Source organism: Aquarana catesbeiana, linkage group LG01 (assembly GCF_042186555.1).
Source record: "Aquarana catesbeiana isolate 2022-GZ linkage group LG01, ASM4218655v1, whole genome shotgun sequence".
Lineage (NCBI taxonomy): Eukaryota > Metazoa > Chordata > Amphibia > Anura > Ranidae > Aquarana > Aquarana catesbeiana.
The window spans coordinates 487,329,827-487,401,915 of record NC_133324.1 but is presented as its reverse complement, the minus strand read 5'-3'; positions in this window follow the sequence as shown (position 1 = coordinate 487,401,915).

Sequence of the window (72,089 nt, the reverse complement as noted above, 5' to 3'; positions counted from 1 at the left end):
TGGCACAGGTATATTGATGACATTTTGATATTCTGGTCTGGAACCCGGGATGAACTCACACAGCTGATTGACTTACTTGCTATTAATGATTACAATATTACTTTTACTATGGAATGCAGTCAGTCAAAGATCAGTTTCTTGGACCTACAGATCCATGTGGACCTTGACGGAACTCTTCACACGTTCTTGTATCGTAAGTCTTCTGCGGGCAACACTTTACTACATGCTACCAGTGCACATCCGCAATCTCTCCTAGACAGTATTCCCTACAGTCAATTTCTCCGACTCAGGAGAAACTGAACCCTTGATCAAGATTTTTATTAGGTGTCTAGAGATTTATCTGACAGACTGTACCAAAGAGGTTACAGTCATTCTCTACTCAAACGGGCCTTCAACAGAGTGGTTAGGTTGAACAGGCGGGATCTTATCCACTCCAAACAATATCCTAAATCCAATCAATCAGTTCGAGTTATAACTCAATTTTCTAAACAACATATGCAAACTAGAGCCATTCATAAAAAATGTTGGCCCTTGTTCACGGCGGATTCCACCATCAACAACTATGTCAAAGCTTATCCTGAGATCACCTATCGACGGGCCCCCTCTATGAGGGACCGATTAGTTATGAGTCATTATACACCTAAACAATCTACTAACGCCTCTAACACTGGTACTTTTTCTTGTGGGCGTTGCGACATCTGCCCATTTATCAAGAACTCTAAAACAGTAATTCTTCCCAATGGTCAAATTCAGTCTATAAAACATTGCATTACCTGCAACACTATTGGAGTGGCCTATTTGGCCCTGTGCGTCTGTGGATGTTTCTACGTCGGCAAGACGAAACGTCCATTTTCCAGACGCATTAGGGACCATATTATGCCACTCCATAAGCGATTGGCCACTACGGCATTAAATAGACATATTGTTATTCAACACAACTGTGATCCAAATGTTGTGTGATTTGTGGTGCTCGAGCATGTGCCTGCACATGTTCGAGGTGGCAGTATTGATATCGCTCTTTTGCGATTAGAAACCAGGTGGATACATTGCTTAGATGCTACCAAATATCCTGGCTTAAATGAATATATTAGTTTTAAATCCTTTTTGTAAGGATATATAGTATTATTTCAATAGGCCCTCTGGTCTGATCTGGCTCTTATATCTGGTCTTTTCCCTCTTCTTCATCTCTCTCCACATTTCCGCCATGACTGTTACTGCTGTATTGGCCTTTTCCATTCCATAGGCCCAACACATGTGCCAACGTCCTTCCTTTCCCTATATATTTTTTCCAATTTATAAATTTTTTTTTTTTTTTTTTTTCACTATTTCTTTATATTCTCTTTTTATTTGTATTTATTTTTTATTTTTCACCATTACCTTTTTCCATTACTTCTCCCCTTTTTATTTTTCAGTACTTGATGTGGATCCAATTAAATATGTTTATAAATACATGCCTGTTTACTTTTTCAATATGACTTTGTATTATTTATGTTTAATTTCATCATTGCTTTACAGCGCTGTGCATTGTACTGCTTCACGACTGTATGGTTGACTGAACTGCTTGGCTTTGGAGCATGCCTTGTATTTCCCTATTCGATCTCGCCCTCCCTATGCTTCCAATTTATTCATCCTATTGGTTCCCTGCATTCCCCGCTCTCCGCTCGGCCTTCAGCCTCTCCCTCATGTCGGGTGAGTTTTTTTTATCACAGCCCGTGACTGTATGGACACCCAATACAGTCATCATTGCTTTACAGCGCTGTGCATTGTACTGCTTCACGACTGTATGGTTGACTGAACTGCTTGGCTTTGGAGCATGCCTTGTATTTCCCTATTCGATCTCGCCCTCCCTATGCTTCCCAATTTATTCATCCTATTGGTTCCCTGCATTCCCCGCTCTCCGCTCGGCCTTCAGCCTCTCCCTTGTGTCGGGTGAGTTTTTTTTATCACAGCCCGTGACTGTATGGACACCCAAGGGCTGGCCTTCCCCATCGGCCAGCCCGCCCCTCGGCCTGTCATCGCCCCCTACCCTCCGCCCACTCCATCTGCCTCAACACCATCTCCCATCTCTAGCCACACCCCTGATTGCGTACGTTGGATGATCGTCGTCCTCTCATGCTCTCAGGGGTTACTAGGCACTATGGGTACTGTAGGCATCTTGGGGTGGCTAGTGAGCAGGCGCACGGGCCACTCCTTGCCCGCTCCTGATTGGCAGAATTAATTCGCCAATCAGGTGGGGGGCTTTAAATAGGTGAGTTACTCGTCCGTGATTGCAGACATACCGGGGCGCTGCACAAGCCGTATTGACTGTAAAGGTAAATCTGCTCTTTGGGTGATCACACCATTAATAGAATGCAGTGACAATATATCACAGCATTTATCTTACTACCATCTTGCTTAAACTAGGTCCTTTGTTTATATTTATCAGGCTCATGCACCACACTTGATGCAGACACTATGTGCATCTACTTTAGTAAGTGCTTCAATCTAAAGCGATTAGGCTGTCTCTGCTTGCAGCCCAGCCTGCTCAGTTCATTCAGCAGGTATGATTTTTGAGCTAATTCCAGTATCTCTGTTGTACAACACAAAACATTCTTCTTTATTATTAGTCATTTATATCTATCTCCCTTTTCAATTTTATCTAGCGCAGTCTATCCACACAACTTATTAATTGCTTCGATTGATCAATTATCATTGATCCTTCCAGCGTCCCGGATTTCTCAATAGTAAACCTTGTTCTTGGTGAGTATTGAGAACTCTTTTGTCCTTCCTCCTTATACTATAGTTAATTGAACTTTTTAGCCTTATATATGTGTATTTCCACAGCTACTTTCAAGGTTTTTTATCAAGCCCCCTGCAGTCACATTAAGGCAGTGAAGAATGACCCCCACTTTGGAGGTGGCCCACCCGGCCCCTTGGGGTTCAGTGGGTATGTTGTGATGATCCTTGATTGTTGTTATTTCCATCTTTGTTGGGACCCATTGGCTGGATGATATTGTATTTGTCTAGTCCCCCTGCATCTGTGTCAGTAACCTGCACAACGCTGTCTCTCACTATAATTAGTACATTTTGTCATACTAATATGAGATTTTCTTTTTATAGAATCACAACCTGTTATATCCCCTGAGGAAGCCAATGTATTGGCGAAATTTATATTGTGTATGAAATGTACCCTTCTTTTTAATGATTTTTGTAATAAATTGAATTATTTTTAGCATTTGTATTGTTGTATTTTTGACACCGCAATAATCCCATTACCCAGTCCATTTTCTATCTATACCTTGCTGGGATGAGGGGCCTTATCTAATCTGAGACACACATACCACCACACCCCCCTTTTCACAGAATCTATAATAATAAATCCCCCCCCACAACATGGGCAGCCTCTGAGGCTATCACAACACTAGCAACACTAGTATCACTATCAAGTTCACAACACTAACACAATAGCAGCAGATTATTATGAAAAAGTTAAGTTGAACTGTAACTTGCTTCACTATTGTTCTGCTGCTGTGCTTATGCTTAATTGCTAAATAATTCAGGTTCTCTGCCAAAGGGCCAGCTAAGATTGACTGTCTTCTGAAATGATTCATTGTGTGTGTGTCTCTCTCTGCTAGCAAATCGTAAGTGAAAGTAAGTTGGCTGTACGTGTGTACTTAGTTCTAGCTATTTTACTGCCCCTCCTCTTTGGTTACAATCGGCCAATAACATTCATCATCATCATTATTTTTATTTTACTTCCCCCACCCAATTCCCGTCAGCGATCTTTTCTCTCTATGTCAAATCTTTTCTCTTTATGTCAAATCTATGTCGAATGCAATGTGATCCTAAAACAGACTGGGATGTGTGGAGCATAGAAGTACTTGCCTTACTGAAGGAAGGTGGTATAAAATAAGGTGGACACTATTGCTGCTGTGCCAGGAGAAGGGTCTGCAGAGCAATCTATAGACTAGGGTGCATTTGCTGCTGCAGAGATTAACCCTCTAATGATAGAAGGTTTAATTGAGCATGAACGCACAGCAGAAATTTCACCCACAATGCATGAAGAAATTAATGATGTAGTGTGTCTTGTGATGATAGATATGCTCACAGATATGTTAGAATCATGGAGTGTACAGCCAGTGTATATCTTGCCATCCTCTCTTGCGTCAGGAGAACTTGTACCACAGGGTACTGCAAATATGAGCTGGATCTTGTAGGCTGTACTGGGCAAAGATAGCCAATATGGGAATTATGTGATGCAATGTTTTGTTATGATGCTGAAAGTTGTCTCACCGTGCGATGGGTTGCTTCCTACTGGTCTTGTGTATGAGACGCACTCTACAGCACTGTTGGACAGGTCAGAGGTATGGGTTTAAATACCAGAGGACAAAGAAATGGTTAAAGAGACTCGTGCACAAAAATGTGGTGAAAAATGTTTGTTGGTAGGACAGTCACTATTGGAGTGTTGGACAACAGGAGGCGTTGTGAAACTTGGGGAAGGTCCCATAGGGAGTAACTGCTTGCCTGTATGTGGTCCCTTCTCAGACACTGTTCTAGCAAGCAATGGGACAAGAGTAGGGATAAGCCCGATGTTTGAGTTGAACATAACTACCATTCGAACATTGGGTGTTCGCCTGTTCACCGAACAGCAAACATTATGCAGTGTTTGCAGCAAATTCGTAAAGCCCCGGAACACCGTTAAAGTCTATAGGACACTAACATGAAAAAACAAAAGTGCTCATTTTAAAGGCTTATATGCAAGTTATTGTCAAAAAAAGTGTTTGGGGACCCGGGTCCTGCCCAAGGGACATGTATCAATGCAAAAAAAAAGTTTTTAAAATGAAAGTTTTTTCAGGAGCAGTGATTTTAATAATGCTTAAAATGAAACAATAACAATGAAATATTCCTTTAAATATAGTGCCTGGGGGGGTGTCCTTAGTATGCCTGTAAAGTAGCACATTTTTTCCGTGTTTAGAACAATACCACAGCAAAATGACATTTCTAAAGGAAAAAAAGTCATTTAAAACTGATCGCGGCTGTAATGAATTGTCGGATCCTGGCAATATAGATAAAAACCATTGAAAAAAATGGCATGGGTTCCCCCCAGTCCATTACCAGGCCCTTTGGGTCTGGTATGACTATTAAGGGGAACCCCGCACCAAAATTTTAAAAAAGGCCTGGGGGTCCCCACAAAATCCATACCAGGCACTTCAGGTCTGGTATGGATATTAGGTGGAACCCTGCACCCGATTTTTTTTTTTTTAATCGCGTAGGGGTCCCCTCTAAATCAATACCAGGCCCTTCGGGTCTGGTATGGATTTTAAGGGGAACCCTGCTCCAAAATTTAAAAAAATTGGTGAGGGCCCCCCCCAAATCCATACCAGACCCTTATCCGAGCATGCAACCTGGCAGGCCACAGGGAAAAGGGGGGAGAGAGAGCGCCCCCCCTCCTGAACCGTACCAGGCCACATGCCCCCCAAAGCACCTTGTCCCCATGTTGATGGGGACAAAGGCCTCATCCCCACAACCCTTGCCCAGTGGTTGTGGGGGTCTGTGGGGGGCTTATCGGAATCTGGAAGCCCACTTTAACAAGGGGACCCCCAGATCCTGGCCCCCCTATGTGAATGGGGACCCCAAAGCACCCCCCCATGTTGAGGGCATGTGGCCTGGTACGGTTCAGGAGAGGGGGGGCTCTCTCATCCCCCCCTTTTCCTGTGGCCTGCCAGGTTGCATGCTCAAATAAGGGTCAGGTATGGATTTTGGGGGGACCCCTATGCCATTTTGTTTTTATTCTGGCACAGGGTTCCCCTTAAAATCCATACCAGACCCGAAGGGCCTGGTATGGATTTTGGGGGGACCTCTGCACCATTTTTTAAAAATTTTGGTGCGGGATTTCCCTTAATATTCATACCAGACCCAAAGGGCCTGGTAATGGACTGTGGGGGACCCATGCCATTTTCTTCAATGATTTTTATCTATATTGCCGGGATCTGACAATTCATTACAACTGCGAGCAGTTTTAAATGACTTTTTTCCTTTAGAAAAGTAATTTTGCTGTGGTATTGTTCTAAACACAGGAAAGTTGTGTTACTTTACAGGCATACTAAGGACACCCCCCCAGGCACGTTATTTAAAGGAATATTTAATTTTTATTGTTTCACTTTAAGCATTATTAAAATCACTGCTCCTGAAAAAACTTCAATTTTTAAAACTTTTTTTTGCATTGATACATGTCCCCTGGGGCAGGACCCAGGTCCCCATACACTTTTTATGACAATAACTTGCATATAAGCCTTTAACATGAGCACTTTAGATTTTTCATGTTCGTGTCCCATAGACTTTAACAGTGTTCGTTTGTTCAAACAAATCTTTTGCCTGTTTGCATATTCTGGTGCGAACCAAACCGGGGGTGTTCGGCTCATCCCTAGACAAGATTTCCTGATGATATTGACAATAATTTTGAATTACTTAGAATATTAGATGGTAAAGTACTTCCTCCTCACACTTGGGTGGTAGCCCTGGATGTGGAAAGCCTATATAATTGCATTCCACACACCAAAGGCCTGGACATAATTCACAAACAATTAAATGAACGTGGACCATCCTTTAGTTCATATAGTCGGTTTGTTCTTCAGCTGTTGGAGTTTATATTTACAAGAAATATATTTATGTTTAGTTCCTCCCACTACCTCCGGGTGCAGGGAGTGGCTATGGGGACCAAATGTGCACCCTCATATGCCAACCTGTACCTGGGGGGGTGGGAGAGAAACCTTTTTTCAAATGACCATTTTTCAGAATTACTGAAATATGTTATTGCCTGGCACAGGTATATTGATGACATTTTGATATTCTGGTCTGGAACCCGGGATGAACTCACACAGCTGATTGACTTACTTGCTATTAATGATTACAATATTACTTTTACTATGGAATGCAGTCAGTCAAAGATCAGTTTCTTGGACCTACAGATCCATGTGGACCTTGACGGAACTCTTCACACGTTCTTGTATTGTAAGTCTTCTGCGGGCAACACTTTACTACATGCTACCAGTGCACATCCGCAATCTCTCCTAGACAGTATTCCCTACAGTCAATTTCTCCGACTCAGGAGAAACTGTACCCTTGATCAAGATTTTTATCAGGTGTCTAGAGATTTATCTGACAGACTGTACCAAAGAGGTTACAGTCATTCTCTACTCAAACGGGCCTTCAACAGAGTGGTTAGGTTGAACAGGCGGGATCTTATCCACTCCAAACAATATCCTAAATCCAATCAATCAGTTCGAGTTATAACTCAATTTTCTAAACAACATATGCAAACTAGAGCCATTCATAAAAAATGTTGGCCCTTGTTCACGGCGGATTCCACCATCAACAACTTTGTCAAAGCTTATCCTGAGATCACCTATCGACGGGCCCCCTCTATGAGGGACCGATTAGTTATGAGTCATTATACACCTAAACAATCTACTAACGCCTCTAACACTGGTACTTTTTCTTGTGGGCGTTGCGACATCTGCCCATTTATCAAGAATTCTAAAACAGTAATTCTTCCCAATGGTCAAATTCAGTCTATAAAACATTGCATTACCTGCAACACTATTGGAGTGGCCTATTTGGCCCTGTGCGTCTGTGGATGTTTCTACGTCGGCAAGACGAAACGTCCATTTTCCAGACGCATTAGGGACCATATTATGCCACTCCATAAGCGATTGGCCACTACGGCATTAAATAGACATATTGTTATTCAACACAACTGTGATCCAAATGTTGTGTGATTTGTGGTGCTCGAGCATGTGCCTGCACATGTTCGAGGTGGCAGTATTGATATCGCTCTTTTGCGATTAGAAACCAAGTGGATACATTGCTTAGATGCTACCAAATATCCTGGCTTAAATGAATATATTAGTTTTAAATCCTTTTTGTAAGGATATATAGTATTATTTCAATAGGCCCTCTGGTCTGATCTGGCTCTTATATCTGGTCTTTTCCCTCTTCTTCATCTCTCTCCACATTTCCGCCATGACTGTTACTGCTGTATTGGCCTTTTCCATTCCATAGGCCCAACACATGTGCCAACGTCCTTCCTTTCCCTATATATTTTTTCCAATTTATAAATTATTATTTTTTTTTTTTTCACTATTTCTTTATAATCTCTTTTTATTTGTATTTATTTTTTATTTTTCACCATTACCTTTTTCCATTACTTCTCCCCTTTTTATTTTTCAGTACTTGATATGGATCCAATTAAATATGTTTATAAATACATGCCTGTTTACTTTTTCAATATGACTTTGTATTATTTATGTTTAATTTCATCATTGCTTTACAGCGCTGTGCATTGTACTGCTTCACGACTGTATGGTTGACTGAACTGCTTGGCTTTGGAGCATGCCTTGTATTTCCCTATTCGATCTCGCCCCCCCTATGCTTCCAATTTATTCATCCTATTGGTTCCCTGCATTCCCCGCTCTCCGCTTGGCCTTCAGCCTCTCCTTCATGTCGGGTGAGGTTTTTTTATCACAGCCCGTGACTGTATGGACACCCAAGGGCTGGCCTTCCCCATCGGCCAGCCTGCCCCTCGGCCTGTCATCGCCCCCTACCCTCCGCCCACTCCATCTGCCTCAACACCATCTCCCATCTCTAGCCACACCCCTGATTGCGTACGTTGGATGATCGTCGTCCTCCCATGCTCTCAGGGGTTACTAGGCACTATGGGTACTGTAGGCATCTTGCGGTGGCTAGTGAGCAGGCGCACGGGCCACTCCTTGTCCGCTCCTGATTGGCAGAATTAATTCGCCAATCAGGTGGGGGGCTTTAAATAGGTGAGTTACTCGTCCGTGATTGCAGACATACCGGGGCGCTGCACAAGCCGTATTGACTGTAAAGGTAAATCAGCTCTTTGGGTGATCACACCATTAATAGAATGCAGTGACAATATATCACAGCATTTATCTTACTACCATCTTGCTTAAACTAGGTCCTTTGTTTATATTTATCAGGCTCATGCACCACACTTGATGCGGACACTATGTGCATCTACTTTAGTAAGTGCTTCAATCTAAAGCAATTAGGCTGTCTCTGCTTGCAGCCCAGCCTGCTCAGTTCATTCAGCAGGTATGATTTTTGAGCTAATTCCAGTATCTCTGTTGTACAACACAAAACATTCTTCTTTATTATTAGTAATTTATATCTATCTCCCTTTTCAATTTTATCTAGCGCAGTCTATCCACACAACTTATTAATTGCTTTGATTGATCAATTATCATTGATCCTTCCAGCATCCCGGATTTCTCAATAGTAAACCTTGTTCTTGGTAAGTATTGAGGACTCTTTTGTCCTTCCTCCTTATACTATAGTTAATTGAACTTTTTAGCCTTATATATGTGTATTTCCACAGCTACTTTCAAGGTTTTTTATCAAGCCCACTGCAGTCACATTAAGGCAGTGAAGAATGACCCCCACTTTGGAGGTGGCCCCCCGGCCCCTTGGGGTTCAGTGGGTATGTTGTGATGATCCTTGATTGTTGTTATTTCCATCTTTGTTGGGACCCATTGGCTGGATGATATTGTATTTGTCTAGTCCCCCTGCATCTGTGTCAGTAACCTGCACAACGCTGTCTCTCACTATAATTAGTACATCTTGTCATACTAATATGAGATTTTCTTTTTATAGAATCACAACCTGTTATATCCCCTGAGGAAGCCAATATATTGGCGATATTTATATTGTGTATGAAATGTACCCTTCTTTTTAATGATTTTTGTAATAAATTGAATTATTTTTAGCATTTGTATTGTTGTATTTTTGACACCGCAATAATCCCATTACCCAGTCCATTTTCTATCTATACCTTGCTGGGATGAGGTGCCTTATCTAATCTGAGACACACATACCACCACACCCCCCTTTTCACAGAATCTATAATAATAAATCCCCCCCCCACAACACGGGCAGCCTCTGAGGCTATCACAACACTAGCAACACTAGTATCACTATCAAGTTCACAACACTAACACAATAGCAGCAGATTATTATGAAAAAGTTAAGTTGAACTGTAACTTGCTTCACTATTGTTCTGCTGCTGTGCTTATGCTTAATTGCTAAATAATTCAGGTTCTCTGCCAAAGGGCCAGCTAAGATTGACTGTCTTCTGAAATGATTCAGTGTGTGTGTGTCTCTCTCTGCTAGCAAATCGTAAGTGAAAGTAAGTTGGCTGTACGTGTGTACTTAGTTCTAGCTATTTTACTGCCCCTCCTCTTTGGTTACAATCGGCCAATAACATTCATCATCATCATTATTTTTATTTTACTTCCCCCACCCAATTCCCGGCAGCGATCTTTTTTCTCTATGTCAAATCTTTTCTCTTTATGTCGAATCTATGTCGAATGCAATGTGATCCTAAAACAGACTGGGATGTGTGGAGCATAGAAGTACTTGCCTTACTGAAGGAAGGTGGTATAAAATAAGGTGGACACTATTGCTGCTGTGCCAGGAGTAGGGTCTGCAGAGCAATCTATAGACTAGGGTGCATTTGCTGCTGCAGAGATTAACCCTCTAATGACAGAAGGTTTAATTGAGCATGAACGCACAGCAGAAATTTCACCCACAATGCATGAAGAAATTGATGATGTAGTGTGTCTTGTGATGACAGATATGCTCACAGATATGTTAGAATCATGGAGTGTACAGCCAGTGTATATCTTGCCATCCTCTCTTGGGTCAGGAGAACTTGTACCACAGGGTACTGCAAATATGAGCTGGATCTTGTAGGCTGTACTGGGCAAAGATAGCCAATATGGGAATTATGTGATGCAATGTTTTGTTATGATGCTGAAAGTTGTCTCACCGTGTGATGGGTTGCTTCCTACTGGTCTTGTGTATGAGACACACTCTACAGCACTGTTGGACAGGTCAGAGGTATGGGTTTAAATACCAGAGGACAAAGAAATGGTTAAAGAGACTCGTGCACAAAAATGTGGTGAAAAATGTTTGTTGGTAGGACAGTCACTATTGGAGTGTTGGACAACAGGAGGCGTTGTGAAACTTGGGGAAGGTCCCATAGGGAGTAACTGCTTGCCTGTATGTGGTCCCTTCTCAGACACTGTTCTAGCAAGCAATGGGACAAGAGTAGGGATAAGCCCGATGTTTGAGTTGAACATAACTTCCATTCGAACATTGGGTGTTCGCCTGTTCACCGAACAGCAAACATTATGCAGTGTTTGCAGCAAATTCGTAAAGCCCCGGAACACCGTTAAAGTCTATAGGACACTAACATGAAAAAACAAAAGTGCTCATTTTAAAGGCTTATATGCAAGTTATTGTCAAAAAAAGTGTTTGGGGACCCGGGTCCTGCCCAAGGGACATGTATCAATGCAAAAAAAAAGTTTTTAAAATGAAAGTTTTTTCAGGAGCAGTGATTTTAATAATGCTTAAAATGAAACAATAACAATGAAATATTCCTTTAAATATAGTGCCGGGGGGGTGTCCTTAGTATGCCTGTAAAGTAGCACATTTTTTCCGTGTTTAGAACAATACCACAGCAAAATGACATTTCTAAAGGAAAAAAGTCATTTAAAACTGATCGCGGCTGTAATGAATTGTCGGATCCTGGCAATATAGATAAAAACCATTGAAAAAAATGGCATGGGTTTCCCCCAGTCCATTACCAGGCCCTTTGGGTCTGGTATGACTATTAAGGGGAACCCGGCACCAAAATTTTAAAAAAGGCCTGGGGGTCCCCACAAAATCCATACCAGGCACTTTAGGTCTGGTATGGATATTAGGTGGAACCCTGCACCCGATTTTTTTTTTTAATCGCGTAGGGGTCCCCTCTAAATCCATACCAGGCCCTTCGGGTCTGGTATGGATTTTAAGGGGAACCCTGCTCCAAAATTAAAAAAAAATGGTGAGGGCCCCCCCCCAAATCCATACCAGACCCTTATCCGAGCATGCAACCTGGCAGGCCACAGGGAAAAGGGGGGAGAGAGAGCGCCCCCCCTCCTGAACCGTACCAGGCCACATGCCCCCCAAAGCACCTTGTCCCCATGTTGATGGGGACAAAGGCCTCATCCCCACAACCCTTGCCCAGTGGTTGTGGGGGTCTGTGGGGGGCTTATCGGAATCTGGAAGCCCACTTTAACAAGGGGACCCCCAGATCCTGCCCCCCTATGTGAATGGAGACCCCAAAGCACCCCCCCATGTTGAGGGCATGTGGCCTGGTACGGTTCAGGAGAGGGGGGGCTCTCTCATCCCCCCCTTTTCCTGTGGCCTGCCAGGTTGCATGCTCAAATAAGGGTCAGGTATGGATTTTGGGGGGACCCCTATGCCATTTTGTTTTTATTCTGGCACAGGGTTCCCCTTAAAATCCATACCAGACCTGAAGGGCCTGGTATGGATTTTGGGGGGACCTCTGCACCATTTTTTAAAAATTTTGGTGCGGGATTTCCCTTAATATTCATACCAGACCCAAAGGGCCTGGTAATGGACTGTGGGGGACCCATGCCATTTTCTTCAATGATTTTTATCTATATTGCCGGGATCTGACAATTCATTACAACTGCGAGCAGTTTTAAATGACTTTTTTCCTTTAGAAAAATAATTTTGCTGTGGTATTGTTCTAAACACAGGAAAGTTGTGTTACTTTACAGGCATACTAAGGACACCCCCCAGGCACGTTATTTAAAGGAATATTTCATTTTTATTGTTTCACTTTAAGCATTATTAAAATCACTGCTCCTGAAAAAACTTCCATTTTTAAAACTTCTTTTTGCATTGTTACATGTCCCCTGGGGCAGGACCCAGGTCCCCATACACTTTTTATGACAATAACTTGCATATAAGCCTTTAACATGAGCACTTTAGATTTTTCATGTTCGTGTCCCATAGACTTTAACAGTGTTCGCTTGTTCAAACAAATCTTTTGCCTGTTTGCATGTTCTGGTGCGAACCAAACCGGGGGTGTTCGGCTCATCCCTAGACAAGATTTCCTGATGATATTAACAATAATTTTGAATTGTGGATTTCTGAGAAATGGTTTGCCAAGAGTAACCACATTTAGCGAACCTTAAAAACAGATAGTGCTGGTTTAGGTTGATACAGGTAGTGAGGGGGGTGGTTCCCTGGCAGATGTGATAGGAGTAGGCCCCTACAGTTCTGGGAGAGTAGTCCAGGGGATGATAGAGAGATCAGTGGGACCCCAAGGGTCAGGAAGAAGTGCTTGTGGAAGCACACTCAAAAAAAGATGTGGGTAGAGTACCCTCCTAGAAAGGTCAGACAGGTTTGGGAGTGGTAGCAAACACAGAGGTGCCAGTGTGGAGAGTGGGTGTGTTTCTCCCTCCGGTATGAAACAAGGGTGGGGGGGTGATGTGGGAGGTTGAGCTTATGCCACTCTATAAAATGGTCAGTATATGAAGGGGGCTGTGAAGTGCACATCACACCATAATGTTCTGGTCAGGCCAAAGGCCCGAGCCTGTGATGATGTAGCAGCTGGGAGCTGCAGGGGAAACAGTCAAGCTGACAAAAGGTACAGTATTTTGTGCATGAGTACTGTGACTGTGTGTTTGACCATCTGGAGGACCAAGTCAGGAGGCCTGAGCAGTGAAGCTGAAAAAAGAGCCACAAGGCTGAATCTTGTTTGTTTATAGCATTCAGATTCAATCCCTTGTTTGTTTCTGTAGTTTATATCCTTTATGATTACTCCAGCATCAACCTCAGCTCATCCATCCTGATTACTCTCTCCCACTTCCGGTTTCTCAGTGAGAGTAAATTTTGTTTGCAGGACATGGTATTCCCCTGAATGAGCTGTTTCTGGTGATGTGCACTGATCAAGTCTTTTTTACGTAAGTGCAATTTAATTTTTTTATTTAATGATTATGAAAGTGTTTTTATTTGGCCTATCCAGTGTTCTCTGTTTTTGCTTCTAATTGTCTCTTTTTTCATTAATATTTGGTCCTTGGAGATATACACAGAGCTTGGAAGGATATTCAGAACTTGAACCAGTGCTGCATGATACAGATGAAGATTTGATTAATTTTATTAGGCTTAATAAATAAAAGGGTACAAGGAGATTCACTCTTCAAGATCCACAGTAACATTTGCAAATTGTTTGTTACAATTACTGCAAGACAGAAGCGTTCAACTTCTTAAACTTTTCATTGATTAAGCCTGAATGCATATGATACTATTATACCAATGACACATTTTATAAATTGATGACTTCCAGGAGAGTTTATTATTTTTATTACATTCTAAACTCAGACTGTGTCTACTTTAAAATCTAGGTCTGTGCAGGGGAGGTAAGTTTCGTGTCTACTTTAAAATCTAGGTCTGTGCAGGGGAGGTAAGTTTCGTTTTTTTTAACTCGTACATAAATATGTGTTTGAATTAAGCATATTGGGTTGAAGTGACCCTACCATTATATATCATAATTTAAAACATCCATACTGACTAAAGTCAGAAGGGAGATCGGCACTTCCAGGGGGTGTTGATAACTTATGACCCCTGCAACACTCACTGCTTCCTTCGTCTGATCTCTATTCATTACAGGATTTAATATTAAAGTGTAGGACAGCAAAAGGAAACTAGACATGTGCACTGCTGAAAAATTTGTTTGTTCTCGTTTCATTTGTTTTGGGGGTTTTTTTTTCGTTTTTCGGGTCATTCGGTACGATCGCAATTCGTAAATTCGTAAATTCGAAAATTCATAATTTCATAAATTTGTAAATTTAGAAATTCTTAAATCTGAAAATTCTAAAAAATAACTAAATATTAAATTATAGGTATTGGAATTTCCTTTCAAATGTGGCTGTTAACGAACATAACGAATACAAATTTATACGAATTTATCCGAAGTTACGAATTATCCAAAATAACGAATGCTGCATCTAAACAAATGGAATGGAACAAATTAATAATAAATAATAACAATAATAAAACTTTTATTATTATTATTGTTATGTATTATTATTAATTTGTTAAGTTCCATTTGCTTAGATACGGCATTCGTTATTTCGAATAATTCGTTACTTCTGATAATATTGTATTTGTTACATTCACTAACAGCCAAATTTGAAAGGAAATTCCAATACCTATAATTTAATAGTTAGTTATTATTTCAGTGTGATTTAGATAGATGTCTTGCGAGCTACCAATTAAGAGGAGGATGTTCTCCTCCTGTTCGGTTCGCAGCAGAACATGCGAACAGGCAAAAAATTTGGCAACACTCAGATCCACGTTCTGTCAGGGGAGAGGAGACTGATCATGTGTTCCCAGTGAAGAGGAACACTGATCGGTCTCCTCCCCTTGTGAGTCCCCTCCCCCTACAGTTAGAATCACTCCCTAGGTAACACATTTAACCCCTTGATTGCCCCCTAGTATTAACCCCTTCCCTACCAGTGACATTTATACAGTAATCAGTGCATTTTTATAGCACTGATCGCTGTATAAATGTGAATGGTCCCAAAAAAGTGTCAAAAGTGTCCGATGTGTCCACCGCAATGTCACAGTCACGATCAAAAACTGCAGATCGCCGCCATTACTAGTAAAAAAAAAAAAAATAATAAAAATGCCATAAATCTATCCCCTATTTTGTAGACGCTATAACTTTTGCGCAAACCAATCAATATACACTTATTGTGATTTTATTTACCAAAAATATGTAGAAGAATACATATCGGCCTAAACTAAGGAAATTTTTTTTTTTTTTACATTGGGATATTTATTATAGCAAAAAGTTAAAAATATTGTGTTTTTTTCAAACTTGGTACTCTTCTTTTGTTTATAGCGCAAGAAATAAAAAATGCAGAGGTGATCAAATACCACCAAAAGAAAGCTCTATTTGTGGGGAAGAAATGATAAAAATGATGACCGCACAATTGTCATTCAAAATGCGACAGCACTGAAAACTGAAAATTGGCCTGGGCGGGAAGGGGGTGAAAATGCCCTGTATTGAAGTGGTTAATATTTGTTTTCAAATACTAAAAAAAGACTACAAATTCTAACCAAGGTGCTGCTGAAGCATTATAATACCCTAAGGACAATGTTTTTCATTGGTTCTAGACACAATCGAGAATACAAAATGTTATTACATGCCCTGAAGGGCATACAGAAAAAATATGTTAACATAATGAAAACAGTAGATGGTATCATGGTTTTATATTATATAATTTCATAAACTTAAATAAGTAAGGTCAGTGTAAATGTGTTTTCAATAATTTGTCACATTTCTTTTCTTTTTTTATTTAATCCGAACAGATACAGGGTAAATAATACATTTTACGGTGATCAGATATTTAATCCTGCTCTCCTTAGGTCACTAGACAATTACCCTCACCATAAATGTAAACCAAATAAATATAGGCCTTGTGCACACTGCAGCTTGAAAAAGCTCTTTTTTTTACTGAGCTAAAATATAGCCCATTAATTGTAATGTGCTTTTGAGGCCTACTCACTGAGACTTCAGATATAACAGCCAGGACATCCAAATTTCACAATATTTCTTAAACTGAATCCTAATGAGCCCAGTTAACTCCATTTCAAGACTGCCCACAGTACATTTACGTTTTTTGTGCTTTTAAATGTAAATGTGAGATCTGAGGTCTTTTTGACCCCAGATCTCACAATAAAGAGGCCCTGTCATGCCTTATTTCTATTACAAGGGTATTTACATTCCTTGTAATAGGAATAAAAGTAATAAAAAAAAGGGACAGTGTAAAAATAAAAAGTAAAATAAGTGAGAAAAAAAGTTACAGTGCCCTGTCCCTCCAAGCTTGCAGAAGCGAACGCATACTTAAGTCGCGCTCACATATGTAAACAGTGTTCAAACCACACATGTGAGGTATCGCCGCGATCGTTAGACCGAGAACAATAATTCTAGCACTAGATGTCCTCTGTAACTCTAAACAGTTGACCTGTAAAAATGGAAATGGAGATTTTGAAGTACCGTAGTTTGTCGCCATTCCACGAGTGTACGCAATTTTAGGTATCTATCTATTCAGAGTAACATCATCTTTCACATTATACAAAACAATTGGGCTAACTTTACTGTTTTTTTTTTTTTTTTTTTATTTTATTCAAAAACGTGTATCTTTTCCGCTGCACAATACTAATTTTAACATATAAGCAAAAAGTTCCAAAAAAGGCCCGGTCTTAAAGTGGTTAAGTTGGATGTCAGATACCCTATCACACCAATGTTCAAATGTGGGTGAAGTACTTTGTTTCCACAGGGCCGGTATACACACTTTTATAGCATTCAGGAGATGTTTTAAAAGTGAATTTTTATAATGTTTGATAGATAAATGCGTATAATGTAAGAGATATGTGGCTGGCGAGTCTGCAAGGGACCATCCAGTAAGATTTTTGATAAAAGATTTAACTTCTGACTAAAAAGTGTTAATCATTGGGCAGGGCCAGAAGATGTGTAAAAGGAAGCCTTCTGCCTTTTGGCAACACCAGCATAAGGGGGATATTTGAGAGTTGATCTTATGTAAAACTTGTGGCATTAATACCACCTGGTCAGTATTTTATAACCATTTTCTTGATATGTGTTTACCAGTGAGGCTTTGTGAGCAAAAAATAAAATTTTAGCTTTTTGGGTGGAGGAAAACGTTACCTTTTAAATCCTGTTCCCATTTTGTCATTGATGGTCTCTGGCTATCATCAAGGAAATAGAATTTTGATAGGGCATGTTTAATCAGCACTGCTTTATTGAAAGTCTATGAAGAAATTATATTTAAAAAAAATATATTTGAGACCAAACAAATTGATAGTCCTGTAGAACGGCTGAGCAAGCCTGGATTGTACACTTGCAATGGACTCATATGTCATACGTGAGTGAGCTATATTGTGTTTTTTCTATTTTAAAATAATAATAAAAAGTACTGTACTATCAGAGGCCTCTTCTTTCCTCTTTAACCACTTCCCGCCTGGCCTATAGCAGAATGACAACTGGGCGGTGGTTCTGTTATCCTGACTGGGCGTCATATGACGTCCAGCAGGATAACATGCCGGCACGAACCCACAGGGGCGCACACGCGGCAATCGCGAGTGCGGCATTTCAGTCTGACATGCCGCATCTCTGATCATGGTAAGGAGCTTCTGATAGAGGCTCCTTACCACGTGATCGGCTGTGACCAATCACAGCTGATCATTACGTGAACCAGGAAGTGCCGGTAAACACCATTCCTCAGTTCGCGCTGACAGGGAGAGTTGATCGGCCGCTCTCCCTGTCAGAGGAGGGGTCTGTGCTGATAATCAGCACATCAGTGCCCAACAGCTGCCAGTCAGTGCCCCATCATTAACTCCTGTCAGTGCCTCATAAAGTGCCAATCAGTGCCCACCACAGTGCAAATAAGTGCCCACCATAGTGCAAATCAGTGCCCACCATAGTGCCAATCAGTGTCCGTCCATCACAGTGCCAATCAGTGCCCAGCATTTACACCTGTCAGTACCTGCCCAATCAGTGCTGCCCATCAGTGTCATCTATTAGTGTCCATCAATGTCACCTGTCAGTGACAAACAGTGCCGCCTATCAGTGCCCATCAGTGCCGCCGTTCAGTGCCCATCAGTGCCGCTTGTCAGTGCCCATCAATGCCACCTATCAGTGCCCATCAATGCCGCCTGTCAGTCCCCATTAGTGCCGCCTATCAGTGCCCACCAGTGCTGCATATCAGTGCCACCTATCGGTGCCCATCAGTGCTACATGCCAGTGTCGCCTATCAGTGTCCATCAATTCTACATATCAGTGCCTCCTCTTTAGTGCCCATCAATGCTGCCTTATCAGTGCCACCTTATCAGTGCCGCTTCATCAGTGCCCATCAGCGCTGCCTCATCAGTGCCTGTCAGTGAAGGAGAAAACAAAATTTTATAACAGAAATAAAGAAAAAGTTTTTTTTTTCAAACATTTTTGGCTTTTTTATTTTGTTTAGAAAAAAAATAAAAACCCCAGAGGTGATCAAATACCACCAAAATAAAGCTCTTTTTGTGGGAAGAAAATTATAAAAATTTAGTTTGGGTACAGTGTTGCTTGACCGCGCAATTGTCATTCAAATGCAACAGCGCTGGAAGCTGAAAATTGTCCTGGACAGGAAGGGGGGAAAATGCCTGATATTGAAGTGGTTAAACATTATATAGAGATTAGTGTAAGGATGCCTATGATTAAAAGGGTACCTGCCAGTGATTTAAAGGGGACCTGCCTAACCATTATCTATTGAAGATATTGAAGCCCATGATGAGTGGAAATATTACCATATGAATGGATAAAGCATATTATGAAATTTATATTTATATAGGTCCACTGGTTAGTTGAGCAAGTAATCTTACTGGTGATTAGGGATGAGCTTGATGTTAGGGTTGAACATAGGTTTGACTCGAACATCGGGTGTCCGCCCGTTCGCCGAAGAGCGAACATTATGGAAAAATTCAAACGCCGTGGAATGCCCCATAATGCACTGTGAGATTGCAGTGCATTGCTGTATGATGATTGGCCAAAGCATGCACCTGACCTGCATGCTTTGGCCAATCACAGCGCCCTCTGCTAAGAGAGCTATAATTGGCCAAAGGCAGGGTGCCTTTGGCCAATCATGGCTCAGGGGGACTAAGTCCACACCCCACACTATATAAGGCTGCTTACACGGCGGCAGTGTGTAGTGTTGTTGGTGTGGACAGAGCGATAGCTTGATTTAGATTAAGCAGGCAGGATATTTAGTTAGTGGCAGTGTATTTGATATATACTGTCTATACAGTCAGTCTAATATATATATATATATATATATATATATATACTCTGCATTTAGCATAGGCTATATATTTAGTGTTTACTCTATATTCAGTCAGTGCAGGCAGTGTATTAATATGTACAATGCATTCCTTGGTGTACTGTTTCTAATACAATGAAGCCATTGTACGGATTCTAATACAGTGCAGGTGGTGTACACAGTATCTAATACAGTGTATACAGTTTCTACTAAACTTCTGGTGGTGTACACAGTATAAAATACAGTGCAGCCATAGTACAGTTGCTAATACAGTGCAGGCAGCGTACACAGTATGTAATACAATGTGTGCAGTTTCTACTACACTTCTGGTGGTATATACAGTACACAATACAGTGCAGCCATATTACAGTTGCTAATACAGTGCAGGCAGGGTACACAGTACTGTATCTAATACAATGTGTACAGTGTCTACTACACTTCTGGTGGTATACACAGTATAAAATACAGTGCCGCCATAGTACAGTTTCTAATACAGTGCAGGCGATGTACACAGTATCTAATACAGTGTGTACAGTTTCTACTATACTTCTGGTGGTGTACACAGTACACAATACAATGCAGCCATAGTACAGTTTCCTAATACAGTGCAGGAGGTGTACACAGTATCTAATACAGTGTGTACAGTTTCTATTACACTTCTGGTGGTGTACACAGTACATAATACAGTGCAGCCATAGTAAAGTTGCTAATACAGTGCAGGTGGTGTACACAGTGTCTAATAGAGTGTGTGCAGTTTCTACTACACTTCTGGTGGTGTACACAGTACACAATACAGTGCAGCCTTAGTACAGTTGCTAATACAGTGCAGGCAGTGTACACAGTTTGTAATACAGTGTGTGCAGTTTCTACTACACTTCTGATGGTGTCAACGGTACACAATACAGTGCAGCCATATTACAGTTGCTAATACAGTGCAGGCAGGGATACAGTATCTAATACAGTGTGTATAGTTTCTACTACACTTCTGGTGGTGTACACAGTACACAATACAGTTCAGTCGTAGTACAGTTGCTAATACAGTGGTGGCGGTGTTCACAGTATCTAATACAGTGTGTACAGTTTCTACTACACTTCTGGTGGTGTACACAGTACACAATACAGTGTGTACAGTGTCTACTACACTTCTGGTGGTGTACACAGTATAAAATACAGTGCAGCCATTGTACAATTTCTAATACAGTGCAGGCGGTGTACACAGTATCTAATACAGTGTGTACAGTTTCTACTAAACTTCTGGTGGTGTACACAGTATAAAATACAGTGCAGCCATTGTACAGTTTCTACTACACTTCTGGTGGTGTACACAGTACACAATACAGTGTGTACAGTGTCTACTATACTTCTGGTGGTGTACACAGTATAAAATACAGTGCAGCCATTGTACAGTTTCTACTACACTTCTGGTGGTGTACACAGTACACAATACAGTGTGTACAGTGTCTACTATACTTCTGGTGGTGTACACAGTATAAAATACAGTGCAGCCATAGTACAGTTGGTAAAACAGTGCAGGCAGTGTACACAGTATGTAATACAATGTGTGCAGTTTCTACTACACTTCTGGTGGAATATACAGTACACAATACAGTGCAGCCATATTACAGTTGCTAATACAGTGCAGGCAGGGTACACAGTACTGTATCTAATACAGTGTGTACAGTTTCTACTACACTTCTGGTGGTGTACACAGTACACAATACAGTGTGTACAGTGTCTACTACACTTCTGGCAGTATACACAGTATAAAATACAGTGCAGACATTTTACAGTTTCTAATACAGTGCAGGCGGTGTACACAATATCTAATACAGTATGTACAGTTTCTACTAAACTTCTGGTGGTGTACACAGTACACAATACAGTGCAGCCGTAGTACAGTTGCTAATACAGTGCAGGCGATGTACACAGTATCTAATACAGGGTGTACAGTTTCTGCTATACTTCTGGTGGTGTACACAGTACACAATACAATGCAGCCATAGTACAGTTTCCTAATACAGTGCAGGCAGTGTACACAGTATCTAATACAGTGTGTACAGTTTCTATTACACTTCTGGTGGTGTACACAGTACACAATACAGTGCAGCCATAGTAAAGTTGCTAATACAGTGAAGGCAATGTACACAGTGTCTAATACAGTGTGTGCAGTTTCTGCTACACTTCTGGTGGTGTACACAGTACACAATACAGTGCAGCCTTAGTACAGTTGCTAATACAGTGCAGGCAGTGTACACAGTTTGTAATACAGCGTCTGCAGTTTCTACTACACTTCTGATGGTGTGCACAGTACACAATACAGTGCAGCCATATTACAGTTGCTAATACAGTGCAGGCAGGGTACACAGTATCTAAAACAGTGTGTACAGTTTTTACTACACTTCTGGTGGTGTGCACAGTACACAATACAGTTCAGCCGTAGTACAGTTGCTAATACAGTGGTGGCGGTGTTCACAGTATCTAATACAGTGTGTACAGTTTCTACTACACTTCTGGTGGTGTACACAGTACACAATACAGTGTGTACAGTGTCTACTACACTTCTGGCGGTATACACAGTATAAAATACAGTGCAGCTGTTGTACAGTTTCTAATACAGTGCAGGCGGTGTACACAGTATCTAATACAGTGTGTATAGTTTCTACTACACTTCTGGTGGTGTACACAGTACACAATACAGTGCAGCCCTAGTGAAGTTGCTAATACAGTGCAGGCGGTGTACACAGTATCTAGTACAGTGTAGTGTTGTGTTGCAAAACAAAATATACATAATTTCCGGAAGGCCACCAAGGAGAGGCAGACGCTCACAGGCCACTAAAAGAGAGCAAGCAGCCTCTGTGTCTACAGTCAACAGTGCTGGTCGTGGACATGGTGAATCCTCTGCAGGTGGCCGTGGGGCACACTTATTCTTTTTTTCTGCTGCTGGCTGTATTATTGAGGCAGAACATGCAGAAGAGTTGGTGGAGTTGATAACAAAGCCATCCTCATCCTCCTCATTCTCTGTCACCCAGGCTCAGAGTAGTTTGCCTTCCAATGCAGCTGCCAAAGCGGCCTATTCTACCGGCTCCTTGTCCACAGTCACTCCTTCCGTAGCCCCACCATCATGCACAGAGGAGTTTCCAGAATTATTTGACCACAGTGTTGGGTACATGCTGCTGGAGGATGCACAGCGATTTGAAGGCTCCGATGTTGGTTCCCAGGTTGAGGAAGGAAGTGACGTGAGACTATAGAGAGGGGGTGCCCAAGAAGGACAAGGAACTGGCAGTCATTTTCCCCCAGCTGCAGCATACTGCCAAGTTTGCTCCAGTGACAAGGAGGGAGGGGATGATGAGGTCACTGACTGTACTTGGGTGCCTGAGAGAAGAGAGGAGGAGGAGGAGGAGGAGAAGGCACAACTCCAATGAGGCAGGATGTCCTCTAGAGGACAGCTTAAGGGCAGTCACCCTATTGCACACCGCAGAGCTCCACAGGTGCAGGGCACTGCTGACTCCCCACTGACTTTTAAAAGTTCCTTGGTGTGGGCCTTTTTCGACATGTATGCAGCCGATTGCAACGTTGCTGTTTGCAACCTATGTCTGCAGCGGATCAAGCGTGGCCAGAACAGCAGCCGCTTGGGCACCACATGCTTGACTAGACGGATGATGACCTGCCATGCAGTCCATTGGCAACAGCACTTGAAAGACCCACATCAAAGAAAAAGGCGGTCTTCTATTTGCTCCTCATCTGGGATCTCCAACCCTACTATACCAACAGTTCTCTCAAAAATCTGCACTGAGAGGAATGAAGGTATAGCAATAGGTGTCCCAAGTATTTGCAGCCAATCTGCTAGCAGTACACCACCATCTGATTTTAGCAGGCAAATTTCCCTACCCCAGTTGCTGAACCGTAAAAAGAAATTTGGTCCCAGCCATCCACAAGCTCAGCATCTAAATGCTAGCTTTGCCAAATTGCTAGCACTGCAACTGCTGCCTTTTCAGTTGGTAGCCTTTACCCCCTTTCATGAATTTGTGGAATGTGCTGTAACTCAGTGGCAGGTTCCAAAACACCATTTCTTTTCACGGAAGGCCATTCCAGCTCTCTACCGGCATGTGGAAGGCAACGTTTTGGCCTCGTTGGACAGGGAGGTCAGCAGTAAGATAAATAATACCGCTGACTCATGTTCCAGCAGGCATGGACAGGGACGTTACCTTTACTTCACGGCACACTGGGTAACTCTGTTGGCAGCTGGGATGGATGCAGGACAGGGTTCAGTGCTGTTGGAGCTTGTTCCACCATCACACCTCCAAAATGCTAGTGGCGATTCTGACACAGCTCTCTCCTCCACCCCCTCCTGTTCTTCTTCCTCTATGGAATCTTCTGAAGATTTGTCCTCTGAACCAGCAGTGGTCCGTAAGCATTCAAGGGGCTACACAAGCAGTCAGGCTAAAAGATGTCATGCAGCGCTTGAGTTGGTCTGCCTAGGGGACAGAAGCCACACTGGGGCAGAGATTCTGTCAGCTCTGCGGGGGCAGGCTCAGAGGTGGTTGACGCCACGCCAGCTTCAGCCAGGAATGGTTGTATGCGACAATGGCACCAACCTTCTCTCCGTCCTCCGACAGGGACACTTGACACATGTTCAATGTTTGGAACACGTCCTGAATTTGGTGGTGCAGCGGTTCTTGAGCAGGTACCCAGGCTTATAGGATCTCCTGAGGCAGGCCAGAAAAGTCTGTGGTCTTTTCCACTGGTCATACAATGCCAGTGCTCGGCTGGATGACATTCAAAGGGAATGCAACCTGCCCACCAACCGCCTCCTTTGTGACTTGCCCACCAGGTGGAACTCAACATTGGCAATGCTGCAGCAGGTGAACATACATAAGAGGGCCATCAATGAGTATCTGTGCGAGTATGGCACAAGGACAGGGTCAGGGGAGCTTGGTTTCTTTTCACCCCACCAGTGGTACTGATCAAGGATGCATGCACTGTCCTGTCACCATTTGGGGAGGCCAATAGGATGGTGAGCAGCGACAATGCATGCATCAGTGACACTGTCCCTCTAGTCTTCCTGTTGGAGCACACGCTTCGAGGAATTATGGACAGGGCACTTGAGGCAGAACAGCGGGAGGAAGAGGAGGATTTCCTTACCTCTCAAGGCCCCCTTTATCCAGATAGCATTCCTGCGGGCCCGCCAAACACACAGGAAGAAGAGGAGGAGGATTGTGTCAGCATGGATGTAGAGGATAACACTCAGCAGCAGTCTTCAAGGGATGGTTTTCAGTCCCCAGAAACCCAAGGAGTTGTACGTGGCTGGGAGGAGGTAGTTACAGATCATGGGATCCTTAGTGACCCAGAGGACTCAGAATCGAATGCCTCTGCAAACTTACGCTGCATGGCCTCCCTGATTCTGCAAAGCCTGCGAAAGGATTTGTGGTATCAAGGAGAGGGATCATTACTGGCTGGCAACCCTTCTTGATCCACATTACATGGGTAAGGTTGCAGAACTGATCCAGCCTTTGCAGAGGGAGCAGAGGATGAAATATCTTCAAGAGGCCTTGAAGAAAGGTTTGTGCATTGCATTTCCAGACCCTGGGAGGTTACAATTTCCTGGTGCTGGACAACGTGTTGTGAGGCTTCATTCAGTCAGAGGAAGAGTGGTGGAGAAGGTGGCAGGCTGACCGATGCCTTTAAACTATTTTTCAGTCCTCAGCACCAAGGCCTGATCAGTTCAAGCAACCATCACCAGCATCTGAATTACATGGCACAGAAATATCAAGGGGCAAGAGCAGACTTGGAGACCTTTCCAACAGAGCATCCACTGGGTTACTGGGTCTTGAGAATGGACCACTGGCCAGAACTAGCTCAATATGCAATTGAGCTACTGGCCTGTCCTGCATCCAGTGTGCTTTCTGAATGCACATTCAGTGCTGCTGGAGGGTTTGTAATGGATCAAAGAGTGTGCCTGTCCACAGACTCAGTTGATAGGCTCACATTCATAAAAATGAACCAGTCTTGGATCAGCAGCTATCAAGCACCTGATGCTGATGTAACTGATTGAATTTGCTATGAATGTGGGATCCCTTGAAGACTGCCTATGCTGACTATCCTATTCCTCCTCAATCTTGATAATGCTAGCTTCCAACAATATTTTTGGTTTAGAGTACCACCACCACCACCCAAGGCCCAATTTTTCTGCCCCTGTTTAACAGGGGCATGTAATTACAATTTTTGATATATTTCAATGCAGGGTCAGTTCCTGCGCCCAACAAGAGTATCTGTGAGGGGTTACAGTGTTGTGGCACCACCACCCAAGGCCCAATTTTTCTGCCCCTGTTTAACAGGGGCATGTAATTACAATTGTTGATATAATATTTCACAGCAGGGCCCGTTCCTGCTCCCAACAAGAGTATCTGTGAGGGGTTACAATGTTGTGGCACCACCACCCAAGGCCCAATTTTTCTGCCCCTGTTAAATGGGGGGCATATAATTACAATTCTTGATATAGTATTTCACAGCAGGGCCCGTTCCTACGCCCATCAAGAGTAACTGTGAGGGCTTACAGTGTTCTGGTACCACCAACACCTAAGGCCCAATATTCTGCAGAGTATATAGGGCAAGCTGTATAGTATATATACTGCTGTTCAGAATATATAGTGCCTGGGGGACCCCCACGCCATTTAAAAAAAAAAATTGGTTCCCCTTAATATCCATACCAGACCCAAAGGGCCTGGTAATGGACTGGGGGAGAACCCATGCCATTTTTTTCAATGATTTTCATCTATATTGCCAGGACCCGACAATATATTACAGCCGTGAGTAGTTTTAAATTACTTTTTTCCTTTAGAAATGTAATTTTGCTGTGGTATTGTTCTAAACATGGGAAAAATGCGCTGCTTTACAGACACACTAAGGGCACCCCCCAAGCACGATATTTAAAGGAATGTTTCATTTTTACTGTTTCATTTTAAGCATTATTAAAATCACTGCTCCCGAAAAAAAAATGTTAGTTAATAAAACATTTTTTTGCATTGATACATGTCCCCTGGGTAGGACCCGGGTCCCCAAACACTTTTTATGGCAATAACTTGCATATAAGCTTTTAACGGTGTTCGTGTGTTCGAACACATTTTTTGCCTGTTCACATGTTCTGCTGCGAACCGAACCGGGGGGTGTTCGGCTCATCCCTACTGGTAATCGAACACTGCGTTTTGGAGCAGAGGGGCTCAGATGCAATGAAAACAAGACTTATTGTTGAACTTTTTGTTTGGACTTTTGTTTGTTATTGATAACTTTTTTGGTGTTTTATGGGTAATCATATATGCACGTTTATTTGAGTTGATTATAATGTATGATGCCACATACAGTATGTTTAGTGTTGACGCTTATATGGGGATTCACTACATATTGCTGGGAGTAGCACATCACTGTTTTTAGTTTGTTTATATCACTCAGAAGCTTATTTTTATTTTAATCATTAGCTTTCATTAAAAAAAAAAAAAAAAAAAACGGCTTTTAATGCTTCCAGGAGGTGTGAATGATGTCACTTTGCCTCTCTGCTGTTTCCTTGCATAGCTGGGTACTCATAGTTCACAACAACACAATAAATGCACTCCATCCCATGGCAGGGATATTTTTAGCCTGTAGTTATCTCAGGAGGCAGTGGCGTGGCACAGTGAGATCACACACACCTCCTGGCAGGGTTGAAAGCCAGGAATGTTTTTCTTTTAATTCTATTTTTATTTTTAAATTACCTTTGCAGGCAAATTAACTTTAATGCCACATACACATGATCTGACAACAAAATCCTATGATTTATTTCTGACGGATGTTGGCTCAAACTTGTCTTGCATACACACGCTCACACAAATGTTGTCGGAAATTCCGATCGTCAAGAACGCGCTGACGTACAGCATGTATGACGAGCCGAGAAAAATGAAGTTCAATAGCCAGTGCGGCTCTTCTGCTTGATTCCAAGCATGCGTGGCATTTTGTGGGTTGGAATTGTGTACACACGATCGGAATTTCTGACAACGGATTTTGTTGAACCAGCTCTCAAATTTTTGTTGTCGGAAATTCCAACAAAAATTGTCTGATGGAGCCTATACTTGGTCGGAATTTACGACAACAAGCTCCCATCGAACATTTGTTGTCGGAATGTCCGATCGTGTGTATGCGGCATAAGTGTGTAGGGGCTTTCATTAGAGCAGACCTTCAATCTCCATGTAAGGTCTGCTATAGTTGCTAGCAATATTCACTGTGTTCTTCCGGCAGGGACGGGTCCCCGGCCCCCCCCCCCCCGCTGGGAGAACGCAATAGCTCTGCGGGAGGGGCAGCCAGTGTTGTTGGGGGAATTGCATCATTTGTGGCCTGCCTTGGAGGAAGCAAAGCAGCAGAATGTAGTCTCGTGCAATTTTAATCTCTTGTCTGTGACCTAGCCTCCAGGAATTTAATATGTCTTTGTTAGATAAAGCGGAGTTCCACACAGATTTTTTATTTATTTATTTTTTGTTCACCCATTCTGCTGCACCGCATTAAATACTTTAATGTGTGTGATTAATAAAATCGCTGTTCAATTCCTGTTTTTTTATTCACTCGCGTTTGTTTTCTGCATTATTGAGAGCTTCCATCTTCACTGTGGGCATATGAAGTTCACTAGGAGTCTGCTCCAGGATAAGGTGCTGCTGGAGGGGACAGGATGGTGTAGGAGACAGCTGGTCTGTCTCAACGTGGAGGGACATATGATTACAGCATTTTTTGGCTTTCTGTAGAGTGCTGCACGGAAGCACCTGGAATATGTGAGTACCCTGGAGAGGGGCTATTGTTCAATAAAATATATATTTTTATAAAACGGTATCACACTATTTAGTCCTTTATATATTTTATATGTATGAGGAGACAGCGCCCCTGAGCAGCCCAGGATCCCATCACTTTCACTTTCACAGAACCCAGGGGTGGTTCATATGCGTGCATTAACTGAACTTAATCGTGAGGTTACACGCTCTAAGGTGAGTGGATTCACACAGAGGGGGAGCACCAGTGTGGACACGTGAACACGTTTGAATCACCATTACAAGATTTGACTGTGTTTGAAATGGACTTTATTATTTAATTATGTTGCTTTGATTTACAAGATCAGTTGTCATTGTATCAAATTTTGGCACATATCACTTTATTTCACATGGTCATTTTATGTATTCATGCATGTGTTTTGGATCATCATGACACGATTTATGATGTTTGAAATGAACTATATGATTTATTTATGTTAATCTGATTCACAATACTTTTTTCAATATATTAAATCTATGCACTATAGTACTATATTTACAGTGGATATAAAAAGTCTACACACCCCTGGTAAAACGTCAGGTTTCTGTGATGTAAAAAAATGAGACAAAAATAAATCACTTCAGAATTTTTTCCATTTTCGATTTTTTTTTGCCCACTCTTCTTTGTAAAAACATTCCAAATCTGTCAGATTGCGAGGGCATTTCCTGTGCACAGCACTCTTACGATCACTCCACAGATTTTCAATCGGATTCAGGTCTGGGCTCTGGCTGGGCACTTCCAAAACTTTAATCCTCTTCTGGTAAAGCCATGTTGTTTAATGCTGAAAGGTGAAGTTTCCCTTCATGTTCAGCTTTCCAGCAGAAGCCTGGAAGTTTTGTGCCAATATTGATTGGAATTTGGAACTGGTCATAATGTCCTCTACCTTGACTAAGGCCCCTGTTCCAGCTGAAGAAAAACAGCCCCAAAGCATGATGCTGCCACCACCATGCTTCACTGTGGGTATGGCGTTCTTTTGGTGATGTGCAGTGTTGTTTTTGTGCCAAACCTATCTTTTGAAATTATAGCCAAAACATTTCAACCTTAGTTTCATCAGACCATAACATATTTTCCCACATGTTTTTTGGGAGGCTTCAGATGTGTTTTTGCAAAATTTAACTGGGCTTGGATGTTTTTTTTCCGTTTTTCTTCTTGCCACTCTACCCCATAACCCAGACATATGAAGAATACAGGAGATAGTTGTCACATCTACCACACAGCCAGTACTTGCCAGATATTCCCGCAGTTCCTCTAATGTTGCTGTAGGCCCTTGGCAGCCTCCCTGACCAGTTTTCTTCTCGTCTTTTCATCAATTTTGGAGGGAGGTCCAGTTCTTTGTAATGTCACTGTTGTGCCATATTTTCTCCACTTGATGATGACTGTCTTCACTGTGTTCCATGGTATATCTAATGCCTTGGAAATGATTTTGTAACCTTCTCCTGGTTGATACCTTTTAACAATGAGATCCCTCTGATGCTTTGTAAGCTCTCTGCGGACCATGGCTTTTGCTGTAGGATGCAACTAAGAAAAAGTCAGGAAAGACCAACTAGAACAGCTGAACTTTATTTGGGGTTAATCAGAGGCACTCTAAATGATGGCAGATGTGTACTGACTCCTATTTAACATGAACTTGAATGTGATTGCTTAATTCTGAACACAGCTACATCTCCAGTTATAAGAGGGTGTACCCACTTATGCAGCCACATTATTTAATTTTTTTTATTTTTACTTCCCCTCCCTAAAAGATTTCATTTTTTTCAATTGAGTTGTACAATTTATAGGTCACATTAAAGGTGGAAAAAGTTCTGAAATGATGCAGCTTTGTCTCATTTTTTTATATCACAGAAACCTAACATTTTAACAGGGGTGTGTAGACTTTTTATATCCACTGTATATTGTCACTTTAATAAGGCAAATATATTGTTATATTAATATGTAAGCACAGCGTTTTTATACATATATATAAGGTGCTGCTGGATACCCAGCATGCACCTCCAGATCTCGCACATGCGCAGCCTACACAGGGCGTAGCTCTGGAAGATTATCTTTGGAAATAACGCAATGCAATCCTGCGGCGATGCCCACTGACTCCTGGGAACAATGACAAACATCTGCCAGGAGCCAAGGCAGGACATGACTACTGCGCCGCGGCCGAGAAGAGGCAGATTACAAGGGACACCCTAGCAACAAGGCACACACAGGAAGTAAAAAAAAAAAAAAATCATGCCAAATGTTGTTATACTTGCAGCAAGGGACTCATTCAGATCAAGGATTAAAATATGTGTGGAGCTCCGCTTTAAGAGCAATAAAGTTACTTAGCTCCTCAATAGACTCCTATTTATTAATACAACATAGAAGAGAATAATATTTTCCAGCCAGTCTTTTTTAGCTTTCCTGAGCTATTTTTAGCTTTGGAAGTGCAATGTTTAGTTGTATTGCATGGTTCTATTCCACAGTCCAGACAGGTAGATTATCAGTCATTTCTGTCTTGTTTTATCATTTTTAAGCTTCAAGATATGCTCAAATGTGTGGGTAAAGAACAATAATTGATTGCGCTAATATATGTAAAAAAACTGTAAGCAGTACTACGGTATAGATGGAATGGAAGAGTTAAAAAATTGTGACTAGGGATAGGGCACAATATAAAAATAATAGCAGAGAGTCAATAGATCGTTTTTTTTTTTAAATGACTAGTGGTAAGGGTTCAATCGATAAATTTCTGGAAGCTGGGTAAGATATCACAAATGGAATTACTGACACAAAGCAGGAGGCAGCATGCTGAAGGGTAGAAGGCACCTTTTGGAGAAATACAAAAAAGAAAAAACAAGCAGCGCCGACCAAAGTGCAGTGGTAGTGGCATGTGTTTTAATTAAAAGTAGAAATACACTCACTCTGTGTAAGATAAAAGCAGGCACATCATAATATAGTCCAATGGACAGCAAGGCTCCAACGGCGATGATTCTGTAGCACTGTTAGTGGCGTCTGACAATGCCAGTGGCTCCCGGTTTCTCAGGCTCAGAACAGGTAGTTCGCAGGGGAAGATCGTCAGTCCTGGAGTTCCTTGTCGTGGTCGGATGATGCTATTTGCATGCACGCGTTCAGAGCATGCGTGCTCCTTCGTCAGGCATAGTGATCCGCCATCTTTGGTGTGGTTAAGAAGGTAATGACAGGGCAGGTCAGCCAATCGGATCATGGCTCTGCCCTGTCCATAGTTAACTAATGCTGATGAGCTCCAGAGGTCGGAGGGCGGGAATTAAATAGGTTGTGGAGTTTGTCAATCATTTTACATTAGGGGAAATGTTGCAGAAAAGGAATAGGAGAAATACATGACCAAAAAATTTTCTAGTAATAAATCTCCAGCAATATGTACTTTTTATTTCAATTACCACCATTATATTATATCTTTCATTTTATATTTCTTTATATATTATATATATATTTTTTATCAAAATCACCCTCATCATGCTTTATGCATCACACATAAATATCATATATATTTCCCTATCTGGTGGATTTTAATTTTAATTTTTATCTTTATCCCCATAACTTTTTGTTGTTTTTTTGTCTTTCATATCTGATTAATGTGTATGTATCTCAATAATACCATTTTGTCTCTTGTTCATACTATTGTCCTCTTTCTACTTTCTTTACCTTTTTTTCCATGATCATGTATTTCTCCTATTCCTTTTCTGCAACATTTCCCCTAATGTACAGTGATTGACAAACTCCACAACCTATTTAATTCCCGCCCTCTGACCTCTGGAGCTCATCAGCATTAGTTAACTATGGACAGGGCAGAGCCATGATCCGATTGGTTGGCCCGCCCTGTCATTCCCTTCTTAACCACACCAAAGATGGCGGATCACTATGCCTGACGAAGGACCACACATGCTCCGAACGCGTGCGCGCAAATAGCATCATCCGACCGCAACAAGGAACTCCAGGACTGACAATCTCCCCCTGCGACCTGCCTGTTCTGAGCCTGAGAAACCGGGAGCCACTGGCATTGTCAGACGCCACTAACAGTGCTACAAGATCATCCTCGTTGGAGCCCTGCTGTCCATTCTGCTGTCCATTGGACTATATTATGATGTGCCTGCTTTTATCTTACACAGAGTGAGTTTATTTCTACTTTTTTTTTTTTTTTCCTTGTCAAAAGAAGTTTATTGAGTATACAATGTTATAAAGATACATAAAGTAAGTTTACAAGGATCTATAAAGTAAGCTTATTGTTTTACAGTAGGGTTTATATAGGTAAATATCATGAAATTTCAAATATTAAACATTGGGTTCACGTAAACCTAAATTAAAGATATATATCATTTCCTTAGTTACTTTTGTAGGTATTTAAATGATTTATACCTACTATACATATTGTTTACAAGTAGAGTGTATATAGGTCAAATAAATTCTGATAATGAGCTTTAATCGTAAGGTGGAGAAAAGGAAAGAGAAAGAAGAAAAAGGGTTGAAAGGTAGAGGTATGGTCCACAAGGTTGTCCCGCTCGTCAGTTTATTATTCTTTTTAGTTCTCTTTGAAGCCTTAGAATGGGTGTCTTTGTAAGTCATTTAATCTGTTACCATGGCAACAGGACAGAGTCATTGAAGTTTGACAGGAACTGTTGTTTTATCCAAGGATGCCAAAGTTTTTCAAATTTTGGAATTTGATTTTGATCGATGGCTACCATCTTAGCATGGGACATTGTATTATTCATTCTGTGAATTGTTTCTGCTAGTACCAATGTAGGAGATTTCCATGCCTTGGCCACTGTTTGTTTTGCAGAAGTTATTAGTTGGATCATAAGTTTGAATTGAGAGAGTGTTAACCATTCCGGTTTTAGATTAAGTAAAGTTAAATATGGATCTGGTTGTATTATTTTTTTAAATATTTTAGATGCAATCACGAAGACTTCCTTCCAGAAGGTTTGGATTACTGGGCACGTCCACCATATGTGTAAATATGTGCCTATTTCTGGGCATCCTCGAAAACAAAGAGCTGAGGTATTAGGTGAATATTTTGCCACTCTAGCGGGTACAAGGTACCAGCGAGTTAGGACTTTATAATTTGTCTCCAGTGCTAAGATGTTGGGTGAAGATGACTTAGATGTGAGCCATATGTTAGACCAGTCCGTGTCTTCTAAAGTTCGTCCCAGGTCCTCCTCCCACCTCTGAACGTAAGAGGGTCTATTAAGATTTGCTACTCCATATAATTGATTATAAAGTGATGAAATTGTACCTTTAGCAAATGGATCTTTTGTACAGATTGATTCAAAAATGGATAATTGGGATAATGGTGTATCCCCCTTTAGGAATGGTGTATAGAAATTTTTGATTTGGAGATATCTAAATATCTCAGAGTTTGGTAGATCATATTTTTCTCTAAGCGATGGGGTGTATTTCTACTTTTAATTAAAACACATGTCACTACTACTGCACTTAGGTCGGCGCTGCTTGTTTTTTTTTTTTTGTATTTCAAATGTGTGGGTCTAGCAGATATCCTAAAGGACTAGAAGGGTAAAGGACTAAAGAATTCTTATTTGGTGCACACGATTAAGTATCCAACCTCATGCACACTGAACAATATAAAAACGCCAGTAGCATTAGCTGTAGAATGCCACGTTTTGCAGCATTTTTGCAATGGCATTTTGCTGTGTTTGTTAGCTTTTGAGTTTTTTAGTATTCTTAGCACAACTATACTTCTACAAAAGCTTGAGGCTCAAAAACACTCATAAATGCCGGAAAGCCTCATTTTACCATGTTTTTCGGCGATTTTCAGCCTTAGAGCGTTCTTACAGCTGGGAAAACCCCTCTTTGAACGCAATAGTTCTGCTGTGGAGTTTACTGGCTGCAGCAAAAATGCCTGAAGCCAAAAACAGTAGCTGTAAAAACATCCAGTGTGCATGAGGCCTTCAAATGAAACTAAAGCAGGCCATGGATGAGTCTTTTTTCTTTTTTTTTCAACCAGCGGGTTGAACAAAAAGTAATTACTTGATTCCTCCATCCACACACTCAGTGTGCATCGTAGAATCATCCCCACTGAGCCTTTATATTTCCCTGCTGTCAGAATACACTAATCAGCGCTACTGGCTATAGCTGGTGGTGCTGATCAAACAGGGAAAATCCTACAGTCTGGTTGTACAGAAGTCAGTAGGTAGACCGACTTCTGTACTACCAGCCTGCCCATAAATGAATCGAAAATTGGCCAGTCTCTGCTGAACAGGCCAAATTTTGATCCATGTATGGCCAGATTTACCTTGGTTTAGTTAAGTGAACATTCTGTACACCTTTAGTAAATCAAACTCCTACAGTGTCTATATATGTGACTGGAAGATTTACAAGACCAGATTTCACTATTAGGTACAGCTGCAGGAGATGTTCAGTAGGACAGTAGGTTCTTCTCCCAGTAAAACCATTGTTGTGCTCAGTGAGGGATAGGTAAGTGACTTGATGTGCTATAGGAACATTGGATCATCCAACTATAGGGCAATTAGTTGTTATAGCTGCAAAGAAAACATATGGCCACATGTGTTTCTTCTTGACTGACACCTTTGTTAACTAGCATGTAGTATATAGTTGGCAAGGTTGAATAAAGATATCAGTCCTTCCAGTTTAACATGAGTGTGTGTGTGTTTATGTCACTGCCATTTCTCATATTCATGTACCTTGCAATTGCTAAGAAAAACTTAAAAAAAAAAAAAAAAAGTTTTTTTGAAAGAAGGAGCAGTGGGCAGACGGGGGAGGATGACGTGAGACGTCAGAGGGAAAGGGAGGAGCTGGAGGTGTGTCAGTGAGCCGGCACTGTGGCGGTCTCTCTCCGACGCCGTGACAGGTGTACGACAGGTGTACGAGACGGGCAGCGAGGAGAGGCGAGGAGAGCCGTGCGCTGTGCTTAAATGCTGCCACTAAGGAGCTTGTTGCCTGGAGCCTAGCGAGAGCAGAGCGGGACTAACAGGGACTTAAATGATTAAACTGACAAGGTGACGACCCTGCCCTCCCCACGGGGGCCCTCCGTGCCCTCCCCCCCCCCTCCCCTTCATTGATATCTGGCTGGTAGGACGGATAGGAACTGTCAGAAGACGCCTGACATACTGAAATCTACCAAACCTGCAGCGCCTTACAGCCGGATCTCTCAGCTAAAGACTACACACAGCTGATACTGGATTGCTATCTCTGAAGCATGGTGTAAAGACGGTCAGGTGGCGGTAAGATATATATTTCCCTGCTCATTCCCAAAGGTCAGAGAAGGATTAGAAATCTGTCTCCAAAAGGAGAGAAATATTTAAGATACGGCAGAAGCATAATGAGATGTTAAGAGATATTGTTTGTGGTTATATACATCATAGAAGATTACTTTGAATATTACATCAGTCTCTCTACCATTTTTACTGCTGTCATTACTTATCCTGCTGCTGAGACGGGAACGCGGGACCTAGGATATATGACTTTGTATAACATCATCAATATTTCTGGAGTTACACCTTAGAGATAATTGAAGTAGTTGCAATACCCGCACTGAGACCGCTTATGGGTAATCAGAGGCAGGGCGAATAGCGGGTTATTGCAGCCTTAGGTGAACATATTACTGTATACCTCTGCTATCTTTGCCTTGTTCTGCTCTGTATCTCGGTATACCAATAAAATCTGGGGAGGTGACGCTGGCGTACGCAGGTGTGATTAAATGCGCCTTGGTAAAGCATTTATTGATACACTGTCACCCTTCGGGTTTATTGGAAATCTCGGGACTAGAGGCATAATGCACTAAGGTACACGGAGGAATATACCCGTATATACTATCTATTGGCACTATTGCAACACCCCCTGACCTGAAATACTAGTAGTGCCAGCAGTAACGCTACCACATTGGCGGAACTTGGGAGGCTGAGTGACAAGACATACTATTGTGAAGGATTGCTAGCATCTACAATAGTACCGCTTTGATAGCATCATCTAATTACCATCTGAATGATATAACTGGGATAACTAGGAGAGGAAACGCAGAGTATAAGATACAGGAATAATATACATCAAACTACGCTATAATTAATATTGATAGGACCCCAGTACCCCGATACCAGAGTACTCGCAAAAGAACATAAAACTGGGTAAGAGCTAGAATAAAGAAGTATTTCCTGCATTACTAAAACAAAGTGTCCAAAACCCAATATACTGAGCTTACTGGGGAAAAACAATGAGTAGAAATACAACCAAAACTGGGAGAGGGGGACCACCGAAGACACCAAAGGACAACCTCACTGGAAGTGCTACAGGAAGTACAATTAAGCAATACTTAACCAGGGGGGGGGGGCCCGGGGGGTGCCCACCAAGAAGCCCAAATGTCAACTGCGGGGGATAAAAAGAAAAAGGGACAAAACGGGAAGGGAGATCAGACCCCCGACCAATCAAGAGAGTCGTCATTAATTGAAAGCGCACCTGAAACATCCAGAATGGCGGAGTACAGACAAGATCTTGAACTCCCTTTGAAAAATGAAATCGCAGAGATGCTCAAAGAACTTGAATCCTCAATTAAAACAGAAATAAAAAAAGAGATAAGTATGCTAAGGACAGATCTAGGAAATCTACTGGCCAGAGTTGAGAGAGCAGAAGATACAGTGGACCATCAAGAGAGAGAAATTTCTGAGTTAAAAGAACAAATTAAAATAACCCAACAAAATCAGATAAAAATATGCTATAGGTTAGAGGACCAGGAGAATAGAAATCGCAGACTAAATCTGAGAATCCGTGGAGTCCCGGAAAAAAGGGGTGAAGACCTGAGGAAGACCGTAGTGACTATTTTCTCCCCCCTCTTGGAATTAGAAGGAGAAGATTTCCCAAAAATCGAGTGAGTACATCGGATAGGAAGGTTGGATACTAGTCGAACAGAAAGAAGTCGCGATGTAATTGTGAGGTTTAGGTTCTACGAGGACAAAGAAAAATATGGGTAAAACTGAGAGGTCAAACACCACTCCAATATGAGGAGGCAAGGATTCAAGTATTTGCAGACCTAGCCAAAGATACGCTAGCGAGAAGACGCCATCTGAAGCCCCTTCTCGAACAAATGACAAATCAAAATATAAAATATACATGGGGATTTCCCGCCTGCCTTCTGGGAAGTAAAGACGGCAGAACAGCCAGGCTAAGATTTCCGGGGGAGTTAGAGGAATTCTGCAGTAAATTGGGCCTACAGGTGCCCGCGACGATGGACTAGTCCAATGAACGGTGGATTGAATTGGGAATAGGAACGGTGTAAGGGGAGGAGGGGGCAAGGGGGGGGGCTGGGAGGGGGGTGGTTGGAAAAGGGAAAATTAGTCGACGATAAATAGAGAAGATGGAGAGACGCTAGGAGAAGACCAACACACATGGTCACCAGAGTAAGGTCGACTGGTGAACTGGCACACCAATAACCCCACCTTTGGAGGTGGAGACCAATGGAGGGCCACGAGTTACGTGACCCACACTGGCCTAAGGGTCTAGTGAAGACCAGGGGGGGGTTGTTGAGGAGGGGGAGGAATTCGGGGAGGGGGGGATAGGGAGGGGGATCACATCTTAATTTTAATAATGAAAATGTGGGGCATCTCTACAAGGTCTAATGTAAAGGGCGTTAGGTGGAAGGTTGAAAAATGATCTCTGATACAATAAAATGCATAACATACAATGTCAAAGGCCTAAACATGGCTAATAAAAGACGAAGCATCTTCAACGAGCTTAGGCTGCTTGGACCAGAGGGGGTATTCCTCCAAGAAACACATATTTCACTTCAATCAAGATTAAGATTATTTTCAGGAGAGTACCCGGTCTGATACCAAGCAGACACTATCTCAAGTAGAACACGGGGGGTGGCTATTGGACTGGCAAAAAGAACTAGATTCGTGTTGGAGGAGAGATTAGCGGATGTAGAAGGCAGATATTTATTCCTGCGAGGTAGATTGAATGAAAGAGAGTACACATTGGCTAATATCTATGCACCAAATAAAAACCCGATGAAATATGTGGCAAAAATTTTGGAAACATTAATGGAGTTTAGGAAAGGACATATGATACTAATGGGGGACTTTAATTTTTGTATGGACCCGGGTTTAGACAGTACGGCCCTGGCACAGGGGAAGAAGAGCGTACAAGTAAGAAAGATCAAGCAAAAACTTGCTAGCCTTCAGTTGGTAGACATATGGAGAGTGCAACATCCTCGAAAAAGGGACTATACGTTTTACTCCCCTGTGCACGGGTCATACTCCCGCATCGATTATGGACTGATAGACCATAGGGAAATTGACAGGGTGGTAGATTCTTGGATAGGAAATATAACTTATTCAGATCATGCACCAATGTCCATGGAAATAATAATAGGAGAAGAGGTGAGACATCTAGGGCAATGGCGCCTAAACGAAGAACTGATAAGTGGGAAGGAAGGGTTCAATAGAATTAGTAAAGAACTAGAGGATTACTTTGCGGTAAATGATTCTGGAGAGGTATCTGGGTCTACCTTGTGGGAGGCCCACAAAGCTTACATAAGAGTTTTAATTGAGCTAGGAGCAAGGAAGAAAAAAGAAAGACGTGAGGAAATCCAAAAATTAACAGAGGAGTTAGATAGTCTAGAACAGAAACATAAGAGGCAATCGGGTCACCTCACTCAAGAGACATACAAACAAATAGTAATTAAAAGGGCTGAGCTGAAAACATCAATGGAACAAGAAGTCAGAGCAACACATGGTAGGACAATAGGGGATAGATATCGTTGGGCTAATAAATCAAGTAAACACTTAGCAAAAGTAGTACAAAAGGGTAAAGCTAGGAACTTTATATAATATAGAGTACTCTTCTAGAAAAGTAGCAGAGGTTTTCAAGAACTATTATCAGGAGCTATATTCAGTCTCCAAACAAGACACTCAGGTAAACAATAAGAGAGAGAGAAACAACAAGTACTTAAAGAAGGCAGCATTGCCTAAAGTCATAGATATGGAAAGAGAAGCTATGGAAACTCCAATTTCTGAAGAAGAAGTTAGGAAAGCAATAGCAGGAATGGCTTCTGGGAAAAGTCCAGGCCCGGACGGATTTACCCTAACTTATTACAAAACGTTTAAGGAATTGTTGATCCCGAGGTTGTGCCGGTATTTTAATGGATTGGGAGAGGAGTATGAGATGAGCAGGGAGGCATTAAAGGCTTCCATTACGATCATACTGAAAGATGGAAAAGAGAAAACATTATGCTCCAGCTATCGTCCCATCTCCCTCCTTAATACCGACACAAAACTCTACGCAAAGATACTAGCTGAGAGGTTAAAGGGATCAATGAACGCCTTGGTCAATCCTGACCAGGTGGGGTTCGTCCCTAAAAGAGAGGGGAAGGACAACGGGGTTAGGACATTGCTCCTGTTGCATAAAACGAGGGAGAATGGGCCCCCAAGCCTACTACTGTCGGTTGATGCCGAAAAGGCTTTCGACAGGGTGGACTGGGGGTTCATGTTCCAGACCTTGGAGATCATGGGTCTTGGACCCAGAATGATTCAGAGGATTAAAACCCTGTACCATCACCCTATGGCAAAGATGGGTGTGAACGGAGTAATCCATTTGAAATGGAAAATGGTATGAGACAGGGATGTCCTCTATCCTCGTTGCTCTTTGTCCTTACCATGGAACCGCTCCTGGCAACAATACGTGCAGATCCAGACATTAGAGGCATTAAGATCGGAGAAGATGAGCATAAAATCGCAGCTTACGCCGACGACGTGCTATTTTACATATCAGACCCAGAGGCCACTATGTCCAAATTAGTAAAAGCCCTCAGGGAATACGGGGAGGTTTCCAACTTTCAAATAAACATGGTAAAATCAGAAATATTAAATATAAACTTAAATAAAATAGAAAGGGAGACATTGAAAAGAGAGTACAGTTTTAGATGGACTAAAGAACTAAAGTACTTAGGAATCAAGCTTGCTAATTCAACTGAGAAGATGTTCACAATAAACTACCTACCCCTGTTAGATACAGTCAGATTTGACTGCAAAAATTATGCCGGTAAGGCCCTTTCATGGATAGGCCGTATAAACGTTATTAAAATGGTCCTACTCCCTAAGGTCACATACTTGTTCCAGATGATGCCGCTTCCTCTGCCTCTATATTATCTAAGAAAGTTAAACAAAATAATAATGAGCTTCATATGGAAAAACAAAAAAACAAGAGTCTCCTTTAGGATCCTAAAACAAAAGAAAATAAATGGCGGTCTAGCAGTACCAGACATCCAGATTTATTATAAGGCCATAGTTCTGTCTAGAATGGTTGAATGGGCAAAGAGAGAGAATGAAAAACGCTGGGTAAGAATAGAGGGAAACCTCAGTAAAGCTTCACTTGGAAGAATGATATGGAACCCTCCACACACTAGAAATTTAGACAAAAGCACACATGTAATAACACGTAACGTATTTAAAATTTGGGATGGGGTATACAAGAAAGTTAACGGAGAATATAATTCACCTTTATTGTCACTAATGGATAGTAATTTTTTCTTACTAGGATTAGAGAATATGGGTGGAAAAGAAGCACTATGGGGTAAGACACAATTAAGACACATCATTAAGGAGGGCAAAATTATGACACTACAAGAACTTAGATCTGGGTGAGGCGCACAGGGGATAGACGAGTGGCGGTACCTCCAGCTGTGTCACTTCGTGAGTAAATTACCAAATCCGATCAGAGCAGTAGACAAACTTACGGATTTTGAGAAGCTCTGTGACATAGAAGATCAAAGAAATTTAGTTTTTAAGATCTATAAAATGCTTATGAAGATGGATCAGCTGGAGATGCCCCCATATATAAGTAAATGGGAGAGTGAATTAGGCACTAAAAAAGATGAAAACACAATTAGAAGAGTTTTGAGAATGATTGGTAACTCAACAACAGATGTACGAATGGCAGAAATGAGCTATAAGTGTATAAGCAGAAGCTACTTAACCCCAGAAATAACAAGCAAATTTCAAAAGGGGTCGGCATATTGCTGGCGGGGATGTCAGGAGATAGGAACAATGGCACACCTATGGTGGTTATGTCCGAAAATAAAAAACTTTTGGAGGAAGATACTTACTTTGGTCAAGAAAATAACAGGAAAAGAAGTGCTAGAAGACCCTTGGGAGGTTCTGTTCCATGGGGGGGAAGGAGACATAAACAAATACAAGCAGTCACTAGTCCCCCACCTCCTGAACGCCGCAAAGCGAATAATACCGAAGAGCTGGCAGAGGAGGGAGAGCCCTGAAATATGGGAGTGGATAGACGCAGTAGAGGAAACATATAGTATGGAGATAGGGGCAAGCTTGGTAGAGGATACGGGAGATGTGAACTCAGTGGAGTGGGAACGCTGGAAAAAATTAAAAAAAACATGGTGCTACGCCAAACAATTGAAAGCCTTAGAGTAGAGAAGGAGAGATGGACACATTAGACCTTGGAGAGATGGGGTTAGGGTGGAAAGGGGGGGTGGGGAGGGAAAGGGGGGTGGCAGGGATATACAGAAAATGTAACTGTTAACCGGACACGTGCGACCTCTGGAGAGGTTAAGTAATCTCTTTAGACTGTATACATGTCTGGTTTTAATTTATTCTTTTCGATATGGCAAAAAGTCACGATGATGAGACAAAGGAGAGAGGGATGGAAGTTAAATGAACTACAAAGTTGATTTATGCCTCTCAAAACGGTCGACTGATGTGACAAAAAAAAAAGTTTTAATTTATCTACACTCCCTGCAGTCCCTCCAGTTTAACATGAGTGTGTCACAAAAATAAAATATCACAAAATAAAGGAGCACAAACCAATACATAAACATTCTTTGGTAAAGAGAACACAGAAAATAGTCCTTACCCACACTTTTCACCTGAGATAAGTGACCCGAATTAGTGGTTCACTTTTCAGGTGACAGAAGTGAAAAACACCCTCCCTGCTTGTACACTCACCTTGAAAGAGTTATTCACTGCGGAGGATCACTCTTCGGGTGACGGGCAGCGCCACCAACTCCAACTGGGGCCAGGGTGTCAGCAAAAGCCTTATAGTACGGTACTGAAAGGCCATGGGGTCCGGGGTTGAACCCTTCTTGAGGTTTTTTATGACATCCATTATCTCCTCAACCGAGATGGCTGCCTCCATTAAATTTTTATGTTCTGTGGATAGGGTCGGTAAGAGGAGGTCTCGCAGCAATAAGTGGCCCCTTATCTGTGGGGGTCGTGCTGTAGAGTTTGGTGTAGAAGTCATGGAAGGCTTTGAGTATTTTGTTGGGGTTGGCTGTAGGGGGTTGACCTGCTGCCCTGATTTTGGGGAGGGAGAAGGTGCGATACTGTGGTAAAAGCTTAGCCGCTAACATGGAACCAAATTGTCTTTCTGTGAGTAGAATTTGGCTCTGCTCCAGCGGATGTATTTCTAACCTTTTGCAGTTAGTGACAAGTTGAGTTCTAATCTGGTAAATGTTATCTACGTCATTTAATCAGAAGTACTCTTTTAGGGAGTCGTCTATATCTTTGATTTTGACGGGATCACTAAGGAGCGATTCATTTAGTCGCCAGTGTGATACTGATGTCCTCGTAAGGGTGTACTGTAGGGAAAGCAGAACCAGCGAGTGGTCTGACCAGACAGTGTCTATGATGGTTGCTTTTTGTGTCGAGGGAATGAGGTTGGGGGGAACTAGGATATGATCGATCCTGGCATAGAACTGGTGGGGGAGGAGTAATGGGTATAGTCTCTATTTGTGGAGTTCAGTTCCTTCCAAATGTCAACAAGGCCTTGAGAATTAATAAGTCTTGCTACGTTGAGACTGGTCTTATGCCCCGTACACACGGTCGGATTTTCTGATGGAAAATGTCCGATCAGAGCGTGTTGTCGGACATTCTGACCGTGTGTGTGCTCCATCGGACATTTTCCATTGGATTTTCCGACACACAAAGTTTGAGAGCAGGCTATAAAATTTTCCGACAACAAAATCCGAACGCGTCAATTCTGACTGTGTGTGGGCAGTTCCAACGCACAAAGTGCCACACATGCTCAGAAGAAATTCTGAGACGGAACAGCTCGGTCTGGTAAAATTAGCGTTCGCAATGGATACAGCACTTTCGTCACGGTGTAATGTAAAAAATGGTTTAATACAGCGCACTCTCTTCTTCTTTATAATGTGAGAAGAATGAAGTAGTTTGGCTGCTCATATTCACACAGACTTCTCACAAACTTCTTTCTTTATTATATATCGGGACTCCCTCAATATATTTGGATTTGTCACATCTGACAAAATTATTTTTGGGTTGTTTTCTTTTTTTTTTTTTTTTTTTTTTTTTTTAGGTTTGTATTTTTTTCAAGGCTAATCTTTGTTTTATTTTAGTTTTAGTTTTACTCCATAATATTTGTGTGTGTGTTTTGTGTGTCAAGTTACCACAACACCAATGATATCTTATATTATTTAATCTCAAGGAGATTGTTTGGTGTTGGTGTCCCTTGTTAATTTCACATTGTACTTTAGAAATGTACCTGAATCCTCACAAACAAACTGTCCTTTTTGAAGGAAAAAACACATAGGAGAGTATAATTGAAACAAAAAATCCTGTATTAAGGGCTCAGAACCAAACAAAGAGGGAGGCAACGCTGGATAAACAGCAGAAATTGGCAAAGCCTTGGACCCCCAGGGCAGACATCAATTCTTTAACATCAAAATTGGTGGCCTGAGGAGTCCATATCTAAGGGAGTGCAGTCTGGTCCAGAAGTCCCAGAGATCATGAAAGCAGCAGATGACATCTGTGTCCCCAGGCTGTGGTACTACAAGAGGCTGCATCTTTTGCCAGACCAGACTGGACCGAGCGTCATCACTTTCTGGTCTTCTTTCCACGCTTCCTTCCTGGCTGTGGCTCTGGTGTTGGAGATGTGGCAGGAAGAGGAGTAGGACCTGGAGGAGGAAGAGGAGGAGGAGTAGGACCTGGAGGAGGAGGAGGAGGAGGAGGACTAGTAGGACCTAGAGGAGGACCATGTGTGAGGTTACAAATGTGGGTAGCAGATGTTATTTGGCCCCTCAACCCCTTACTGAGAGCTTCCAAAATTAAGGACTCACACAGGAGTCGTTGGCCCTCCTCCATCTGCAGCATTTTGCAGGCAGATATGCAAGCAAAGTCCTCCTCCACAGTGTGGGGGTTCTCAGGGCCTCTGTAGCCTTCCAAAAGAGGCCTATGGCAGCCTCCTCCAGGGTACTCCTCTTCCTGCCACTTTGTCTTTGCGGGTGTAGGGGAGGGACCTGGATATCAGGCAGCCTGCTTGGCCCAGCCACCTCCTGGCTGAGACTTCCCTGTGTATGAAAAAGGGACATGGTTTAAGTTTTTGCTTCATCAATCACAATCATAACTTAGTACTCCAAACTAACATCTATTTAACATCATTGATTGGACAACCAGAAATATTTATAGGAATGCTATGCCTGGCTCAAGCTGGGCTCCTCCACATGTTGCTGCCTGAAGGCCCAGGTTGGGCGTCAGAAGCCTCAGCTGGGGTGGAAGGAAGCGTGGAAGGAAGACTGGAGAGTGCTGGCCTGGGTTCAGTCTGACCTGCCAGAAAATGCAGTCTGTCATAGTACCACAGCCTGGGGACATAAATGTCATCTGCAGCTCCGGATCTCTGGGAATCCTGGACCTTCTTGTGCTCCCTTAGATAAGTGCTCCTCAGGCCACCAATTAGGATCTTCAAATAGGTGATGTCTGCTGTGGGGACCACCGTCTTCACAAATTCCAGCAATTGATCCAGTGCTGCCTTCCTCTTTGTTTGGTTCTTATAATGTGGGTGGTTTATCTGCCACAGACAAGGCAGCTCCCTGAACATATCAATGAAGCTTGCCATAAAGTCGTTATCTTTCAAGATATCCATTTTCACTGCAAGACACAACACAAGACAAACCCTAATTTCAGCCTAAAGTCTTCTAAACTTGTGCAAATACAGGCCTCAATCTAGAAGCAGTATAGGCCCAATGTTAAATCTTACCTTCGTTATCACGATCGGCGCCTCTGATACTCCTTCCTCCGCTCACAGATCGTATGTACTATGCATGAGTGTTTCGCTTTATATACACTGCGCATGTGTGTAACTCCGCCCGTCCCTGACGTTCTTTCTAGTCTATTCCCCGCCCCTTTTCGTTCGGCGCAGTGGGGGAAGAGCACATGGCGGAGTCAGAGCAGGTGCGTGCTAATTATAGCAATGAGGAGGAGACAAGCCCACAGCCTGAAACGTCCCGATCCAGAAGGAGACGATTTAAGGCATCAAATATGTCCTTTGGGGAGATGTTGGAGATGGTCGACATCCTGAAGAGGGCCGACTATGATGGAAAGTATGGACCTTACCCCAACCTCAATGTCCGAAAGGCCAAGATAATGGCGAAAGTGGTCAAGAGTCTGCACCAGAATTTCAGGGTACGACGATTGAAAGATCAGCTCAGGAAGCGGTGGTCGGACCTGAAATTAAGAGAACATGAGCAGTACAGAAAGATCCGGAGAGTGCTGCAAAAAAGTAAATAGTTGTCCTGTGTTTCTATTCTTTTTGTGTTTTTTATGTTCGTGCTGCTCCATGTGCTTTTACAAACTGTTGTACAGTTTAAAAAACATTATTCGTTCATATCAAACATTTTTATTTCGGCCTATAAAACACCATTGTTTTGGCCATATGCATTTGACCACATTTTTTAGGGCCTACTTGTCTGAAAATAATTTGGTTGTGTAGATGGGTTTGTTACTAGAATGAAATGCAAACTAGATTCTGTGTAAGGAGAGGACACTCAGCAGCTGTTTACACATCTGGATGCTGTAGCACTAGTGTGGGACACAAGAACACCATTTTTATTAGGGGGCCCACACAGGTGCTCCAGTGTATACTATAGGGGTGTCTCCATCTGTGAAGCTTGTACAAGACAGGTAAGTATTCAAGCTTGACAAAGGACACTCAAAATTCTACATCTTGGAACTCTGCCAAAATAGACAATTGTCCCCCACTTCTAAGCAATGTTTCATATTTATAGTTCTGCCATCAAATATCTGTGTGCTAAGTATACCCTTTTTTTTCACATAGGGGAGAAAAGACTCGGAGGACACCCCTCATCCAAGGAGACCAGAGACCCCCCACCTCTGGAAGAAGGGGAAATACCCCAAACACAAGAAGAGCAGGAGGAGGAAGACGTGGTGGAACTAGTCACCACAACAGGTGAGTGTCTGCGACCACAGGCTCAGGTAAGAGATGGATGCCGGCATATTTATAATACCTGCTTTTTTTTGGTTTCTCTCTTTTTAGGTGATCGTGATGTTGTGGATCCAGATCCTTTCACCTCGGAAAGTGCCCAGATCCTGATTGGGGAGATCATGGGGTGTAATGTTGCACTGGAAAACATCACGAAAAACATCAATGATGTTATTAAAAAAAATAACAACATCATTGATGTTTTGGGGAGAGTTTAAAACCCCTCCAAAGCCCTTTCTTTTATGGTGTGCTACAATGTTAAAATTTTTTCGCAAATTGTAGAAAAGCCAAATTTTGAAGAGGCACACAGTGTGTCAACATGTGCTATCAGTGGACGCATTTTGGGGGTGCAACCCCTTCCTCAATAATAAAGTAGCTGAGAGGAAGGGGTTGCTCCCCCAAAACACGCCCCTTGATCCCCCGTGATGGTAGCTAGCACATGTTGACATTCATAAATTGGTGTGCATCTTCAAAATTTGGCTTTTCCTGGGGTGACTTCATCCCATCTGAACGCAATATCAAACACAGTTTCTAAATACTCATGTCTGATATTGCCTTCAAGTTCTACCTAATGTGAACTTTGTAAGTTCAAGATTTGTGTCTTTTTTGTTGGTTTTAAACATGCCTGTTTTATCTTAAATGGACATTTCTACTTTTTCTAATGCCACCCCAAAAATTGTTATACATCAAACATGTTGGTTTGTTTTAAAAACCTTGTCAAAATGCACATGTGATTGTGCAGGTATTAAAAAGATTGTTAATCAAGAATGTGTGGATAATTGTCTTAACGCTACAACACTTTTGTGGAGCTCTAATTGCTGCTTTCTGTGACAGTGGGTGTTGTTTCAAGTGCACTTGTAGTGCAAAGTGTATTTGCCTTTATTAAATAACACCCAACAGTGCTTTGTATAAGGTTACACAATCACGCCATTTTCAGGACTCACCACATTTCTGTCAGGGTCAACTAAAACAAACACAAGCAGTAAATGTCACCAAAGATTTCCTTATTTTTTTTTATTTGATAAAGGTTTCACATGTTGTCTGGCATATTGATAGCCCCCCTACCCACAAAGAACTCAAGGTATCTTAGCCGGACATCACGGGCACTCAGGGAGGGCAAGCCAGGACGGCCACTTTCAAGCGCCATCAGGGTTGGTTCATTTTGAATTTCTGGCTTCAGGCCCAACTGAGCCAGCATAGTTTGCAGAATGTTTCCGTAAAAAGTTGTGTAGAACACAGCACGCCAGGATAATGTGATTCAGTTTGTACTCCGCCATATGTATGGGTGTAAGGAATAGGCGGAACCGGCTGGCCATGATTACAAATGTGTTCTCCACCACTCTTCTGGCTCTGGCCAGCCGGTAATTAAAAACCCTCTGGTCCGGGGTGAGGGTCCTCATCGGGAATGGCCGCATAAGATGGTCCCCCAGCGCAAAAGCTTCATCCGCAATGAAGACGAATGGGAGTCCTTCCACATTGTCTTCTGGAGGTGGCAAGTCCAAGCTGCCATTCTGGAGATTCCTGTAGAACTCCGTCTGGGCGATGACTCCACCATTGGACATCTGGCCATTCTTCCCCACGTCCACATACAGGAACTCATAATTAGCCGACACCACCGCTAACATCACAATACTATTGAACCCCTTATAATTATAATAGTACGACCCCTAGTTGGGTGGTGGGATGATGTGGACGTGTTTCCCATCAATTGCCCCTCCGCAGTTAGGAAAGTCCCACTGCTGGGCAAAGTGGGAGGCCACAGTCTGCCATTCCTGTGGCGTGGAAGGAAACTTTTGAGGAAAACAAAAAAATTTGTCATTTTGCACATAAACAGGGAAAGCTGATTAGACACCAACATTCTTGGCCAACATCAAGATAACATTTATTAATGGGAATTTTTAAACACCAAATTATAAGGTACACCTATCATATTCCCCCTCCCCCTTCTCCTGGGCCCTTTCTAACATTATAGGGGGGGGGGAGCTCTTGGACAGGTAACCCTCTCCACTTCATTGAGATATGAATGCCTAAATAATGGGTATTACTTTGAACAGCCCCTCCATAGTTACACTATTGACAGCCCACTGGACAGGTAAGAAGTGTCATAATACAAAGATATAAATACACACTGTACACATTTGAGCACATTTGGACATTCTGCTATTACCTATCAAGATAATAATAGGATAAAAAAACTTTAAACAGTACCATTTGAAAGTATTCAGGCAGGCCCTTGCACTACATGCTTTGGGGAATTCATCCATACATCTGACCACAAAAGAGATGGGTATAGTGTGTATGGGTTTGGGAAAGTCAGCAGATAGATGATTGAGGATAGATAGAGAATTGGTATCAGCTGACTTAGCAATTGGGGGGAGGGAGGGTTCCAAATGATTTGTGGACCCCCCAAAAAAAGCCTCTGGCACTCTGCCTGAATTTAAAGCACAAATCACATTTCAAAACATTTTAGGGGGTGTTTGGGGTAAAGCACTACTATGGAGCTGATAAAATACATTGTTAAGTGACTACATGAGGTGAATATAGGGGCAGGAGACCATGCTGGGGGAGTAAGTGAAGGCAATATGTATGAAGGACAACAAAAATAATTACATAAGAATCCAGCATGCATGAGGACAAAGGGGACATTCACAGCATATTACAATCATGGTCATTAGGGAATGAGGAAAGAAATACAATATATTATCAAACATTAAATACAAAAAAATGTGATATTAAAGGATAAATCTTACCTTAATATACTCCTTCTGCAGGACCTGTATGATGGCAGAACAGGTCTCTGGGATAATGATCCCCAGAGCCTGGGGGGAGATGCCTGTCGAGAACTTGAGGTCCTGCAGGCTTCTCCCCGTCGCCAAGTACCGCAGGGTGGCGACGAGCCTCTGCTCCGGAGTGCTGGCTTGCCTCATGCAGGTATCCTGCCTGCTGATATAGGGGGTCAGTGAAGCCAACAAACGGTGAAATACGGGGTCCGTCATCCGGAGAAAGTTCCTGAAATCATCAGGATTATTCTCACGGAGCAAAGGCATATGACAGAACTGGTCACGCTGGAGCAATCAATTCTTGGTCCATGAACTCCTCCCCACCCTGTTCATGGACTGGACTTGTGTCAAGGTCAGGACCCCAACACCAAGCCCCCGCACAGCACGAACTCTACGAGGAGTACGTATACGCAACATGGCTAGAAAACGGTCGGCTGCTCAGAACGAAGTAACAGAACGCACTGAAGAACAGCAAGGCCTGTGAAGAGTGACCTGAAAAACAGTAACGAACGAACAAGAACACAATGACTAATCAAAGTCACGCGTAGCTTGCTTGTACGCACTGAAGAGCAGATACAAACCCACAAGCACAAACTGAACAGCAGAAAACGATCTGAAAACCACGAGTCTGAAAAAGCGCGAATCGTCTCTCACCAAACTTTTACTAACAGAAGATTAGCAAAAGGAGCCCAAAGGGTGCCGTGCATGGTTCTGAACTGGCCTTTTCTAGTCTCGTCGTACGTGGTGTACGTCACCGCATTCTTGGCGATCGGAAATTCTGACAACTTTGTGCGACCGTGTGTACGCAAAAAAAGTTTGAGCCAACATCCGTCGGAAAAAATCCTAGGATTTTGTTGTCGGAATGTCCGATCAATGTCCGACCGTGTGTATGGGGCATTAGTGGGTTGTGTCAATTGGGCCGCAGGGGGTTTTGACTATTAAAGCCCCTGGTCGAAAGCTAAGTTCGAGTCTCCACCCAGGATGACCATGCCCTCCGGGTCTCTATAGTCAGAGATGGGGGAGAATTTACTGTGCTTTGAGATTAGTATTGCTACCACCTTAGTCTTGTTTGCTGTGTTCGCTAGGTAAAATATTGGGTAGTGCACGCGAAGGAATTTGGGGTTGTATCAAGTCGGGAAGTGTGTCTCTTGGAGCATAACTATGTCTATTTTGTGGGAGCGATAGTTTTCAAGTGCTTTTTTCCGTTTCCTGGGGGAAGTTTAGTCCCTGGGCATTATGTATAGCTATCTTGAAATCTGTCCCGGTTGGGTTGGGGTTAGCCATGGGAACAAAGGGCTGGAATGCTGCTGAATCTACCTCAACTTACCCGCTGCTGTCTTCTCCTGTTGGTGATAGGGCTGAGTGTAGGGTGAGTTTCAATCTGTGACTGGATCTGGGTACATTTCACAACCTATTGATTGGCTTGAGAGAGAGAGTTAGAAAAAGGTGGGGAGGTGAAGGTAGACAAAATAAGAGTAGGCGTCTTCTAGAAAGACCAATCGAGTCTGGCATGGAACACTCCTGCCAAACTCCTACCGATACACATCGGCTGCCCCAGAAAGAGGACCGATGACCCAGCCCACAGAAACAGGGGGACTGTTACTATGGGTTAGGTGGAGGCGCAAGGGGGTCACCCCGGACCCCTGCTTCTATGTGGTACTTTAACATTAAACAAACACAGCTTATATTAACTTGTCTAATGATTAGTGGGTACAGACAACTGTATATATACAAAAAAAGAAGAAAACATTATAACATTATAAATTGTAAGATATAAATGGGGAGTTAACTTAAAGTTTTCCCTAGAGCATCCCCCCGCCCGTAAATGTGGGGGAGAAAGAGTACCCTGGGAAAGAACTGGGTGTGCTCATGGCACAGTGGTTACCCGTTTCAGGAACCTAAAGTAAGGCACTTTATGATCCCCCAAGTCAGAGGGGACTCCGGTTTCCCGGTCCCCCTATGGTTACTCTCGAGGGCGGTTGGGAACTTGCGAAAGTAGGCCCCCAGACTGTACAACAACTGAGACCCTGAGTGTAGTGATCGGGTATAATATTGTGGGTGATATGATGTAAGTACTCTTCCGCAGCAACCCAATTCTTCCAGAGAGATGCACTTTATTGACTTCCAACACAGAACAAAGTCCAAAGTCCACAGATGACAAAGAAATCCGACAGAGGAAATATAATTCAGAGACCCATATTATTCAGTCTTCCCATATAATTCAGTCTTCCCAGCCATGCACAGACAAGCCTCCCGCATACACAGACAAGCCTCACTTCCCCTATAGACTGAATGCCGTGTTATATTCACCAGGCATTGAATGGCTGAGCAATTTGATTGGCCGTTTCAATTTAGGACTTTGATAAGCTTTAGTCTATCAAACAGACAACAACCCCCAGCCGTGAACAGCCGTGAACCACCCCAATTTGCACTCCCGCATATCAACATTAACAAGTCCCCTTTAGATATGTGTATACCACCTGAACACCCTTTTGAGCCCTTGGAATACCTACATTCCTGCATATCAACAAGCCCCCCTGATAAATTAGCCCCACAGGAGGGAGCCTCCGCTAGGCTAACCCAAAACACTCCTTGATCCCATTGTTACCCCCTCAAGTCCAATTACCATCAATAAATATTTCTTCTATGGTCCTTTAAACAATGTACCCTTTGAAATGTTCAATTAGGTTAACAGCCCATACCTCACACCCCTAGGTAGACTTGCATGAGACTGACACATCAAAGGGTTTTCAGCTGTTATATTAAAATTGAGTTGGTTTGGACAAAATAGACCATCGTCAACTCAATTCTGGCCTGGTCAACATTGACTGCATGTGTACATACACACAACAATGTCCCTCATAAATCGGTGAACATTACAACATATTACAACATATACCCCCACTTGGGTCGGTTCTAACTACTAGAACTGACCCATAAATCAGACAACAAAAAATATCATTACGATTTAAGGTACTGGATGCTTTACAATGGCTCATATAAAATATGAAGTTGAAACTGGTTACATCTCTCTTCGCCAGCCTCTAAAATATCCCCATGAAACAGTTATTAGATAATATAACTTTTAGACCATGACTGGAAAAGGATTTGGTAAACGTCAGTGGCCCATATAGCTGTTAGGCCTTATTATATCACATCAAGATCTTGAATATTGCGCAAAGACGAGTTGATGTCACAGTCCATTCTTCAGTCTGACTTTATCACATCTCTCACCATCTCACTGAACGTAAACTTGGTATGCTCTGGGAACTCCAATCCACATAAGTCCAGGATTTTTTCATCTCCAGGCTCAAGCTTTTCATTTTTATAGATGCTTTTACGCAAACACTCTACTTTCATCTTTATAGTAAGAAGAACTATCAATGTACCAGCACTCACTTTCAAGGTCAAAAGGTTTGGATATGGCAGTAAAAACTGTGCTTCAAACCATTTTCTTGCACTTGACATTCATGAGTCCATCTTTGTTGATTGCCAGTCACAATTTGCTTTTGTAATTTGCTGTAGGCCGACCCCTCATTGCCTTCAATAAAGTAGTTACTTGGATCATTCAGTCATGAATGTGTTTATCAGATCTTCTATCCAGACAAAGCGGCAGTGGAAATTCTTGCTAGTATCTTCACCATTAAAGGTAGAAAGGTCTTTTTCATCCATATATGTCATAGCCTTTAGCATATTATAAACAACTGCGTCAACAAAGTTTCAAATCATGACTAGAGTGATGAATTTCACTCACCCCTCTTATAAATTTAGGAAAACCACCCAACATACTAAAATTTATGCTATGCCAAGCCATTGTGCAGCATCTCACCTTAGATGTCAAATATATTGATCAATACGCATTATGTAATATGTACAGATGTTATGAAAATTATTTTAGGTTAAAATGCTTCTCTTTGGTTTTAAGATAAAAGTTCAAGAAATAAAACATAAAGAAAATAAAAAATGAAAAGCAAAATATATCAGGAAAAGGGAGAAAAATTAAAAATTAGGGCGTTGAAGAAAAAAGAAAAAAGGTCCATTGCTTGATGAATTTCGAGAGAGTCCATGAATGCTTTATAATTCCTTGTTGTCTATTAAGCATTTCTCCCATAATTCTCCCTCACTATTCAATTTCAGACTTCTGCTATTCATAAATTCCTTCATCATCGTCCACGTCTGCTTACATTTTTCTGGAATTTCATAAGGACCGCCATGGCGCTTAATACATTTTAATACCCATCTGTTAACTTTATCAGAACTGATACTGGCTTCACACTGAGTAAGCATTTTGACTATATTACTAATAATTAAAAAAAAGGAAATATTTTACTCACCGCATTAGTTACTCTATTAGCTTCCAGTTCAGGTCTTCTGGTACACGACACAGTCCTTTTTTTGTTGTTTCCAATCTCCAGAGAATAATTCTGGGGTTCCCAACTTGTTTAAATTTGTAGATCAGACTCTCTTATGTCACAACCAGACATTAGAGTCACAGCACAGCTCTTGGTTCTTCATCAGACTTCTGTCCACCTCACAGGATTGTTGTCACCACCGACTTCTGTTACTAAGTCCGAAAATGCTCTTCTGGTCACTTGAACGGCACCAATGTAGTGATCGGGTATATTAATTAATATTTAGGTATTATTATAATGATGATGTAAGTACTCTTCCGCAGCAACCCAATTCTTCCAGAGAGATGCACTTTATTGACTTCCAACACAGAACAAAGTCCAAAGTCCACAGATGACAAAGAAATCCCACAGAGGAAATATAATTCAGAGACCCATATTATTCAGTCTTCCCAGCCATGCACAGACAAGCCTCCCTCATACACAGACAAGCCTCACTTCCCCTATAGACTGAATGCCGTGTTATATTCACCAGACATTGAATGGCTGAGCAATTTGATTGGCCGTTTCAATTTAGGACTTTGATAAGCTTTAGTCTATCAAACAGACAACAACCCCCAGCCGTGAACAGCCGTGAACCACCCCAATTTGCACTCCCGCATATCAACATTAACAAGTCCCCTTTAGATATGTGTATACCACCTGAACACCCTTTTGAGCCCTTGGAATACCTACATTCCTGCATATCAACAAGCCCCTCTGATAAATTAGCCCCACAGGAGGGAGCCTCCGCTAGGCTAACCCAAAACACTCCTTGATCCCATTGTTACCCCCTCAAGTCTAATTACCATCAATAAATATTTCTTCTATGGTCCTTTAAACAATGTACCCTTTGAAATGTTCAATTAGGTTAACAGCCCATACCTCACACCCCTAGGTAGACTTGCATGAGACTAACACATCAAAGGGTTTTCAGCTGTTATATTAAAATTGAGTTGGTTTGGACAAAATAGACCATCGTCAACTCAATTCTGGCCTGGTCAACATTGACTGCATGTGTACATACACACAACAATGTCCCTCATAAATCGGTGAACATTACAACATATTACAACATATACCCCCACTTGGGTCGGTTCTAACTACTAGAACTGACCCATAAATCAAACAACAAAAAATATCATTACGATTTAAGGTACTGGATGCTTTACAATGGCTCATATAAAATATGAAGTTGAAACTGGTTACATCTCTCTTCGCCAGCCTCTAAAATATCCCCATGAAACAGTTATTAGATAATATAACTTTTAGACCATGACTGGAAAAGGATTTGGTAAACGTCAGTGGCCCATATAGCTGTTAGGCCTTATTATATCACATCAAGATCTTGAATATTGCGCAAAGACGAGTTGATGTCACAGTCCATTCTTCGGTCTGACTTTATCACATCTCTCACCATCTCATTGAACGTAAACTTGGTATGCTCTGGGAACTCCAATCCACATAAGTCCAGGATTTTTTCATCTCCAGGCTCAAGCTTTTCATTTTTAAAGATGCTTTTACGCAAACACTCTACTTTCATCTTTATAGTAAGAAGAACTATCAATGTACCAGCACTCACTTTCAAGGTCAAAAGGTTTGGATATGGCAGTAAAAACTGTGCTTCAAACCATTTTCTTGCACTTGACATTCATGAGTCCATCTTTGTTGATTGCCAGTCACAATTTGCTTTTGTAATTTGCTGTAGGCCGACCCCTCATTGCCTTCAATAAAGCAGTTACTTGGATCATTCAGTCATGAATGTGTTTATCAGATCTTCTATCCAGACAAAGCGGCAGTGGAAATTCTTGCTAGTATCTTCACCATTAAAGGTAGAAAGGTCTTTTTCATCCATATATGTCATAGCCTTTAGCATATTATAAACAACTGCGTCAACAAAGTTTCAAATCATGACTAGAGTGATGAATTTCACTCACCCCTCTTATAAATTTAGGAAAACCACCCAACATACTAAAATTTATGCTATGCCAAGCCATTGTGCAGCATCTCACCTTAGATGTCAAATATATTGATCAATACGCATTATGTAATATGTACAGATGTTATGAAAATTATTTTAGGTTAAAATGCTTCTCTTTGGTTTTAAGATAAAAGTTCAAGAAATAAAACATAAAGAAAATAAAAAATGAAAAGCAAAATATATCAGGAAAAGGGAGAAAAATTAAAAATTAGGGCGTTGAAGAAAAAAGAAAAAAGGTCCATTGCTTGATGAATTTCGAGAGAGTCCATGAATGCTTTATAATTCCTTGTTGTCTATTCAGCATTTCTCCCATAATTCTCCCTCACTATTCAATTTCAGACTTCTGCTATTCATAAATTCCTTCATCATCGTCCACGTCTGCTTACATTTTTCTGGAATTTCATAAGGACCGCCATGGCGCTTAATACATTTTAATACCCATCTGTTAACTTTATCAGAACTGATACTGGCTTCACACTGAGTAAGCATTTTGACTATATTACTAATAATTAAAAAAAAGGAAATATTTTACTCACCGCATTAGTTACTCTATTAGCTTCCAGTTCAGGTCTTCTGGTACACGACACAGTCCTTTTTTTTCTTGTTTCCAATCTCCAGAGAATAATTCTGGGGTTCCCAACTTGTTTAAATTTGTAGATCAGACTCTCTTATGTCACAACCAGACATTAGAGTCACAGCACAGCTCTTGGTTCTTCATCAGACTTCTGTCCACCTCACAGGATTGTTGTCACCACCGACTTCTGTTACTAAGTCCGAAAATGCTCTTCTGGTCACTTGAACGGCACCAATGTAGTGATCAGGTATATTAATTAATATTTAGGTATTATTATAATGATGATGTAAGTACTCTTCCGCAGCAACCCAATTCTTCCAGAGAGATGCACTTTATTGACTTCCAACACAGAACAAAGTCCAAAGTCCACAGATGACAAAGAAATCCCACAGAGGAAATATAATTCAGAGACCCATATTATTCAGTCTTCCCATATAATTCAGTCTTCCCAGCCATGCACAGACAAGCCTCCCTCATACACAGACAAGCCTCACTTCCCCTATAGACTGAATGCCGTGTTATATTCACCAGGCATTGAATGGCTGAGCAATTTGATTGGCCGTTTCAATTTAGGACTTTGATAAGCTTTAGTCTATCAAACAGACAACAACCCCCAGCCGTGAACAGCCGTGAACCACCCCAATTTGCACTCCCGCATATCAACATTAACAAGTCCCCTTTAGATATGTGTATACCACCTGAACACCCTTTTGAGCCCTTGGAATACCTACATTCCTGCATATCAACAAGCCCCTCTGATAAATTAGCCCCACAGGAGGGAGCCTCCGCTAGGCTAACCCAAAACACTCCTTGATCCCATTGTTACCCCCTCAAGTCTAATTACCATCAATAAATATTTCTTCTATGGTCCTTTAAACAATGTACCCTTTGAAATGTTCAATTAGGTTAACAGCCCATACCTCACACCCCTAGGTAGACTTGCATGAGACTAACACATCAAAGGGTTTTCAGCTGTTATATTAAAATTGAGTTGGTTTGGACAAAATAGACCATCGTCAACTCAATTCTGGCCTGGTCAACATTGACTGCATGTGTACATACACACAACAATGTCCCTCATAAATCGGTGAACATTACAACATATTACAACACTGAGTATTGCATCAGAACCATAAGTGTCTTCAAGACACTTTGCAGTGCAAAGTGGAGATGAGTCTTCATTATGTTTTGGATGTTGCTCATGTCCTATGGCAAGAGAAGAACTTGGAGTTTAGAAGATGGGGGCCAACAGTTCGGCAACGTGGGTTAGGAGCGCAAACCTCAATCAACAGAAAGAACTACTGTCCTGGCAAAAAAATTCCCGAGTGTGAGCAGGGTGTTGGTTAACTAGATCCGCAGTCTTAAGGTGACCTGCCATTCTTGGATTTCTTGGTCCTCCCTTTGTTCCAGGGGGGGAGACAGGGCTTGCCGGAGAGGGGCGCTTGGTGGAACACGCAGATGCCATGGGTGCTTTCTACGATATTAGCTTGAGGTGAAGGAAGAGTTTCTCACCATCCGGTAAGTTAGAAAAGGAATGTGCCTTGCCCTGAATAGAAAATTTCAGTGCAATTGGGAAGGCCCAGCGGTACTTGATGTCCTGTTAGGAGTGGTTTGAGAGTTCTCTGTTTTTTGGATGGTTGATGGAGAGAGGTCTGCAAATATTTGTATTTGGTGCCCTTGGCACATCACTTTAGGCTTGATGTGAGATTGTCGCATGACTTCCTCTTTTATGGCGTAGAAGTGTTGCTTTACGATGACATCCCTCGAGGATCCATTCTTCCTGGAGGGTCCCAGGGCCCTGTGAGCTCTGTCCAACTCCAGGCAGTGAGGGGGTGTGTTAGGTATCAGATCCTTAACCACTTCCCGCCTGGCCTATAACAGAATGATGGCTGGGAAGTGGTTGTGTTATCCTAACTGGGAATCATATGACGTCCAGCAGGGTAAAATGCCGGTGCTCGCAGGGGCGCGCAGCGCAGCGATCGCGGGTGCGGCATGTCAGTCTGACACGCCGCATCCCCGATCGTGATAAGAAGCCTCTGACAGAGGCTTCTTACCATGTGATCAGCCATCACCAATCACAGCTGATCATTGCGTAAACTAGGAAGTGCCGGTAAACGGCATTCCTTGGTTTGCGCTGGCAGGGAGAGCCGATTGGAGGCTCTCCCTGTCAGAGGGGGGTCTGTGCTGATAATCAGCACAATGATTATCAGCCCAGCCCCCATCAAATGTACCCACAAGCTGGCAATCGGTGCTCAGTCAGTGCCCCATCATAACCCCCTGCCAGTGCCAAATAAAGTGCCAATCAGTGCCCACCACAGTGAAAATCAGTGCCCACCATAGTGCCAATCAGTGTCCATCACAGTGCCAATCAGTGCCCAGCATTAACACCTGTCAGTACCTGTCCAATCAGTGCTGCTCATCAGTGCCATCTATTAGTGTCCATCAATGCCACCTGTCAGTGCCCATTAGTGCCGCCGGTCAGTGCCCATTAGTGCTGCCTGTCAGTGCCCATCAGTGCAGCCTGTCAGTGCCCATCAGTGCAGCCTGTCAGTGCCCATCAGTGCCCCTGTCAGTGCCAATCAGTGCTGCATATCAGTGCCGCCTATCAGTGCCCATCAATTCTACATATCGGTGCCTCCTCATCAGTGCCCATCAGTGCCACCTTATCAGTGCCAACTCATCAGTGCCCATCAGTGCCGACTCATCAGTGCCCGTCAGTGAAGGAGTAAACAAAATTTTATAACAGAAACGAAGAAAACATTTTTTTTCAAAAATGTCGGTCTTTTTTAGTTTGTTTAGCAAAAAATAAAAACTGCAGAGGTGATCAAATACCACCAAAAGAAAGCTCTATTTGTGGGAAGAAAATTATAAAAATTTAATTTGGGTACAGTGTCGTATGACCACACAATTGTCATTCAAAGTACGACACCACTGAAAGCACAAAATTGTCCTGGGCAGGAAGGGGCGAAAGTGCCTGGTATTCAAGTGGTTAATAAGGTTTTGTACTGCAGGGGGGAGATCCATGACAGCTTCAGGAAGGCCCCGGATTCTGAAGTTATATCTTCTGGACCTGTTCTTAAGGTCATTAATCCTGGAAAGGGCAATTTCAAGCTGGTCTTGGAGGACCTGGATGTGTGCTGTTCTAGATACCGTAATGTCCAGCTTTTTTTATGGCTTCCATTCTGCATCCTAGGTTCACAAAATCAGATTTGATATCTCCTGTTTTTTAGGCTGCTGTGTTGGCCAGTCCCCCTCTCTAGGAGGTCAGAGAGTTTGAGGAATAAATCAGCCGGTAGTGTGGCTGGGTCTTGGTCAGGCATGCCTGGGGAAGGGGTAGAAAGCATGTGGGTTTGTGAAGACCCGACAGGGGACAATGTGTATTCCTAAATAGCGTGGCCCAGCAGGGACTCCTTGGAGGCTGGAGAGGGAGCCAGAGGGGCTGTGGGCTGCCGTGGGTCACCTGGGAGTGAGGGAAGATTGCTGGGACTAGGACTTGCCTCTGTTCCTGTGTCCTTTCCTCACAGATCGCATGTGGCTGGGTAGCAGTGGTGGCGGCGGCCATCTTGGTACACCTGTTCCTCTCTGCTTGGTCGAATTCCGGCCCGAGGTCCTGTCTGGTGGCAGGTTCGGGCATCCAGGGGGGTGCTTGGGGGTCTCCTGGGTCAGGATGGCTCGCAGCTGGCTGTCCCAGGGGGTCGTGTAGCGTACTATGTGCACCGCGGGTCCAGGGTGATGCGGACCTCCAGGCTTAGGTGGCCATCTCGGAGCTCTTGCGCATGCACAATTTTGGACTCTCTACAGTTTAAGGGCATTCTTCTTGAGGATAGGTGACCAGAACTGGACTGCATACTCAAGATGTGGCCAAACCAGAAATTTGTAAAGTGGTAGCATTTTTCCATTCTTGATTCCCCCAGTGGTTCTTGTCTTGTCTTGTTTTTTACTTTACATTTTTCAATATTAAACTTCATCTGCCTTATACTGTAGCTGCTCATCCTCTATTTTAACTATAAATTTTATATATATATATATATATATATATATATATATATATATATATATATATATATATATATATATATATATATATATTTATTTATTTAAAATAGAGGATGGGCAGCGACAGTATATGGCAGATGAGGTTTAATATTGAAAAATGTAAAGTATAATATATATATTATTGCTATTATTAGTATTATTATTTTAAATTTGCCAATATTTCTGGATGCACACATTCTAAACCAAAGCTTACTTTCAAGTTTTAAGTAATGTAATGTTGTTTTCTGATAATATTTTGACTGGATACATACAGATATATATCACAGAAAATTGATATAGTAATTTTCCATTATTATTCCATAAAAAAAAAACATTTCTAGCTGTGCAAAAGGAAATATCACCATATATATTCTTTCCAAGAGCAAAAATCTGGAGTTGCTCAAGCCTCATTAAGTATTTATTTTATTATTTTCTATGTACTTGAAGCACAAGTATATTTACAAGGCTAATTATATAAAATTGCTTGCTTGATTGATAAAGTCAATTATCTGCAAATGTATATCTCCTTATTTATGTATTGCTTTTTATATTGATGCATCCTGTTTTCTAGACTCTAGTCTACAACAGTGGAGCTGCATTAATAAAGGCAAACTAAAGGCTGTCATTTTGCAGGGGAATTTTTCCTCATGCTTAGGGCATGTAGTGAAAATTCACTTTACAAAGAATACCCAATCACATGCAAGAAAATAAACAGCAAAACAACCCCACTGAGTGTACATGTAGCGCTACTCCCTTATGGGCTGCTAGATTGCTGGTTTCTTACTCCATATCAAGTGATAACCCTCCCTAAACTGAACTGGAGCACTCTTTGAAGAAGTCGGCAACTACTTGAGATAGCTTGAAATGTTTAGCCCAATTTGTTGCTCCACATCCTAATGTACCAACCTGGGTTGTGGGAGACTTTAATTACCTCCCTAGATAGGAGCATTGATAAATTCTAACCATCAGGGGGATGGGCTGCTGGTCCTAGTGGTTCTACTCCATCCGTTAGATTGATTGTGGTGCTTAGTTTGAGAGATGTGTGGAGTGATAAGTACCCAGAGAAGATATGTTACTCATGTTATTCTGCCACTCCTATAGGCCTATTGCATATAGATTTTTGTCTTTGTAACTCTATGGCATTACTCAAGGTTACCTTGGATGAATATGTCCCACGTAGCATCTCTGATCACTCGCTACTGAGGGTGATAGTTTCTGTTCCAGATATATCTGGGGAGAGACTATGGAAGGTTAACGCCTTTTGGCTTAACCTTTTCCTGACTAATGACTCTATACCTAAACCAATCCAACTTTTTATTCAATGCAACAAGATACTGCTGCAAAATACAGAACATCTACTAGCAGTGATGTCTCATTCGCAGCAAGGGGTATCTCATATAGATTCTATTCAAAGTCCCCACGGGGAACTAGTGCAGGACCTAGATCAAATACCCTCTATTTTTAGTAATAACTTTAGGGATGTGTATGCTTCTAAGGTTGACTCCACGGAGGAGGCATTTGTGCAATTTTTGGACCAATGCCCTCTCCCCACATTGTCTACAGGGGACCATAGGATTTTGAATGCCCCCATTATGATTGAGGAACTTTCTGTAGTGGTAGCAGCAATGGCTAATAGTAAATCCCTGGGCACTGATGGCCTACTAGCAGAAATCTATAAACGATATAGAGAATGCCTCTTGCATATATTCGTAAATACTCTAAATGATGCTGCTCAAAGTGATTGTTTGCTACCTTTTTATGAATGAGGCTGTTAGTGTAGTATTTCCCAAACCTGGCAAAGATCCATTGCTAGCTGACTCCTATAGACCTATATCGTTATTAAACACTGACATTAAATTGTTGGCTAGGGTGCTCACTATGAGATTGGCGAAGGTGGTATCCGGATTAAGCCACCTAGACCTAGTCAGGTTTCATACCGACTAGGTCTACAGCACTGAATATAAGACGGGTGTTTTTGAATATTCAGTTGCCAGCAGATAACCCAGGCAATAGGGTGGTATTCTCCCTCAACGCTGCCAAGGCCTTCGACAGGGTTGAGTAGAGATACCTTTGGGTGGTTTTGCGTAAATTCCAGTTAGAAAACGCCTTTATTTCCTGCGTTAAAGGGGTTGTAAAGGTTTGTTTTTTCACCTTAATGCATCCTATGCATTAAGGTGAAAAAACATCCAACAATACCGGCCCCCCCAGCCCCCCTGTTTTACTTTCCTGAGCCCGTTCACCTGCTGCGCCTGCCCCCGATGTCCTCTTCGCCGCTCAGCCTGGCCGTTGATTGGGTAGAGTGGATGGATTGAAAGCAGCGCAGCCATTGGCTCGCGCTGCTGTCAATCACATCCAATGACGCGGCGTGCCGGAGGGTGGGGCCGAGTGATACAGTGAGCAGCTATAGCCACCGGCTGTATCACGGGAGCGCGCCCGCAAGAACTAACCATCATGCGAGAGAGCTCGCATGAAGGTGGTTAGTTCTTGTGGGGAGGAGCTGAGACAGCCGCTGAGGGACCCCAGAAGACCAGGTTTGGGGCCACTCTGTGCAAAACGAGCTGCATAGTGGAGGTAAGTATAACATGTTTGTTATTTTTTTTTTTTTAATTGCCTTTACAACCCCTTTAGGCTACTCTACTCAGCCCCTAAAAAAAGAATTTGGATTAATTGCTGTCAGGGCTGGGCTCAGCCCTGCCTTCTCAGAGCTCTGTGCTCAGCTGTTGGTTAATTGCCAGCACTTTTCATTCCACAGCGACTCACCTGGTCTTCATTTCCTGCTCATCAGCTAGCTCTGCTAGCTATTAAAACTGCATGGATCAGATCTTCTGTGCCTTCGCCTTGGTAAACATATCCGGACCCTCTCTGCTGTGTTTTCCTGTGAAAGACTTTTGCTTTGCTGACTTCCCTTCAGGTTTCTGATCCTGCTTGCTGCACCCAGCCTCGCTGATCTCTGGACTCCTGTTTCTCTGGCTTGTTCTGACTACCCATATTACCTCTACAAGAGGTATGTCTGATTCCACTCCTCTTCCCCAACGATGTGGGGGCGATCCAGTCCAATGCAGAGGGTTTCTCAACCAGGTTGAGATATACTTTGAGATACCCCAGGCATTTCCCACGGACAGAAACAAAGTAGGTCTCGTGATATCTTTGCTTTCTGAGAGAGCCTTGGCCTGGGCAAACCCTCTATGGGAGACGCATTGTCTTGAGTTACCCAGAGTTTGTGGCTTCTTTTAAAAGAGTATTTGATGTTCCCGCATGCTCCGCTTCTGCTGCCAAGTGCCTCATGTCCATTAGAGTACGAGAACTGTTGCCGATTACGCCATTGAATTCTGTACTCTGGCAGCAGAGGTTGCTTGGAACAATGAGGCCCTCGTGGCTGCTTTTTCTCATGGTCTCTTGGATACCATCAAGATGCAATAGCAGCCTGAGACATACCCACTGAGCTGAAGAGGTTAATCATGTTTGCCGTTCTCATTCACTCCAGACTCCGAGAGAGACCTTCCTTTGAGGAGCGCTTGTGGAAGCCTCCTGTACGTTTTGCTCCAAGCTTTGCGATCCCACCCATGCCTTCCTCACCTCCCACACCTCCTGGTACCGAGTCTGCCAGTGAGGTAGAACACATGCAATTGGGCTTCTCACGTCTCTTTGTGGATGAAAATGCTTTTAGGAGGAGGGAGAGATTGTGCCTTTATTGTGGCCAGGCAGGTCACTTCCTGAAGTCTTGTCCTATCCGTCCAAGAGAACACTTGCACCTGAGGTCCTGCAGGGGACAGACCTTAGGTGGCATTTTTTCATCCCCAGTTATCCAGAAGAATAACCCCCTGGTTCTGGTGATCCTTTCTTGGTCTGAGTCGTCCATCGAGATACAGGCTCTAATCGACTCGGGGGCTGCAGGCCTGTTCATTGATGGTGCCTTTGTGTCTAAGCACTCGATTCCGCTGCAGCTTTGTGCCACTCCACTTGCCATTGAGGTTATTGATGGGAGACCTCCACAGCCTGCCCATGTGACTCATGAGACTGCTCCATTGACCATGGCCATAGGGGCTCTTCACCATGAGATAATCCAATTCCAAGTAATTTCTTCACCTCATTTCCTGGTAGTTATTGGTTATCCTTGGTTACAGAGGCACAACCCCTCTTTTGATTGGCTTTGTGCTGAGGTTCTTTCCTGGTCGCCACAATGCAGGAAGACATGTTTTCAGAAAGTGGCTAAGGTCTTGTGCACCTCTTCACTCTCCTCCCTGCTGAAGGAGTACCGCAAATTTAGTGATGTCTTTGACAAAAGTTAGGCCTCCACACCGGTCATACGATTGCATAATTGACCATCAACCTAGTGCCATACCCCCTCGTGGCTGGGTTTACCCCTTGTCTGTTTTAGGGGACAAAGCTATGCAGTGATGTTGCTAAGGGGAGGTTAGGAGGGCCACCCCCTCAGAGCATCAGTTAATGTCACAGCAGCGAGGCTAGTGTAGCCTATCAGGTGCGGGAGCTGCACTGCCACTGGGAAGACCAGTTAAAAATATGTTTGTTCCCAGTCTGCCCGCATTGTAAAACAACGGGTCAGTACATGGGAGGTCCTGTACGATGTCAGGAGGGAGGGAGGAAGGCACTTATGATGAGCTTCAGCTACCTATTGGCTAAGGAGGCAGCATGGGGAGGTGCTACAGCCTCCTCAGCCAATGGGTACACAAAGTGCATTGTCCTTCCCTCCAAATTCATCCCGCGGGTTTCTAGTCTTAGTGGGTGTGGGAAGAAGCAACTCTGATGCAGGGAGAAGGCTGAACAGAAGCTGCAGAATTGCATGAATCTAGTGAACTTCCTGCAGTGATCAGAGGTGAGAGAGGAGAAAAGGTACTTTCCCAAATTTACTTTTATTTCATCTCCATTTCTCACCCCCAGCTTCATTTCCCCTCCCTCCGTCTACTACATGGCTGTACATCTGGCCGGTTGTCAGAAACCATGATTTAGACTGAGACTTAAGTACAATTAAATCTCACTTGTTTAATAATAATAAAAAAAGGTAAACAGAGTAAACGTAATCAAAACATAGCCATAGTTCAGGAACCAGAACGGATAGTCAGACAAGCCAAAACGTCAGTGAGCCAGAGATGAGCGTAGTAGAACAGCAAGCAGGATCTGGAGCCAGAAGGAATGTCAGCCAAGCAAGTCTTTAACAGGAACACAGGAGAGCGTCTCTAGAGATGTGACCAAGGCGATGGCAGAGATCATCTGGGCTGGACGGCTAAAGTAGGCAGGACTGAAGAGCAGGATATCATCAACAGGTAAGTCACTGTGGAGAGAAAGGAGCTGGCAATTAGCCAACAGCTGAGCGGCCAGCTCAGAGAAGGATGGGCTGAGCCCAGCCCTGCCACTGGTAAGACCATGCAGTATATCTCTCTCACACCGATCCCCACCCCCCTCCCCTGTTCACTTCCTCCCGTTCTTTTCTGCTCTCCACCTCCCATATATCTGTACTGAACACGTCCTGCAGCCTCTCACATTTTGACATTTCACTCTAGAAGTACACACACTGTCTGCTAACACCTTTTCCACTACTAAAGTGAGACTCCGGCTGCACTGTTTGCTATTCTGTTACTACTTTTGACAGGAGTACTAATAGTATACAGTGGAATACTGTCTGCAGCCATGACTTTTTGGATACCACACACTGAACCCTGCACTCTGTACATAGCACACCCTGAACCCTGGACTCTGTACATGGCACACCCTGAACCCTGGATTCTGTACATAGCACACCCTGAACCCTGCACCCTGCACTCTGTACATAGCAAACCCTGAACCTTGGACTCTGTACATAGCACACCCTGAACCTTGGACTCTGTACATAGCACACCCTGAACCCTGGACTCTGTACATAGCACACACTGGACCCTGGACTCTGTACATAGCACACACTGAACCCTGCACTCTGTACATAGCACACACTGAACCCTGGACTATGTACATAGCACACCCTAAACCCTGGACTATGTACATAGCACACACTAGCCTTGGACTCTGTACATAGCACACCCTGAACCTTGGACTCTGTACATAGCACACCCTAAACCCTGCACTCTGTACACAGCACGCCCTGAACCCTGGACTCTGTACATAGCACACCCTGAACCCTGGACTCTGTACATAGCACACCCACACCCTGAACCCTAGACTCTGTATATAGCACACCCTAAGCCCTGGACTATGTGCATAGCACACCTTGAACCCTGGACTATGTGCATAGCACACCCTAAACCCTGGACTACGTACATAGCACACCCTAAACCCTGGACTCTGTACATAGCACACCTTGAACCCTGGACTCTGTACATAGCACACCCTGAACCCTGGACTATGTACCTAGCATACCCTAAACCCTGGACTCTGTACATAGCACACCCCCCAAACCCTGGACTCTGTACATAGCATACCCTAAACCCTGGACTATGTAAATAGCAAACCCTAAACACTGGACTATGTACATAGCACACCCTAAACCCTGGACTCTGTACGTAGCACACCCTGAGCCCTTCACTCTGTATGTAGCACACTCCTGAACCCTGAACTCTGTGCATAGTGCACCCTGAACTCTGCATGTAGCACGCCCTAAACTCTGCACTCTGTACGTAGCACACCCTGAATTCTGTACATTACACACCCTGAACCCTTCACTCTGTAGGTAACTGGGTACTCAAGGCTGAACCCCCCCAAGAAAAAAAATTCTCTACAGCCCTGAAGCCATGGAGGAGTATGTTGCCGATGCACTTTCTCAAGGATTCATCCATAAATCCTTGTCCCCTGCTGGTGCTGCTTTCTTCTTTGTGAAAAAGAGGAGTGGTGAACTGGAACCTTGTATTGATTATAAGGGTCTCAATCGCTTCACGATTAAGAATGCTTATCTGATTCCATTGATAATGGAGTTATTTGATCACCTCAAGGGAGCAACAGTTTTCACAAAGCTTGATTTGAGAGGGGCATACAATCTCGTGGGGATCAAGGAGGGTGACGAATGGAAAACTGCGTTTAATTCCAGAACTGGCCATTATGAATACCTTGTAATGCAGTTTGGTCTTTTCAATCGTTTCGGCAGTTTTCCAGGAATTTATCAAGGATGTCCTCTGACATTTGTTGCAGCTATGTGTGGTGGTTTATCTCAACGATATCCTCATATTTTTCAATTTCCTAGAGAGCCACCACACAGATGTCTGCCGTGTGCTTCAGAGGCTGAGAGACAATAACCTGTATTGTAAATCGGAGAAGTGCGAGTTTCATCGTAAACAGGTTAAATTCCTGGGTTATATCATTTCCACTGCTGGTTTTTCGATAGACCCAGAAAAACTTTCAGCAGTTTTACAGTGGCCCCAAACCATGGGTTTTACTTCCATTGCAACATTTTCTTGGCTTTGCCAATTATTACCAGAAGTTTATTCATAACTTCTCGTCTCTGGTCAAACCCCTGACTGATATGACCAGAAAGGACGGTAACCCACAAAATTGGTCTCCAGATTCCATTAATGCCTTTGATAGTCCCAAGGCTGCCTTTGTTTCTGCTCCTGTGTTGGTACATCCTGATCCTACTGTACCTTTCATCCTTGAGGTTGATGCATCTGAGCCCTGTCCTACCTATGAATCCTTGTGGCTACTTTTCCAAGAAATTGTCTCCTGTGGAATGCAATTATGAGATTGGTGACAGAGAGCTGTTAGCAATGATTTTAGGCCTTAAAGAATGAAGGCACCTCCTCAAAGGTACCACTGTGCCGGTTCTTATTCTGACTGACCATAAGAATATCACATTCTTGTCTGAGGCTAAACGCCTCTCTCCCAGAAGGGCACGATGGGCTCTTTTCTTGTCAAACTTCAATTACATAGTTTCATTCTTACCCGGTACTAAGAATGTTAGGGCTGATGCATTGTCGCAACAGTTTTCCTCCGCTTCCAAGATGGAGTCGGTTCCTGTTCCTGTGATTCCTCCTGATCGTATTCTGGCTACGGTTCGCACCAGTCTCACTTCACCTTTGGGTGACCGAATTCTTGCCACTCTGATCCATTCTCCTCCTGAGAAACCTTGTGACCACTGCTTTGTCCCTGAGAGTCTCCGCACTGCAGTGCTCCAGACTACCATTCTCCAAAGGCTGTTGGTCACCCAGGGAAGAATCAACTAATTTGGGTTATTTCCCAACAATTCCGATGGCCTAGTCTACATGCTGATGTAACCGCCTTCGTAGCTGCTTGTTCCGTGTGTGCTCAGAGTAAGACACCAGGACACCTTTCAGTGGGCCTCCTACAACCCATACCCAATGGAGAGAGGCCTTGGACCCACCTGTCTATGGATTTTATTGTGGAGGGCAACACAGTTATCCTTATGGTGGTTGACCAGTTCTCGAAAATGTTTCATTGTATTCCACTTAAGAAGTTGCCTACATCCTAAGAACTGGCTTCCATTTTTGCTCGGGAGATCTTTCGTTTACATGGGCTACCCAAGGTTTTCGTCTCAGACAGGGGTAGCCAGTTTGTGTCCAGATTTTTTGGCGAGCCTTTTGTGCACAGTTGGGATTTCAGCTTTCCTTCTCCTCTGCGTATCACCTGCAGTGCAATAGGGCTGCAGAACGAGCCAACCAGTCCTTGGAGCAGTTTTTACGTTGCTACATTTCTGACCACCATAACAACTGGTCAGACCTATTACCTTGGGCGGAGTTTGCTCACAATTGTGCCATCACTGCCGCTTCCAGATTGTCTCCATTCATGGGGAATTATGATTTGCAATTATCAGTGTTGCCTGACTCTTTTGTTCCTCAGAGCATTCCTGCATTGGTGGAGCATCTCCATGATTTTCGTTCCACTTGGGTACAGAGTCCTTGTGACATGCCAATGATAGGTACAGACTCCATACTGACTGCAGACACCTACCTACGCCTTCCTACCAAGTTGGTGACAGGGTCTGGCTGTCATCTTGAAACCTCCGACCCCATGTGCCCTCATTAAAACTGGCACCACAGTTTATTGGACCTTTCCATATTCTCTGTAGGATCAACCCAGTGACTTACGCTTTAGATCTTCCTTCTAATATGCGTATTTCAAATGTATTTCATGTCTCCTTATTAAAACCCTTGCTATGCAACCACTTCACCACCTCAGTACCACGTCCTCACCCAGTTCAGGTTGAGAACCATGAGAAGTATGAGATACAATCTATCATTGATTCCTGTAGGTTCCGTGGGCGCATACAGCACCTGGTTCATTGCAAAGGGTACAGTCCAGAGGAACGCTCTTGGGTCTCATCCTCAGACGTACATGCTCCTGTACTCCTTCGTGTTTTCCATAGACGTTTTCCCCTCAAACCAGGTGGACCTCCGAGGGGGAAGGGTCATTAAGGGTACTGTCAGGGCTGGGTTCAGCCCTGCCTTCTCAGAGCTCTGTGCTCTATGTCAGCTGTCCATTAATTACCAGCATTCTTCATTCCACAGTGACTCACCTGGTCTTCATTTCCTACTCGTCAGCTAGCTCTGATAGCTATTTAAACTGCATGGATCAGATCTTCTGTGCCTTTGCCTTGGTAAACATATCAGGATTCTCTCTGCTGTGTTTTCCTGTGAAAGACTTTTGCTTGGCTGACTTCCCTTCTGGGTCCTGATTCTGTTTGCTGCACCCGAATTTGCTGATATCTGGACTCCTGTTTCTCTGGCTTGTTCTGACTACCCATCCTGGTTACCAAACTATGTTTGACTATGTTTTGACTATGTTTGCTCTGTTTATACCATTTTATTAAATAGTGTGATTTTTACTGCACTTCTGTCTCAGCCTGATTCATGGTTCCTGACAGTAGGTGAAGGATATGAATTCAGAAGATGCAGGTAATCCACTTAATGGTAATATTTTTTCCAGATTGGATGAGCAGGATCACTGCATGGATCAGTTTGCCATAGCATTACGGATGCTCCTGAGTTGCACTCTCACCTGGATCCTCCCACTGAGGCTGTTCCGGTACAACCTGTGTTGCAGGCCGTCCCTGTTGATGCTCTCTGTGCAGACACCTGCCTCAAATATTACCTCTATAAGAGGTATGTCTGGTTCCGTTCCACTTCCCCAGCAATGTGGGGGCGATCCAGTCCAATGCAGAGGGTTTCTCAACCAGGTTGAGATATACTTTGAGATACCCCAGGCATTTCCCACGGACAGAAGCAAAGTAGGTTTCGTGATATCTTTTCTTTCTGAGAGAGCCTTGGCCTGGGCAAACCCTCTATGGGAGACGAATTGTCTTGAGTTACCCAGAGTTGTGGCTTCTTTTAAAAGAGTATTTGATGTTCTCACACGCTCCACTTCTGCTGCCAAGTGCCTCATGTCCATCAGAGTACGAGAACTGTTGCCGATTACGCCATTGAATTCTGTACTCTGGCAGCAGAGGTTGCTTGGAACAATGAGGCCCTTGTGGCTGCTTTTTCTCATGGTCTCTTGGATACCATCAAGATGCAATAGCAGCCTGAGACACACCCACTGAGCTGGAGAGGTTGATCATGTTTGCCGTTCTCATTGACTCCAGACTCTGAGAGAGACCTTCCTTTGAGGAGCGCTTGTGGAAGCCTCCTGTACGTTTTGCTCCAAGCTTTCGTTCCCACCCATGCCTTCCTCACCTCCTATACCTCCTGGTACTGAGTCTGCCAGTGAGGTAGAACCCATGCAATTGGGCTTCTCACGTCTCTTTGTGGATGAAAATGCTTTTAGGAGGAGGGAGAGATTGTGCCTTTATTGTGGCCAGGCATTCATGGTTTCTGACAATAGTGCCTTTTCGGACACCTTCTACATTTATATGGGAACTAGACAGGGGTGCCCTCTCTCGCCCTTACTTTTCGCCCTAGCATTGGAACCATTAGTGGCCAGAGTGAGGGCTTCTCTGGATATTGTGGGGTTTCGCAGAGGAGGTAAGGAGGATAAAATCTCCCTCTATGCAGATGACACTTTAATATATCTGGGAGACACAGCTGGATCTTTGAAATCTGTCACGCAGCTTATAGAACCTTTTAGCAATACTCTGGGTTTGCCTTTAATTGGCATAAGTAATCTCTTTTATTGATGGATCCATTACCGTCAGCTCTTCCAGAGGTGGCTTCTCAGGTAAAAGTAGTCCAGTCCTTTAAATACTTAGGAATAGTAGTGACAGGGGATATCAAGGATTATATATCTCTAAATCTCAAACCCATTTTACAAAAGTTCAAGCATAAATGCGCTATTTGTTTAAGTTGCCTTTATCCGTGACAGGCAGAGCCAACTTTATCAAAATGGTCTTATGTAAATCCTTCATAATAATAAATAAATGTGAATACCGCGCTCAGGCAAAAACTCAATCAACAGAAAGCAGCAACAATAAACCATCTAATAGCTAATGGTGCTAATGTAAAAACTAATGTGAAAAAGTTGCACTAAATTAAATATTTCTCTATGCAGAAAATAATATAAACAGATGACACGCAAAAATCAAAAACACACCCAAATCAGGAGTGCACCCTAAACTCCTTCAGGTGATAAGTACATAAATAAATAGTGAAATCAACAATATAGCAACAA